Below are 71,173 nucleotides of genomic sequence, written 5' to 3'. Positions count from 1 at the left end.
GGAGGGCGGCGGGAGGAGGAGAAGGAGGAGGAGGAGGAGGGGGCTCGGCGGGGCCGGCGCCGAGCTCATCCCGCCGCTCTCCCTCGGCTCGCAGGTGGCGATCAAACGCGTGGCCCGGGACCGCATCTCGCAGTGGGGAGAGCTGGTGAGTGACCGGGGCCGGCGGGGAACCCGGGGCGTGACGGAGGGGACGAGCCGAGGGGCGAGAGGGGGGAAACCGGGACAGCGCGGGGGGAGCGGGCCTGGGGTCACCGGGGGACGCGGAGCATCCCGGGGAATACCCGGCACTGGTGGGAGCGGGCGGGGGGGCACCGGAGCATCCCCTGAGCGGGGGGATGCCCAACACCGGCGGGGCTGAGCAGGGGGGCGCCGGAGTTTGCCCTGGGCGGGGGATGGCGGTACCGACCCCCCGGCGCAGCCCCTCTGATAGCAGCGTGGTCCCCCCGCAGCCCGGCGGCAGCCGTGTGCCCCTCGAGATCGTGCTCCTGAACAAGGTGGGCTCCGGCTTCCACGGCGTCATCCAGCTCCTGGACTGGTTCGAGCTCCCGGACAGCTTCGTGGTGGTCATGGAGCGTCCGGAGCCGTCGCAGGACCTCTTTGACTTCATCACGGAGCGGGGGTTCCTGCCCGAGGAGATGGCGCGGGGGCTGTTCCGCCAGGTGCTGGAGGCCGTGCGGCACTGCAACAACTGCGGCGTCCTGCACCGCGATATCAAGGACGAGAACATCCTCTTGGACCTGGCCACGGGCGAGCTCAAGCTCATCGACTTCGGCTCCGGCACCTTCCTCAAGGACACGATCTACACCCAGTTTGACGGTGAGCCCACACCCGGGTGGTATTCCCGGTTCTGGGCATTGCACGGGCTCTGGAGATTCCCTGTTGGGGGGGGGACGGACACGGGATTAATTCTGCAGCCGCCGCCAAGTTGGTGTTTGGCACGGGGCGGATGTTGTGAAACGGGAGCCGGCTCCCGGCCCTGCTGACAGCCCCCGTCACCCCCCCGGCCCGCGCTGGGGCGGGGGAAGCCGGCGTGACAAAAACACCTCGTGGCGGGGGACAACAGAGGGTGGTGGTGGGGGGAAGGTTTGCAAACCCAGAGCACCGGCCGGTTTTGTTTGCAAGGCGCGGAAGGGCTGGGGCTGGCTCCGCTCTCCTTGTTTGCCTTGGTTTATGATTTTTTCTATTTTTTTTTTTTTTATTATTTTTGCCGTTGCGGGGGGAGGGGGTGAGTAAGGCGTGGGGGTGTTTTTTTGTTGGGTTTTTTTTTTCTCCCCCACACACACACCCGTGGGTGTGTTTTCTTTTTTTTTTTTTTTTATTTTTTTCCCTGCCGTGTAACGGCCGGGCCTTCCCCGGGCCCTGCTGCCCTCTTCCGGCACCCGCGCCCGGCTCTTTTTACAACCCAAAGTTTGTAAACAAGAATCACGTGCCGGCGGGGAGGCGGCGGGTCCCGCCTGTGCCAGCGCCGCTGCCGAGGGAGGGATGCCCGGCCCAGGGTTTGATGAGCTCCCGTGTCCCGCAGGAACGCGCGTGTACAGCCCCCCGGAGTGGATCCGCTTCCACCGCTACCACGGCCACTCGGCCACCATCTGGTCCCTGGGCGTCCTGCTCTACAACATGGTCTGCGGGGACGTCCCCTTCGAGCAGGACGAGGACATCATCCGGGGGCAGCTCTTCTTCCGGCGGCGGGTCTCTCTAGGTGGGTGCCTGGTTTCGTGGTGGGTTTTGGGAGGCTACATGAGAATCCTGTTCTTACGGCTCTGGAGGGGGTTGGTCTCTCACACTTGGCTGGAGGAGGGGGCACACGTTCTGCCATCCTGCTCTCCTTCCAAATGCATGTGGATTGTGAAGTTTAGGTGCAGCTTGGAGCACCCTCAGCATGGCCTGGGCACTGCAGACAGAGAGGACAAGGAGCCTTCTCCCACTGACCAGTGGTTTCTGGTTTCTCTCCCCAGAGTGCCAACACCTCATCAGGTGGTGTTTATCCATGCGCCCCTCGGACAGGCCGTCGTTGGAGGACATTTTCAACCATTCCTGGCTGCAGGACATTCACCTGGAACCAGCAGAGATCCACCTGCACAGTTTGATCCAGGAGCCTGGCAAGTAACAGCTCCACGCAGCTCCTGGTCATGAGAAGCAAAGAAAACCAGACTTTTTCATCACGACCGTAGCACTGAGCAGGGATCCTCAGATGGGAACACGCACATCTTGTCCTGGAGCTGGGCTGGAGACCTGGTCTCCCAAGCTCTGGTGGCCACCATCCAAACCAGCTGCCCTGGACTCGACCTGAATGACCTTGCCTCACTTGAGCTTTTGCCAGTAACTTTTGGTGGGGGGAGTTTTAGTTCTGGTTTTGGAGGCTCTCAAGTGTCACCTTGACCTGCTGGATTGGGGACAGCGAGAGGATCAGAGACCTGATTGCAAGAAAAGCTTCAGTGGGGCAAAACTGATTTTGGGGAGGTCAGGGCCTGTGGGTGAGTGACTGTCCCTTCTCACTGTCCCCATGCTCGAGTGCCTTCTGTTTCCATCTGGGCTGTGCTGGAGGAAAGACTTGACTTTTCCTACAGTGCTGCTTTTCCGAGACTCACCTGGGCCTGTAGTACCTTTTCCATTTTCAAAAAGAAAATGGGTCAGAAGATGCTTGGGACTCAAGTGAGTGATGCCTTGCCTCCTGTGCCTCCATCCCACGTGGATTTTCTGGGGTTCTTTGCTTCTCTGTGCCCTCACAAATGCACAAACAATGCAAACCAACAGCTGTAAATGTGTACATAGCTCTACAGGAGCAAAGCTTGATGTACAGTTGTGAATAGTGATAACATTTTGCCTTTTTTTCTGGTTTCCAGGTTTTGTTTTTAATTTATTTTCATGAATTTGTCGATTGTTTTTTTTTCTTTTTTTTTTTTTTTTTTAAAGGAAGAGTCCTAGCCGCTAGGATAACTTATTTATTTATTTATAATTCACGTGGGTTTCCAACCCATGCCTTGCTTCTACAGCTGCTGATCCCCCGGTTTTCCATTCGGGTCTTCCCTCCGTGTGTGTCCTGTGTCCACCCCTGGACCCGTCGTGTCTCTGTCGGATGTCTGGCGTAGGTGTGGAGTGGCTGCTGCTCCCCAGCTGTCTGTGTACATACTTCTGGGTGCTGTTGTTTCCTTGCCACGTGCAAATATCAGTTTGCAGATGAGTTTTGGTTTTCTCTCCACGGGTGTCGTGTGGGGCTGGGGAAGGGGAGGGTGGGGGGAGCTGGCCCAGGCTGTCTGCACTGTCCAGTCTGTACCTGTAACCACGTGTGTAGCCGGCGGGGTTTGTTAATAGTTGATATTGTACAGGGGAATTGAGAAATCTTATTTTTTTTATGCGGTTTTAAATAAAAACGAAAACACTTGGATGTGGTGGAGACATTCCTTTGTGGCGGGGCGGGATGAGGGATGCTGTGTGGGGTCCCAGTGACCACACCATGGCCTGACTGGCTTGTCTCCAGCTGCACTAATCCCAAAGGTCCCACTCCAGTGTTGACCAGCACCAGCCAGCCAAAAACACCGCGGAGACAACCGGATCCATCCCTCCACAGGGGTGTTTCCAGCGCTGCCTGCTCCTGGCAGCTCTCCTGGGAGAGATCAAAGAAGTGCAGAGCCCTTCTCGCTGTTCCCATTCATCCATCCGCAGGCTGGAGCGGAGCATGTGCCGGGGACGGGCGAGTAAACAAACATCAAAGCCACCTTACGAAAGGCCGGATGTTGTCAGCCAAATTAAATTTTGGTAAGGCAGATCCTGTTGCTCCGGCTCTGTTGGGTGTTGCATGCCGGGTGCCTGGTGGGTGCAGGAAGCCACCCGTGGGCTGTCCCACCTCCGGCCAACGCGGAGCAGAGGAAGCCGATCTTTGGATTACGAGAAGTCGGTCGCTATCAGTCAGCAGCGGTCGAGCCTTTGCCCTCCAAACTGTCAAACCCCGCTTCCAGCTCTTGCAGCGCTTCGGCTTCGGGGATGTTGGTTTGGTTGGGTTTTGTTTTTTTTTTCAGTCTTGGTTGTTTGTTTTCAAATTAATTTAGGGTGCTGAATTTTGAAGCCCTGTTTGTGTGTGAGCTGCTGCAACACCTGCTGTGTGCACAGGGCTGTGTCTGCTCCAAGGAAGGGACACTCTTCCCTTTCTGCAGGTGACTTTGCAAGTCCCCCAGCCAGATCTGAGACAAGAGGACCCTCCTTTCCTTGGCTTGCTCCAGGGCTTTTTCCTTGATATCCCCATGTCCAGTGAATGGTGCATTTCCCTGGCTCACCCCAGGCTTTTGCCAGTCCTGCTCTCAAGCCATGGTGCTGCTATGTCAGGGAATGGGGGATCCTGTAACCACATCCCAGCCATGTCGAGTGACCTGGTGTCACTGCTGCGCCTCTGCCTTCACCAGAAAGTGTTAAATCGGTTGTTTTGTTTTGCTTTTTTTAAATTTTTTTTTTTTCTATTTCACTCAGCTGCATCTTTCATCTCCTCGAGGCTGCTCGAAGCAGGAAACGCAGCTCCAAACGCCTTCAAAGTTAAAGACCTATTTTGAGATGTGGTTTATATTTACCCCCCCTCTCTCTTTTCCCCCCCCAGGCCATCCGGGAAGCTGCTCTTACACGAACACAAACCTCCCCACCACCACACCTCCTGCTACCCTGAGGAGCCTGAGCCCCCCGGGGTGGCCACTGTGCCCCCCGGCACCACCAAAGCCCTATCACGGCCGCCCCGGCGCGGGCTGAGCCCGTCCCACCCTTCCCGTAAACGCTCCCCGACTGTTGCGGTGTTTCTTAGAAAACCCTCTGCAGAAAGGCTGAGCAGGTCCTGCGTGGGGCTGGGTGCTGATAGTCACTTGGTTTCCTGGTGATTTTGTCACTACCAGGCTTGTGCTGCACCAGGGGGACGGGGCTGTCGTGTCCCCCCTGGAAAGATCCCGCTGGCGGGTCCCGTCCTGTCCTGCCAGGGTGACACGGTGCATCCCAGGGTTGGGTGTTGGACTGGTGCGTGTTTGATTCCATGTGCACCAGCCTTTCTGAGCAAGTAATACCTTCACAAGCGCCAAGAGCCACCAGATTCACATCCCAGGCCACAGGGAAAGGACCATGAGGGATGTGATAATGACCCAAAGATGGGCACTCACAGCATCAGCTGCCTGTTCTCCCCTCCAGGCTGCCCATCACCACCACATCCTGGGGCAGGCACATGTACACAGGGCCTGAAGGCCTTTGCACCCCTCATATTTCCTCAGTGGATGATGTTTCCTGCACTTTGGGGCCATCAGCTGTGACAGGAGAAGATGAAAACACAGGAGATATACATTAGGAAATGACCCAGGGCCTGCACTGCTCTCCCACCTCCCTCTCACCAATTTTCCTTGCTCCCTGGTGTCAGCAAGTAAAACACCCACAATGCAGAAATCAGAAAAAAAACCAATGAAGCAGGACCAGGATGAGATTTCAGGCTCTTGGACTTCCCATTCTGGGCACGCTGGAGTCCCATGGCTGACAGAGGACTTGCAAAGGGCCAGCACTCATCACATCTTGTGCCTTCCTGCACACATCCATCCCCAGCTAAGGTGTTTGGTGATGCTGGAAGGACCAGCCAGGGGAGCCTGGAGCTCCAGCAGAAAGGATATTTATATTTTCCATGTCCCTTTCTGGAAAGGGGAGATGACCAACAGTCAAACATCTGCCAAGGCTGGAGAAAGGCAGATGAGCACTGAGGAGAAAAGTCACCTGGGGAGCAGGGGCCGGGCTCCTGCAGAGACCTGAAGAGCCAAAGTCTTTGAGGTGGCATCTCACCACCTCCCCATCCCAAGGAAAACATCCAACTGCCCCTCAGGCAGTGTCTGAAACCCTTTGGCCTTCTTGGCACAGTGAGTCACGGGAGCTATTTTCAACCCCTGCCTTAGGACAAGGTGAATTATCAGCTAACCAGGTGTCCCACGGCTCCAGCTGCCCAGGAATGAATCCTTGTGGAAGCCAGTCTTCAAGTGCTTTGCCTGTGTAGCAATAGCATTATCTCCACAGGGCATGTGGGGAAACTGAGGCACAGTGACCCAATTCTCTGGAGAACTTTTGGGGTGGAGCTTGGGCTCGCCTGCCTTTCCTTTCCCTTCCTTTCTCCCTCCTCGGGTTGGGATCAGCTGCAAGAACTCCCACCATCAACCCTCCTCACCCCGCAGTCCCCACTTCCCTTGGGAAGGGAATTGAGTCCTGCAGGAGCCAAAACCAAAGCCCTGCACCCCTCTCAGTGTGAACCTGGGGTGAGAAATGTCCCCTCCCAGGCCTGCTTTGAAACCCTCCTGCTGTACCGTGACAGCAAGGGGGGGCAGGTGCTGGTTTCAGGCACCTGGAGCCCCACTCCAGACCAGAGCCTCCTGTTTTGGGGTTTACACGACTGTCCCGAGAGTGGATCTGCACCAACCCTGCCTCCGTGACACATCGAAACTGCATCACTCAGCCTGCGAGTCGGTGGGGGGTTTTAAAGAGGAAAAAACACTTTATTCACCATAAAAAAACCCCAAACCAACCGCAAAACCTTTCCAGCGCGTAAAGTCGAGTTAAATTTAGCAGCTTCAGCTAAAGACACATATTTTGTAAGCTGTAATGGAAGTGTTTCTTTCATCCCTTTCCAAGCTTTTGGTCCCCTTCCTGCAGGGCAATATTTCTGTGTCCTTACTCACTGCGTTTACTGCAGTTAGGAGGGGGTTCAGCAACCCCAAAAACGAAACAACACCTCCTGTTTCAAACTGCAGCAGCCACTTCAGTGGCCCTGCGATGCCGCAAGAGGCACGCGTGAGAATGCGAGGGGCGAGCGGGTGCCGGGGACAAAGTTCTCACCCTGCCGCCGAAGCTGTGAGAAAAACAGAAGCAGTAAAACGTCATTTCAGGTCATGGCAGTGTAATCCCAGTGCCAGGCTACTGCCTGTAGTAGATCGCTCGCTGTAGCATCCCCTGTGCGCGCAGGGGTGCACACAGATGCCCAGGTGTGTGTAAATCCCCTCCCCGAGCACATAAATTGGGCTCCACTCGTGCCACTTTGGCTCCTGCCCTGGCTAATCAAGACCTGATGCAATCAGAGCGCGGCTGTGAATGCCAAGGGCTTGGATTTCATCCTTTCCCGCACCCTCCCGGGCGGGTTTTCTCACCTTTTGGGAGCGGAGCAGGATGTGGGCAGAGCAGACAATGAACCCCCTTCCCTCGCCAGGGTGGAGGGGTCCATCCCCTGTTGCTCTGTGGGGTGTTTCCAAACAAAGTCTTGATAAGGCCAATACATCAAGCAGGAGAAGACGATGCGTGAATCGCCGTGGAAAATTGTGAGAGAAAATTCCAGGGACGATCTAGCCCTCAGGCTGGGGAGGAACAGCAAAGCCAGTCCACCCTGCCTTAGGTGGAGGGGACATCAGGTACCCAAAGGAGCTTTGCAGGGATGCACAGATGCCAAAAGTGACTCTGGGACTCCACTGACACCGAGAGCTGCCGCTCCCACGGGGAATGGTTTCCATTTCCCAGAGTTTGCAGCCGCGTTACGGGATGAAGGGATTTGTGATAACCCTGTTTGTCACACCTCGTGTCCCGGGGGTTTTGAACTCTGGGTGGAAGGAGCGGTTTTTCCACCCAGCTCCTTCCTGGAAACTTTGCTAGTTCAACAGAGCCCCTCTGACCGAGAGGGCAATGCTCTCCCTGCAGCTGGGGACCCCAGAACGTGCTATTTTTGCCGGCTCTGAAGTTTCCTTTCTCCGCTTCAGCGTCAGGATGGGAAAAGGAACCGATTCTTCTCTCTCGAGTTTCAGTCTTGTTCAGAATCGAAAGCTGTCAGAGACTCTGGGCTCGCTGTGAGATCCAGGGCTTGCTCTGGCCCCTGGAATGTCTCCCTGAACCCCGGGAGCCGTTGATGGAGAGGGAAAAGAGCAGGGAGAGGTTGGATCAGGGCAAAGCCCGCAGGTGCCGAGGCTCCAGCGATGAGCCCGTGCCGCCCTCTGCTGTCAGCCCCGGCAGGTGGATCTGCAGAAAACTGCCTGATTTTTACATTTTCTTCCCTCTTTTTAAGCGCTCCCGGCCCTCCCCAGTCCTGAAAATCTTTCCAAGCCTCTTCCCGAGGAGGAGTTGTTCGACCCGGCCACCGGCGAAGCGTTCAAAAGGCTACCTTTGATGTGGCACTTAACGCTACAATTGCTACAAATGCTACAAGGTGGTGATCAGTCAGAGGTTGGATTTGACGATCTCAGAGGTCTTTTCCACACAAATGATTGAATTCGGCCCGGGGGATGTTCTTGTACCCCCCAAAGTGCAGGTGAGCCCACCAGGCTCTGGAGGTTCCCCTTGGGTGGAAGGGACAGGATTCTTTCCTTGTTCAGCCACTGCCAAGTTGCTGTTTGGCACGAGATGGATGCTGTGAAACGGGAGCTCCTGGTCCTGCTGGCAGCCTCCATCACCCACCCCGGCTCAGGATGGAGCGGGGGGAGCCAGAGTGACAAAAACACCCGTGGGGTTCAGAACCCGAGCACTGGCTGGTTTGATTTACAGGGATTTGGGCTGCTCTGCTCCCCTTGTTTGCTTGGCTTCTGATTGGGTTTTTTTTGGCCAGTGCAGGGCTGGATAAACACAGGGTTTTCCCCACACGTGGGTGGGTTTTTCCCTTGCATTGACAACCAGGCCTTGCCCGTGTTCCCACTGCCCTATTCCTTTTCGTTGAATCCCGGGATGGTTTGGGTGGAAGGGACTTTAAAGCTCATCCAGTTCCATCCCCTGCCATGGGCAGGGACACCTTCCACCAGCCCAGGTTGCTCCAAGCCCCGTACACACTTCCAGGGATGGGGCAGCCACAGCTTCTCTGGGCAACCTGTGCCAGGGCCTCCCCACCCTCACAGGGCAGGATTTCTTCCCAATATCCCATCTGTATCGAGGACGAGCTTTTTCCCCAGATTTTTTCCCTTTTCCCGGTCAATCCCCCCCCCCTTCACCGCCCCCCCCCTCGATCCAAGATGGCGCCGCCGGGGGCGCCGAGGGGTCCGGGGGGTTTGACCTGCAGTGCCCGCGCTGGGTCACGGGGGGCGCCAGCGAGCGCTGGGCGCTACTGCGCATGCGCCTTGTAGGCTCAGCGACAAGACTACAACTCCCGGCATGCTCCGGGGGAGAAAATTGAGTAGCCGCGGATTCCCCACTTTTTGACCCTGCGGGGGCGCCGTCCCGGCCGGTGAACCCGGAAGCGCCGCGGAGCCCCGCGTGGGTCGCACATGGCGGGGCCGCTCGGTCTGTCCCCCCCGGGCACCCCCGGACCCGCCGGTCCATCGGCCCCCACACCGCCCCGCGCACCTCCGGGACCGCCCGTTCGGTCGTCCCTAACACCGCACTCGGGCCCCCTCGCCCCGCGGTGAGCCCCCAGCGCCTCCGCCGCACGGTCCCCTTCACCTTCCCCCTCAGGTTGTACCGGGAGAGGTTCAGGTTCGACACTGGGAAAATTTCTCCGTGGAAAGGGTGGTCCCACCCTGGCACAGCTGCCCAGGGCGGTGGTGGAATCGCCATTCCTGGAGGGGTTTAAAAGCTGTGTGGAGGTGGCACCTGGGGACGTGGGTTAGTGGTGGCCTTGGCGGTGCTGGGGGAATGGCTGGGCTCGATGATCCCAGAGGGCTTTTCCAGCCTAAATTATTCTCTGTATTTTGTGACTCGTGCAGTCTTCCTGCAATACGATTTTCCTGTCTCCAGTTTCCAGTGTTTCCAGCACAAGGACAAACACTCCCAAAGGTTGGTTTTCCCTTCTGACTTCTGCCCAACAGGTATCTCTGTGTCAAGTGAAAGTTTGTATATATCTGTATTATTTGCAGTTTATTTGATTTAATAAAATACATAAAAATTCGCCTATAGAAGTTTTACATAAAACTTTCCTCACAAAAATGGGTCTGCCTGCTCCAGGGGTGATTCCCTCACATGCCTCTCTGGGTGCTGTGGGACCTCCCAGGCACTGGGTTTTCTGCAGATTAAGTGGAAAGGCAGGAGAGTGAGATTTCCAAAGGTATTCAAGTGCTTTTGGGTGGCTGGGGTGGTTCCAGCTGGGTTGTTGGAGCATCCCAGTGTCCCCCAGGGCTGGCAAAACCAGGGCAAGCCCCTGGCTCCCTGGGGGGTACCTTGCTGAGGGCACCAAGCACTTTTTAAAATTTCACTCCAAGTGCTGTGAGTCTCTGAGGTGCATTTGGTGCCTTTGCCACACCTGGGGACACCGGGGGACACCAGGGGACATTGAGGGACATGAAAGGACACTGAGGGACACTGGGGACCCCAAGGGATACTGGGGGACACTGAGGGACATGGGGAGACTGAGGAACACAGGGGACACTGGGGGACACCTGGGACTCAGAGGGACACTGAGGGACACCTGGGGACACTGGAGGACACCTTGGGACACTGAGGGACACCTGGGGCCTCTAAGGGACATTGAGGAGCACCAAGGGCCACTGGAGGACACTCAGGGATACCAGGGGACACTGAGGGACACCAGGGGACCCTGAGGACACAAAGGGACACCGAGGGACATGGAGAGACACTGGGGACGCCAAGGGATACCAGGGGACACTGGAGGACACTGAGAGACTTGGGGAGACTCTGAGGAACACAGGGGACACTGAGGGACACCTGGGGACTCTGAGGGACATTAAGGGGCACCAAGGGCCACTGGAGGACACTCAGGGATACCAGGGGACACTGAGGGACACCTGGGGACCCTGAGGGACATTGAGGACACTCAGGGATACCAGGGGACACTGAGGACACAAAGGGACACCGAGGGACATGGAGGGACACTGGGGATACCCAGCCTGCTTTCAGTGAGTGCAGTGTCCTGTCACTGCACACAGGCACTGCTCAAGGGAGGGCCTGGGCTGGTTCCCAAGGAAACACCCAAGGGAACAGCGTAAACAAGGGTCAGCAAGTTCTAAAAAAGGTCAACAAGTGTAAATAAGGGTAAATAAGAGGTTTCCATCCAGCTCAGCGGGTGCAGGTCGGAGCCTCGCCCCTGCCTGCAGCCCCCAGGTAGCGGCAGAACGCGGGCACCGAGGGACCCCGGGGGACACAGAGGGGACACCCAGCCTGCGTTTGTCCCCTCCCCTGCCTCGGGGACCCCGCAGAGCCCGGGGGAGGCAGCGAGGGGGGCAGCGCTGCGCGGGGCGGCCGCGGTACCGCGGAGCGAACGGGAGGGGGCAGCTCGTTAAAAGCAACTTGAAGTTCATTAAAAAAAAAAAAAAGCACCCGCTTTACACCCTCCGGCTCTTAAAACGCACCGGCGCCCGTTCCTGCGTGGGAAAGCCGGAGGGTGGGAAAGGGTCAGAGCATCCTTCACGGTCACCCCACAGGTGCCTAAACCAGGAGAAATGTCAGTATTTTTCTCCTAGTAAATAGTAATAAGGGGATATCTGACGTGCCAAGTGCAGAAAATGTGTGTTAGGGAAAGACTGGAAGCAACCAAGCAGAAGTTAGAAGTGTCCAAGGCCGGTTTGGATGGGGTTTGGAGCAACCTGGGCTAGGGGAAGGTGTTCCTGCAGGGGGTGGAACTGGATGAGCTTCGAGGTCCCTTCCAACCCAAACCCTTCTATAATTCTGTGATTCCTTCAGCTTTCCTATTTTCTCCCCCTTCTATGCTCACAAACTTCCTTGGAAAAATGTCACTAAAATGAACAATTCGGGTCACGTGGCTTCTCTTCCAGATTTTTGGCCCTCAGAGGATTAACCTGCAAAACTAAAAATTCCCCGTACCCAACTGTTTCAGAGCTGTTCTGGGAGCACTGAGGTGGGGTCTGAGGATGTCTGGGGTGTTTTGGGGCAGGATTTGGTTTGTGCTCACCTTAGTTGGTGCCTGCAGGCTGTAGGTGGGGGTGGGTGGTCCCTGGCTGTGTGTGCCTGGAGATTGGGAGGGAGGGGTGGCAGAAAGGGAGGGAAGCTGGACCTCATCTCCTCAGGGGAATCCTAAAAGCACCAATGACTGACTCAGTTCTAAGGCAATTGTCCCACTTTAGCTCTCTATGCTTGTTTAATGTGGTATCTCCTATGCAGGGAGATTCTTTTCTTTCTATTTCCAGTGGGCATCACCAATAACGCTGTGCAGGACAAGTGCTGGATGTACATCTCTTCTCATTAAATCAAAAATACAGGCTGAAAAATGTAATCAAATTAAGAACACAGGCTTCCAAGTGGAAGTCAAGCTTCAAAAGTGACTTCAGCCTTTATCTGGAAGAGACAACAAGGCACCAGTAAGTTCTAACATCCTTCTCAGTGTTGTGAGATTCTTGTTGTTTGTCATTACAAAGCAGCTTGTCATTTTGCTGCTGACATGAAGCTTGTGGAGGAAGAAATGAAGACCTTAGAAGGTGTGTGTCACGCTACACTGACTTTTGAGCTGTCCACTAACACTCTATAAATATTTCTTTCATCACACTGCCTGCCTCACAGGGTTACTGTGACAGCAGTTCTGCCCAGATTTTGTGAAAAACTTGTGCAATGAAAGTCTCAAGTAAGTGCACAGAAGAAGTACATTAAGTAAGTTCTAAATAAGATACAGACTAAGCAGAAAATGAGGGAGTTTTTTCTAACAGAGGTGAGTGTTCTGGTGGCCATCCCAGGGCTATGTCAGACAATGCAATTTGAATTTGCTGTCAGTTGTTGATGAGGCTCTGCATCTCTTCCCTTGTGTTTGATTTGAGATTGGTGGTTTGTTTTTTTTTTAAATGTTGCTTGCCTGCACCATCTTTGGTGCTTAGAAAAATTACCATAAACATTTTGGTCTTCATGTAATACAATCTTTTTTCTTCTCCTTAAGAAATAACGAGCATAAGGAAACCATCACCAGCGGGTTGGGCTGAATAAACTCAAAATCACTGCCTCCACACCCTCTCCAAGAAGGGAGACAGAAAATCCAGACACAGAAATCCACCTCATATTCCCTCTCCTTCCATGTTTGTCCCTGATGAGACAGCTCAGACCAGTCCAGCCCTTCCCTCCCCTCCCTGCAGGACCACAAACATGCCCTGGTCCGTACTGGGAAGGAACCTCAGACCAGAAAGAGAGAAGGAAAGCTGGGGAGGATCAAATAGGCCACCCAGGATAACCCAAGGCTGCTGGGTGAGCTCATCCTCCCCTTTCCCAAACCCCTTCTGGCAGGGTCATGCTCGGTGTGTGGGCAAGAGAAATCCCGGTCACGGAGGGGAACGTGCTTGCCATGGCCTTTATCCAAAGAAAAACTCCCCCCAGGCTCCATCCAGGGTCAGTTTTGAGTGCTTTGAGTGCTCCCTGGAGTAAAGGTAATCAGGTGCACTATGACATAGGTTGGTACATGGCTGCTGGAGGAGGAAGGGGAATCCCAGGAAATAGGGAACCTGAGGTGCCAGCTGCCAATTCCTCAAGTTTTCCTTCAAAACCTTTGAGATTTTTGTTATTCCAGTGCTTACTGGGGGTGAGTAACCACCTGTCTCAGGCTCATTAAAGGTTCCTTTGGCATTCAGAATGAGCAGATTGGTTGGTTAAGGGCAGGACACCTGACTGAGGGCTCTCGCTGGTGTAAGTGGGTTCTGGGGCAGAATTGGGGTGTTACAACATCTGAGGGAGAAAAGATGTCACAGAGAATATTCCTATACATAGAGAAAGATGAAGAGAACAACCACAGGTAGGATAAAACACCAACACAACAGCTTTTATGATCTTCTGTAGGTGACACTTTCCAAATGAAGTTGAAAGGGAAACATTACGTGCATCTTTCCAATAGGTAAAATCCCCAAATCCAACCTGACAAAAACTGAATGAGGATTTTTTGGTGGGTCACTGGTGGGTGGTCAGTGTAGCACAGGCCTGGGGGAGTCTCACAGTGCTCCTGCATGGCCAGAGACACAAACCCCACATTGTGACAAACGTAAAACCAAAAGCTGAGTTGTGACCGAAGAACACGGCGGACGAAGACAAAGAACTCTGACAGACCCAGTGATTTTCTGATGGTCCTTCCCCTCCAAACAATTCCTTCATTTTTCACCCAGCAGCATCATCCAGCCTCAACAGCTAAACTCGACAGGCATTTTTGCCTGCTGGGGTTTTCCAGGGGTTACTTTGACTCCTGATAAAGCCTGTAGTGTTATGAAATTAAGTCACATTAAATGAATTGAACAGAGAGCATTAATCTGGGCAAATTACTTCCAACCATTAGAAAACCATGGCTGTAGCAAAGGCAGACAATGGCTTCCATTAGAGAATAGAAAATTAATGCCATATATAACCTCCTTTCTCCTAGACCCTACAGCTCAAGGAAGCTTTTTGTTCTGCTGTGATACAATTTAGAATGTCTTATTATCAGAAAATGCTTTTGAGACACATGTAGAGGAAGATCCAGTTGAGAAGTCCTTTGAGTAAGTGTGTGTTTCTCACTGAGTTTCTCTGAGTTATCAAGGACAGAGTTTTAACAGTTAAATACACTTCAGTACAACAGACTCAAACCTCCAAAAGGGCACTGCAAAGTCCCCAAATCTTACACAGAATAATCTCTATAAAGATTATAAACAATAATAATAATATATAAAATATATAATATAAATGTATAATATAAATATATAATATAGTATATAATAATTATTATAAATAATATTTGTAAAGCATTATTGGTGGGACATGAGCATCAGACCCTGCAGAGGAAAAATATAACAGATTTCTCCAAATGCTTCCAGTATCCCAGCTCCATCCCCAGTCAGCAATATTCCCAAACTGACAGTCTGAGGAGAAAACTCCCTGTTAACAACAGCTCTTCATTCTGGCCATCCAAAAAGTTTGTGCTGAATGTCGAAGACCAAAACAAAGCCTTCATTGAGGGCAGGAGGGAGAGAGCCTCATTCATGAGGGAAGGAGAAAAGGCATCAGGAAGATGATATGACATTTTGCAGGCATGTGGAGCGCACTGAATAGCAGCTCAGCAGCACTTTGGGGCAGTGTCACCCACTGTAAATCCCTGCACGCAGCCTATTCACAGCTGCCCGTGCCCTGCCAGCCTGGAGCTGCCATTCCCCGGGAGCCTGGGAGTAAATCCACGCTTGTGACGCAGCCCCAGAGCTTCTGAGAGCGTCCAAGTGTCTGTCACACAAACCCACCCTTGAGTTCAGCTCCAAAGGTCAGCCCTGGCAGGTTGAGCTCAGCCTGTGCTGAGGGGTTTCCCCAGGCAGAGCTCCAGTGCTGCCTGAGGGTGGGACAGGAGCAGCTGGCCCAGCTGGAGCCAGGCTGGGAGAGCTGGGGAGGTTCACCTGGAGAAGAGAAGGCTCCAGGGAGACCTGAGAGCCCCTTGCAGTGCCTGAAGGGGCTCCAGGAGAGCCGGAGAGGGATTTGGGACAAGGGATAGAGGGACAGGACAAGGGGGAATGGCTTCCCACTGCCAGACAGCAGGGTTGGATGGGATGGGAAGGAATTCTTCCCTGTGAGGGTGGTGAAGCTCTGGAATGGATTTCCCAGAGGATGTCCCATTCCTGGAAGTGTTCAAGGTCAGGTTGGACAGAACTTGGAGCAACCTGAGCTAGTTGAAGGTGTCCCTGCCCATGGCAGGGGATGGCAGTGGATGAACTTTAAGGTCCTTTGCAATCCAAACCATCCTTTGGTTCTATTCTATGATTCAGTGAAATAGTTCTCAGTCAAAGGCCTCTGTGTGCTCAGAATCAGCTGGGACAAGGCCCTCAAATGGCAGAACCCACCTCAAAAGTTCTCTGGAGTATCTGCTCTGCAAGACCAACTCCCCAGACTGGCGATTCCCAAAGCACGTCGATGCAGAATTTAATTTCCTCCACTGTTTGCTTTCAGCAGGTTGGTTCCCTGCTGGAAATCAATGGGTGACTCAAAACCAAGACAAAAGACAGCCTTGTGTGAAAGTCTGGAGAATGCCGTGGGATCCCCTGCTGCCCAAGACACACACACACTTTGCAGCAGCAATTTAAGTCAACCTGAAAGAGTGTAAAGGATATTTTCCTCTTCATTTTGCTCTATGGGAGAAACCTTGTATGTTTAAATAATGCATTTACTCTTTCAAAAAGAAGCTTGGTGTCCTCCAAACACATTAAAGTGACCTTGACTGAGCAGATGACAAAGGGGAGATGTCACTGGCAGAATAAAGCTTGAGCACAGTAATGCAAACACTGCTCTTTTCACTGCAAGGAAAACACACATTTAAATTGTACCTAGCTCAGAATACAAAGATCAGCATGCTTGTTAATCCCAAATTATTGATTAAATTTAAACACACTGGGGGGTTTTGAGGAGGTCAGCCTGACTGCAGCACAGCAGATCAGCATGGGCAGACAGCAAATATAAGCCTAAATTGCTTTTTCCACTCAACTGATCTGAACACAGGCCATGGATCCAGCAAGTGCAGGTTGTTAGAAGTGTGTGTTTATAAACTAATAGTCACAAGCTCAGGATAAAACCTATGAGTCAGCTCAGGTGGGACAGCATTTAAGAGCACAGTGAAAACACAACTTAATTAGTCCTGAATTCAATAAGCTTACAGTCTATTCATTAATACAATCAACACAGAATACCATGATAGCATCAGTAGAGCCTCTGGAAAAACTTGTCTCTCGTGGTGACCTGCTTTGATAGTTATTTTTGGCAAGTCACATCGAATCCATAGCCTGACATTACTCAATTGACTCGTAGCTTATAACCAAAAAATGGGCTTTGCTTACAGCTCTGCATGAGCAGGTTTTCATTTTTAAATCCTGGCAAAGGCTTATTTAATATCAGCATATTTAACTGATATTCTCCCAGGATCCACACTCGTGTTACGATCAGGGAACTTCCCGGATTTTATTTCCAGCCCTTACACTGACAGTAGCCCCTGGCACAATCTGTCACCACACAGGGATCAATACAAGCTCCTGCTCCTGTCGATTCCATCTGCTGGTCCCTGCTGTGCTGCCAGCTCTGAGCAAGGGATCAAGGGATGGAAACGCTCTGGAGAGTCTGGAAGAAGAGCACCTGTGGGGATGGTTGGAAAGGAGGGGAATGAAGAGGGCAAGAGGAGTAACCTGCTGCTGACACATCCACTGTGTGTGCCCCTTCACCCAGACAGAGCTCATGGGCGTCAGAGGGATGGACAAGTCTCCACCAGGAAAGACTGAGAGCTAGGAATGTTCAGACTGGAGAAGGGAAGGCTCCAGGGAGACCTTGGAGCCCTTTCCAGGGCCTAAAGGAGCTCCAAGAGAGCTGGAGAGGAGCTTTGGACAAGGGCCCGGAGGGACAGGACAGGGGGAATGGCTTCCCACTGCCAGGGTTGGATGGGATATTGGGAAGCAATTCTTCCCTGTGAAGGTGTTGAAACTCTGGAATGGATTTCCCTGAGGATGCCCCATCCCTGGAAGTGTCCAAGGCCAGGTTGGACAGGGCTTGGAGCAACCTGGGCTAGTGGAAGGTGTCCCTGCCCATGGCAGGGGGTGGGATGAGATGAGCTTTAAGGTCCCTTCCAACCCAAACCATTCTGGGATCCTGTGGAATTACAGATAACTCCCTTCATTAAACACCCCTCTCATTAGACCACAGTGCCACAGACCTTGCTGTGCTCCCAGCTACCTGCACTGGGAGCCAGTGCTCACCCCGTTTCTCCCAAGCCCAGAATTCCCCTTTCCCACATATTCCTCATAATTCACCCGCCACCTTCTCCAGCTCCTGAGAGAGCTCTCACAGCTGTTCTTCTACAATTCAACCTTCCAGGCACACATTCCAGCAGGAAGGCCAACTATCTCCCACAAAGCCAGTTTTCCAGGCCAAAACCCGCGTGGCTCTGGGATAACAGCAGCATTTTAAGATTGCTCTTCAAATAAACCCACATTCCAGAGCCCTTTCTCTGCAGAGGAGCACAAGATCTGCTGGCCACAGTTTATACCCCAACACTCACAATGCTAACAAAGTCAAAACCAAAACACCAGAAGCTTTAATATTGTAGGATTTAGTATTTAAAAGGCTCGACCTCTGCCAGCAAAATCCCCCTCCAAGGGCTGTTCAGATGCAAACCTGCCACCCAGAGCTGCCTTTTATCTTTAAATGAGTTTTCCAGCTCAATTTTCAAGAGCCAGTCACCTCCAGGTGTGCCTGTTCCTTCTGGGTGCAGCCATAAGGGGCAACCAGAGTCATTCAGCACCTATTGGCAAAGATTTTTGAGCATACAGCTTAAATATTATTTCATGATATAAAAAAATATACATATTATTTCATTTGTAGAAGTAAGTTAAGTGGAAATAGCAGCATGGTGTGTGTGTATATATAAAATATATATATATATGTGTATCTCCACTCAAGAAAAGATCTCCACAGCATCCCTTTGGGATGCTTCTCTTTCAGAGTGTCTTGCTTGTTTTTTTTTTTATTTTTATTTTTAATAAATTCATATTCACAGCAATAAAAATACCTCCAAATTAACATGGGGACATGGAAATAGCAGCTTCTGCGAAATGAATGTAATATGATGGGTTTTTTTTTGCTTTATTAACACAGATGTAGTATCTGCACACAAAAATGAGAACTTTACTATTTCCTGTCTCACACATGAGATATATAGTAAATATGTAATATTGCATGTTAAATATAAAATTATATGGCAAAAATACAAATTATTATTATTAATTATAAATATTAAATAGAAAATACACCAGCCTTAGAGCCTGCAAAAACCTGCCAACAGGCATAATAGCCAGACTTTAGAACATACAGACACAGAAATGAGGTGTAAAAATACTCTGGAAAGGAGCAGGGACAGGATTAGTGCTGGAAGTTGGGTCAGGGAAGCCCTGAGGAAGGAGCTGCTGCTGTTCCAAGGGTTCTTTTTCTTTAAGTTTTGGTCTCCAGCCTGGTTGGTGTCAGCGGGGCAGAATTCTATGTGCCTTATATGGCTTGTTCTGAAATGTTTTTTTAATGACTACCCAGAATTTTTATTTATTTATTTTTTTTTTTTTCTTTCATCCTATAATCACACAAAAAACATTTTCACATCATTGTCTTCATGAAGTGAAATCATCGGGGCACACGAGAAACCTCTCTCTGGCCCAAAAATCTTCCCATGGAATTATCCGGATTTATTTCAATTTCCAGGATGCTTTTCAGGAGACAGAACTGCCTTGCTCAGCACCTCACATTGTCCTGTGCCTTGTACTGGAATTAAATGGGTTCTAATTATGGGGCTGCTGGTTTGGGGCTGGTTTTACACCCTCCTGGAGAAACACAAACGGGGTTAAAACCAGCCTGGTACGAGCCCCAAACCCTGCCAGGCTGCCCAAAATCCCCTCCCACCAACTTTTTTTATTTTTTTTTTAGAGCTGAAAAGAAGCTCAGAAAGTCTTCCGCTTGTTTGGCAACTCCCAGAGAAATATTTCTGTTTGCACTTAGCAACACCCTGAATCGGGATTTTTAGGACAAAATCAGTTTACGGAGCCTTTCCCGTCGCTCCACGCTCTTCCCAACAGTTCTGCTCTGGCTTTTTGCCTTTTGGAAATCTGCAGGGCTGAGAAATTCTGCAGGGGGACTCCACTCCACAGCTTCCCTCAGGGGTGTTTGCTCTTTCAGGGTGTCTTGCTTGGTTTTATTAAAAAAAAAAAATAAAAAAAAATCAAAGGAAAGCCAGGATAGCAATAAAAATACCTCCAAATTAACATGGGAACATGGAAATAGCAGCTTGTGTAAAATGACTGTAGCGTGTTGGTTATTTTTTTGCTTTATGATAGAAAAGAAAGCTACACTATTTACACACAAAAATGAGAATTTTACTATTTTCTTTCTCAACTATGAGATAGTAAATATTAAACAGTGTGTGTTAAATATTAAAATTAAATATATCAACAATTAAAGTCGTTATAAGGATATAATATTTAATATTTTCAGCCTCAAATATTCTATTCTATTCTATTCTATTCTATTCTATTCTATTCTATTCTATTCTATTCTATTCTATTCTATTCTATTCTACTGTAGTCTAGCCTAGTCTAGTCTAGTCTAGTCTATATATTATATGTATTTTTAAATAATTATCTCAATTCATACACTTCTTGAAAAGCATAAAGGGAAATACTAATGTAGAAATGAGTAAAGTTTGTACCTTCCCAAAGCACATTTGCCCTCTAAGGTTACCCAGTTTCTCATCTAGTCTGGCTTAGAATTAGAACAAGGAATTTAAGATCTGACATTGCTGCAGTTCAATGGGAAGACATTAAATGAGGATCCTGATCCTGAATATAGTCTGTAACTATCTGAAACCTTCTTGCCTTATTAAAAAACAAAGCAGGGTAAAAGGAAAGAGCTGGTAAAACAGTTTCAAGGCAGCTGCCTGGAATTTCTCATGGTAATTAGCTCAGTTTATAGACTTCAAAACAATAAACAAGACTCATTAAACGCAGCAGAATGACGTTTTTTACATTCAGAAAACCACAGGTCAGCATTTGTAAGCCCTCAGGAAGGGCATCCAACCCTCACCCCAATCAACCATAGCAGTTCAAAACATACAAAAGAGGGTGAGGTAGACACCTATTGTTGATTTCTCCATTACAGCATCTCTAATGAGACTAAAATGATGTGTACAGGCTTTGAAATGCACAGGGCAGTGCCGGTCTCTGTAGTGATGCCAACCCCAAACTCAGTGCCATGGTCTGGTTTTGCACTTGCCTGTCTGTCTCCTCAGTTTAGGGGACGTGACCCGAGGCTATGGCCATGACAGTGAACTATGTATAACAATAAAAGCAATAAAACAACTGTGGAATTCTCCTAGGAACTGGGAAATAAAAAAAAAAATCCCATAGGTGCATTAAGCTGGCAGGGTGAGGCTGCTGCTTGAGTCTCGTGTGCACCTTCGGTAAGATCTGCAGGGGAGAACGGAAACCTCGAGCAAAAGTTCACGTGTGGTTTGTCAAAATACAGAATTATGGGATCCCAGAATCCCAGACTGGTTTGGGTGGGTAAAGCCCATCTCATTCCACCCCCTACCATGGCAGTGGAACCCCCCTTCCACTAGCCCAGGCTGTTCAGCCATCAGTGAAATTTAATTTTATTTATTTTTTTTTAATCTAGAAGAGGAATTGAGGAGCAGGACCCATCAGACCACAGGCTTCCCATCTCCCTAGGACAGAAACACACTTCACAGTTATCCTGAGAGGAACTGGAGATCACTTGGCACTGAGTGGAGCAGCAACACTTCCCTGCTGAACTGCAGAACCGAGTTCAGAAGGACAAAGTGCTCTGCCCTCCTACTGAAGGGCAGGGAGCACGATCTGGGAAGGCATTGACACAGCATTTGTCATTTAAACAGAAAAAACTGCTGCAGTGGGAGTGCTGAGAGCTCCAACACTACAAGAGATTCGAAGTTAAGTATGTTTTGAATAAAAGTATTGGACTTTGATGATCCTTTTGAGTCCCCTGCAACTCAGGATGCTCTGATTTTGTGGTTCTCTGTCTTAAGTCTTTAATGTACCACAGAACTGCAGTACAGAACAGGTGTGTTCATACCAGAGCAGGGGTTTGTTAAGTCCCATGTAGATGGAAATATTGACACTGAGATATTGATATTGATATACTGAGATTTTGGGGTGGGGGCAGCTCAGTGTGACTGCAGCCTGTGCTTGGACTGATAATTCTTGTAGTCTGGCTAAACTGGAGCAAAAGGAGGGGGAAACCACAATAATTGTTTGCAAATAGAAATCTGTAAAAGGGGAAGCTGTAAACGGGTAAACAGCTAAAGAGGTATCAAAGAGAAATCAACCTGACAAATAAAATCACAGAATGTTCAGAGCTGGAAGGGACCCACAAGGATCATCACATCCAAATCCTGGCCCTGCACAGGACAGCTCCAAAATCCCACCATGTGCCCAGGAGGGTTTTCCAACAGGGATGATCTTTCAAAGGATGTGATGGACACAGGTAGTTGACAAACACTCAACACCACCACATGAAAATTATTCCAATATTGGCATTGCATTTGAAAGGATGGCCTGGCAGCTCTGATCTCTCTCTCTGCTAATGCCCATCTAAATTCTCTCTCTCTCCTTTTTTTTTTCAGTGGTATTATGGTGACATTTCAAATCTCAGTACTCTGCATGAATTCCAGAAGCAACTTGTGCCAGTGGGAAGGGAGAATTCAGCATCTGAATGGATTTCAGCCTCGGGTTTTTTCCTGAACACTTGCTGTTCCCTTTTCAGATCTGGAAAGTTGCAGATTGACATATCTCTGGATTTTTTATGTTGTGATTCTTTTCTCCTAGGATCCATGCCCTGCTGGTTCTGGGAAACTTGTGACCTCTGCATTTTTAATTAGAACTCGTAACTTTTTCCATAGCAACATATTTTGATGTCGCAAATAGAGAATCTGTCAAATCAAACAACTCCTGGTCAGATAAAATCCAAATATATAGAAATGCTGAGCAGCAATAAGATGTATATTATGGCACAGCTAAGAGAAAAGTTAAAACAGACAACAAAAGTGGGATGGAAGTCTTGGCTTTGGTTAATTTATAAGTTTGACCTTAGAAATTAATGACTCATTACAAATTGCCTGATTGGTGTGTCAGTACCCACGTGGTGCAAAGAAATTAACCATCCTCAGGAAATATTCTGGACGTGGAAGAAGTCTTCCTCACAGGGATGAACTGTAGAAGCAGGTGGTGAAAGCAAAAGAAATCCTCTGAAACAAAACCTGAGCTCAAATATTAACAGACCCAGAATAAATGCAACTCAATGTGAGGGGTCAAGACAAATAATTTAGCATAATACAGCTGTTCTAGATGGACTTTTTCAAAACCACTGATTTATGATACATACCTTGCATGTGCCAAAAAAGTATTTCCTCCTTCAATAACAAAGTTTTGAGGTTTTTCAGATATGCTATTTATGTGTTACTATAATTCATTCACTGATTCTCAGCTACAGACATTTTTTGCTATTACTGTTTTTACTATATTTACTACCATTTTGTATTATTTATTTATTATTTACTATACGTTGGTACTACTATTTTTGACATCCATGTGAGCTTTTTTAACATATTTCTGTGTCCATAGAGACTTGTGCAGAATAGTGTCACCTTTCCCTTGGACTTACCAAGAAAGGCATTCCCAAATTTCCTCTCTAACATGATAAGTCTTGGAAAAATTAATACTATTTTCTGATGAAGCAGACTTTTGCTCACTGCTTCAGTGAGTTACTTGGGTTTGCTTTTCCTGCTTTAAGCTAAGATTTGCTTTCAGACTAAAATCACCTTTTAGTGATCCCACATTGCCAGTCCATCACCCTCTGCAAGGCCACCCCTTTGGAATTCCCTGTCAGGCCAACAGCCAGGAGATATCCATGTGCTCATTAAGTTTTTTAAACAAATGTTGAGCTGCATGAACATGTTGAAGAAGAAAAGGCAAACACCAATGTGGGAATAGTTGCTTTGCTTTTTTCCCCTCTGGTTAGCGTTAGACACATGATTACTACCCCTTTGTCTAGTCCATCTGTTTCCACTTTCCACAAAAAACACTGGAATACTGAGCTAAACTCGGTGTGTTTTAACCTTGCATTGCAAACAAGGGGTTCCTGGGGTTCCTGGGTGCTCCACCATCACCAACACCTTGGGTGTGTGTCGGGGGAAAGGGGCACAAAACCCCCAAAAGGTTTCCTTGCAGGTACCTGATATTTTTCCCCTCAGAAAAGTAAGGTCCACATTCCAGAAAATGCCCTTTGTAGCCTGCAAGGCTGTCTGAACAGGCTATGAAAATAGATGACATCACTTACACAATTAAGGTTTTCTGCTTGAAAATGAAAAGCCCCGTTCGTGTGAACTCCCCGACAATTGTCTGAAGAGGGTTTTTTTTTTTTTTTTTTTTTTTTCCAAATGAAATGGTTCATCTCACCAATTTAAGAAACAAACCCACAACACCGCCCGCGAAAGCTTTGATTTCCCCAAGCCGCAACGTTTTTTAATTCACTTTAAAAGGGAGATGGAACAATTTCATAAATCTCCTGCTGCATATACCCTTCGTTTACGGAATCTGACAGCTTGTTTGCCGGAATATGTGAGACACAGAAGGAGCATCACTATATTTATGCGTGCCCAAAAAAAGGACCATATTATTTTTAAAAACCCAATAGCAAAAATGGAAGATTTTGGAGTGTGACAGGAACAAAATTTCCAGCGTTTTGCCTTCCAAGTATAGATTCTCCAGGCTTGTTCCTGCAGCAGCCAGGCTTGACTTCTGCCCAAGAAGTTTGGTGAGAGCAGCTGGGACTGGCAGTGCTTTGACCAACCCAGCACCATTCGCTCACTTTCTCTGGCTGCAGTTTTCCCAGCTATTTCCATGGATCCTGACTGTCTCCTGGGTCCTGAGGATGCCACAACCTCAAACAGTCTTATAAATCTAGAGGGGGAAACGATCTGTCTCGTGTCGTGAGCTGAGAGCCCAGAATGTCTGCGGGGCTTTACCAGCAAAAGGAGCCAAGATGGGATCCCTGACCTTTCCCAGCCCTCCTCCACATGGATCAGCCCACAGCCTGCTCTGGAAAAGCTTCAGCTCACCCAGGGAGCAAAATTAGAAATCTTCTCCAGGGACACTTCACCAAACCACTCATCAGTCCAAGGGGTGATGGAAAGCAGAGAGAAAAGAGCGAGTTAAAGAAGTGTCTGTCCCTCACTGAGGGGTTCCCACAGCACAGTGGGAAAACTCCAACACCCACAGTGGCTTTTCCAGCGGTAGGACCAGAGCCAAGCTCTGCCCTGGTGATTCCCAGATCTGTGGAGCCTGGAAATATGTCTGACTGAGTAACACCAGCACTTAAAAGTGTCCAGGTCCTCTCAGCCCCACTGTTCACACAAACGTGGTTGGCATTTCAGTAATGGGATATTTTTTTCCCAAAATTTTATGGATTTATGACTGTTACTTAAGGCTTTTTGGAGGTTAATGATAACTGTGTATTGTTCCTTGGCAAAAAGCACAATCTCATTTTCATCCTGAGTCACCACAGAGCAAGGTGAAATCAGTAAACGTGCAGAATTTTGCAATGAACTAAAAATCAGATATTTCCAATAAACTAGAAATCAGATATTACAAATAACCAGCTGCAGGACACTGTTTTTCTCTAGTTCACTTCACTAGTTGTCACATTATGGTCAGTGTTTTTAAGTGAAACCTATAAAACAGTTTGTCCAGGTAGGCACCTGCTTTGGTTTCAGTTCTGTTTCTCCAGAACTGGATAGTGTAAAAGCCACCTGGAGTAAATAAACAAATATTTAGCTTCCTTTCAACACAAAGTGCCTTCACACAAATAGTGGATCAGATCAAACATCTATTTAGTTAAACATCTTCCCATAATCACCTGAAGGACATGGAAGTGTGTAAGATTAGGACATACAAGTATCAAAGGGCTCTAGAATATTCTGTCTTCCTCCAGAAATCTGCTTTTTAGGGGCTTCTTAAATCAGAAGACAGCATTGGTCCTCCCTGGATTTCCTTCCCAGGAATGTGTTCATCCATTTCCCACATTCACAACATTCTATAGCAATTAGAAGGACAGTCATCCATCCCCTTTTTCTGAGAGTGGATTTTGTTGCCCCCTGCTTCCCATGCTGTAAAATCACACGGCACCACCTTTGCCATGGCTCTCAATCAAATTCCATCAAACCTCTCCCTTTCCCCCCATTATTTTACCCCTTTTTCCCATTATTTTGCCCCTTTGCAGACAGAAGGGTTCCATTTATTCCTCTACTTCTTGTGTGAAAAACAATTTCATCCCCTTCTCACCCTTCCTTAAACCTCTCCCAGTTCCACTCTCTTCCCCCTGAAGCAGTGGAATAATTGCACTTGTGTGCACAGGGGATCTTTACAGTGACAGAATTTATTCTACAACTCACTTTGCTTTTATTCACCATTACAGACTAATTAAAAACCAATCCCCCAAGGACTATTACAGGGATTTTTCCTGATTTTGAATAGTCAGCCCAGAACCAATTACTATAAGTGTAACATTTGGTTTTTTGAGGGGGTTTGGCTTTTTTTAAAAAAAATATTTTAATATTTTAATAATTTTTAAAATCTTTTAATATTTTAATTGCATCACTTCCCGTTACCTACACTGACCTTGATCTTTCAATTTGTTTGACAATAATGCAGTAACATCCTCCTGCAACTCCTCATGGAGTTTGAAGACTAGAAAACAGAATCTCCACTTTTATGAGACAGTTAAATCACCAACCAAAAATGCACAAAAATTCACAAAAAATAATGATATCAAAATTTAGTAGGGCTGCCAATAATTTGCAGGGCAGTTTCTCTCTCAGCTGATGTAAACATTAACAGTTTGCTGCGTTCTATATGTCATCACTACAAATCTTTCCAGGCAATTTTGAAGCAACGATCGAAAAGCTGAAGTTTTCCGTGGTTGATCTCAGCTGTGGAATTCAGGGCCACGTGCTGGGGGACGAAATGTGCCAAAAACGAGGCCCTGGGAGCGGGGATTGTGCCACGTGGAGGGAGGTTCAACCACCCCAATCCCACCTGCGAAGACCCAAAAAAGGATGATGAGGCTGGACCTCCGACCTCCAGGTCAGCAATAACCCTTCTCTGGGAACATTTGTTGGATGCAATCCCGCTGGAATCGTGGGAGATGAGCAACACACTTCTAGAATCTGATCCAATTTACCTCCTGAGAGGCTCAGGGAAGGCAGACCCTTCATTCCAGAGCCCCGTGGCTCCGTGTACTGGGGGGCAATTCCAAGATTGTTGCGTCTCCAGGGACTTAATTAACTTGAAAACAGAAAAGCAGGATGACAGCTGATGGAAGAGCAGTGGATAAGCAGAGATTTTTCCACATCGCTATTTTAAAATTAGGCGACCAAACTTCACCCTCTGATTTTTTCTCCACGTTAAATCTTTGGAATATGAGGGGCCACGTACAGAACGTCACCTTTTGTCTGGGCTGGGTGGCAGGTGATATTTTTGGCAGCATCAGATTTTTTTCTAGAGCTTCTTTATGTCCCAGATTCCTCAGTATTTGTTTTGCAGTTGTGTGTCCGTGTCCTCTGGGAGCCTCGCTCTGAGAACTTTCTGCCGTGGTTTGGCCCGGTGTTTGTATGAACATTCAGCTCCTATTTTTTTGTCATGGAGTCACGTTCCCCACCCCCTCCCCGTCCCAAAACTGAAGTTTGGATTTCTCTACCCCTCTTTGGAGAGCTTACTGTCTGACATTAATTCCCTGAGGCTGCAGATTGCCCATCCTGGAATATTTAAAAGCCAGAGTTTGAAATCAAATGAGCAATAAAAGGTGAAACGTGACACTGCCTGAGAATAAATATTACATTGATCATCTGGCAGCATTTCAGGAGCTACATGGAATTTGTTCTCATCTCCTAGTGGCAGTCAGTGGATCTTAGTTTTCTTTTCAAGGGAATGACGACAGGGAATTATTTTTTCATGCTAGATGGCTAAACCATCATTTTATCCAATAATTTCACGTTATTTGCTAATGGTAAATGTAAAAACATACCAGACTATCAAAATTTGAACCTGGTGATTTACAGAGCTGCAGTTAAGTTTTGCAGAAGGGAAGTCACTGGTGCTCAGGATATCAACTCCTCAGAAATGCCACTCTGCCCTTGGTTTTTCCTTGCCTATGAGGGGTGAGTGGAGGCTTCAAAGAGGAGCAATCAGCCTTTGTTTTCCTACGTGGAAGGCACTGCAGAATTCCCTTCATTGCACACCATGTGCCAAAGCAGCCGAACCTCAGAGTATCCAGAACAGTTGCTGCGCCTGGAGGGCTGCACAGAACCCCTTCACCCACGGTAAAAAGAGGTAAATTAAAAGATTTCAGCAATCTGTGATAATAACCAGGTACATTTCAGCCTAAAAATTTTTGGAGAGCCACAGGTGTCCTCTAGACCACAGACTTCTCCTTTTCCAAGGAAAAGCATGCAAAGAAACCAGTGAATGCTGTACATCAGGATTATATCCTTAACTTCATAGAATCAGGGAACATTCCCAGCTGGAGGGGACCCACATGGATCATCCAGTCCAGCTCCTGGCCCTTCACAGGACATCCCAAAATTCCAAACCCTCCTGGAGCTCTGGCAGCCTTGGGGCCGTGACCACTGCCCTGGGGAGCCTGTTCAGTGCCCGACCACCCTCTGGGGGAAGAATTCCCTAATTGCTCTGACTGCATCTGAAATTCCTGCGTGTTTTCCACTGCTTATTGTTCTCACTTCTAAGAATTTCAAGGGTCAGCTGAATCCTGTGAAATGGGATTGCAATAATAACGAAAATAAAAGCAAATACCTTCGAAACAGCCTTAAACATCCCTGGAACAGCTGCTGAAGCTTTGCCTTAAGGTTAAAAGGGATGTGTTCAGCATCTGTCAGTGAGTCACCAGGGCAGAGATTAGAACGTTATGTTTGTGTTTAGATTATCTGCTGTAAACGCATCCGGGTGACTGTCCTGGGATTAATTTGATGAAATCTGACATTTGTGTACTATCACCTCATTGTTATCTGGTCCTCACAGGGCCTGTTGGCAGTTCCAGAACTACCTCCCCCGTTCAAGTAAGGAAGGGGGATGAAAAAAATGGAAAAGGTCAGGCTTCTGGAGTGATCTTCCCCATGTGCTCAACATTTACATCACAGGAATTAACAGAATAACTGTAAGCACAGGCACAAGAGCTAAAGAACAGAAGCTCTTTTTCCTTTGGGGTGAAACCACCTTCTCACACAGAATCTGCCTCTGACTCTTTTTCCCAGCTGCATAAGACAGTGACAGGACAAGAGGGGATGATTTTAAACTAAAAAAAAAAGGGGAGATTTAGATCAAATATTTGGGAGAAATTCTTCCCTGTGAGGGTGGGGAGGCCCTGGCACAGGTTTCCTAAAGAAACTGTGGCTGCCCCATCCCTGGAAGTGTCCGAGGCCAGGCTGGAGCAACCTGGACTAGTGGAAGGTTCCCTGCCCAGGGCAGGGGGTGGAACAAGATGGTGTTTAAGGTCCCTTCCAACCCAAACCACTCCATGATTCTGTGATAAGATACATTTCCAGCACCCCAGCCTGGAGCTGAAGTTTGCTAAGACACTTGTTTTTAACTTCTCTGGATGGAACTGTTGTAGCACATTCCAAACCCTTGCTCTTTCCAGTGATAAACGTTGAGGCAGAGAAACAGCTGGAGGAATCCCAGACTGGTTTGGGTTGGAAGGGACCTTAAACACCATCCAGTTCCAACCCCTGCCATGGGCAGGGACACCTTCCACTAGCCCAGGTGAGATTTGGGGTGCACAGTGCAAAGATCTGATTTCTAACATAAACACATTTTCACCTAAAGCCGTTTGAGAAGTCAGGGAAGTGTTTCCTCTTAGCACATCTCTATCTCAGTGGAGAACTGTAAATGCTAGAAAGCTCTTCTCAGAGAATATGGGGAAAGTTCCAGCTGAGAACTCTCCCAAAAATGCCTTTTGACTCTGCTGGTTGCATAGGGAGCATCTCCCTTCAGTGTCAGCTTTGCAAAACTCAAAATCTGAATTATTTCTCTTTGATGTTTCTTTTCTATAAAAGCTCCCAGTGTGGCCCGTTGGCTTTAACCACCAACAGAACCACCCACTTTCTAGGGCCACTAATTAGCACTTCATTCCACAGTTTTACAAGGCAAACCAAAGAATATGAGAATGAACAAAGTAGTCCATGAAGCTCACAACAAGAATAAGTCTTAATATAATTCTTCTTGTTCGATTCTAGTGAGGACAATATGATTCCAGGAACGTTTGGGCCAGAAGTTTCAATGTCACTGAAAGCCTAATCCTTAGAAAACACTGGAAGATGAACTTTGACTGTATAGAACTTTAAATAAAAATAGCATTTTTACTAATGTATTCTTCCCAAGTGCCTGCTTCTTCCTAGCATGTTTCCCATCCTAATACTGTTTTTGCAGCTGGCAAATGACACTGCCAATGAGCCTTTATGTTCAATGTTATTTAATGTATTCCCATCAGAAAGCTATTTTTACTATACGATTTCAATATCTTCTTGAAGTGTCTTGCATATAAGGTTCATTTTTTATTTTGCATTTTTTCCCATAGGATAAGTAAATAGAGATTCAAACATCAATATCAAAAGAATTTAGGGTTATTTGCTGAGATAAAGAATTTTATAGAGCGGAAAACTGCTTTGTTTTACCGAAAATAAAAGGAAAAATGCAATTTTTTTAGACAGCTATAGTGGAGATAATGATACAGGAGCACCCAAATGAGACATTTGCATTTCATTTTATAGGTATGGGAAAATAACATCCTCAGGTGTCATTATAAATGGGGGGATGAAATGTTCTCAAAATATTTTCCTACTCTATAGAACAACCTCTTAGACAGGGACAACCTTCAGGCTCACACCTGAGGGAACCACCATCCTGTCCCAGGGCTCAGGATCCTTTCATTTGGAGTTCCAGGAGCAGATACCACTCACACAGGTTTGCTCAGGACAGATCTGCATTACATCAAAATATGTGGTTCCTTCCTGCTACACTCCACTATGGAATAATTAATAATAATAATTAATAAGCATCCTCTGGCCCTTCTCCTGGACTGAGAAAATTTTTATTCACACACAACCAGTACAAAAATACTGTGACCTCTTTAACAATCTTCAAGCCAATACTTTCTGCTGAATTGGACAAATAATCTTTTGTGGCCACAGGAATAATGTTTGTGTTTTATCAGGGCTGTTCCCGCCAAAGGCTGGATTATCTGTTTCACATCCATTTAAACACAGGAAGGTTATAACAGGGCAGACAGCAATCTGGGCTTTATTGGCTGGGAAAACTGACCTCATAAATCTGATTTGATACATCTGTCCTCTCGGCTGTCTGCATGTATGCCCATGCATCCAGTTGGCCATGTGCCTGCTCAGTGGTGGATCAGCTTCTGTGGCTACTGCTCGGAGGATTTTCCATCTCCCCCCCCTCTCTCCCTGCTGCAAAAATAAATATACTGAGAGAAGTGCAGAAAGGAAGATGTGTTTGTGGGTGCTTGGAGGTGCTTAAGAGACATAACACGCTCTTGGATGGACACTCGGGAAGCTGCTCCAGCCACCCAGAGCAAAGTTGATTGTGTCTATCCATCTGTTTCTGGAAGCAGACATGGATATTACTCTCACTGGCACAGGTTGCTCAGAGAAGCTGTGGCTGCCCCAGCTCTGGAAGTGTCCAAGGTCAGGTTGGACAGGGTTTGGAGCAACCTGGGTTAGTGGAAGGTGTCCCTGCCCATGGCAGAGGGTGGAATGAGATGAGCTTTAAGGTCCCTTCCAGCCTAAACCATCCTGGGATTCTTCATGATTCCCTGATTCCCTCTGAGTCCACAGAGAGTCTGTGAACACAGCACATCCCTACACAAGGCTCCAGGTCATCCCACATCCCAGACACCTTCCAGCTCCCACCCCAACACCAAAAGGTTGGTGTTTGCCACCTAAACCCAGTTAAAAATACCAGATTTTCAGCGAGAGCAGGTTCCAAACATGGACTGACAGATCAGAACAGGAACTGTGTAACCCCAAAACATTCCAGGCAGGTGGATCTGCTGAACTGCATTTCCTACAGGGAAATGTTCCAGTGTGTTTGTCACCAAAGGCACGGGGGGTCTGGAGCTCTCCATCACAGTGCAGACACCTTACAGTGAGTTATCTGGAGTGAGCCACCACCAATCCCTTTTTCCTGCATTGCTCTGGCCATTCCACAGTTTAGGACTATCCATACAGGCTTACACAGTTTTCCATCAGTAAACTAATTTAATATTACCAGTGAGTGAAAAAGAAAGACTAAAAAAGAGCATATTTTGCTCGTTGTCTTTTCAAAATGAAGGCTGGTAATTTATATCAAAGTCCCTCTGACAATCTTAGAGTCACTGAGGCTGGAAAAGACCTTTAAGATCAGCACTGGTAGTTTTTGAAGCAGCTCACACAAGCTCAAGAACACGCTTGCTCCTTTCTGTTCACTTCCCCTGGTCTCTAGGAGCCTTGATGGGAAACTTCAGAAGGGCTGCTCTTATGTTCTACCCCAAAAAGGGACAAAAATGATAGAAGTAGGAACAAATTGAAAATTAAATATTGTCGTTTTAGAACGTTTCCCTCCTGCCGTAGATTTTCTTTTTCAATAGAAACACGACTGATAAATATTTCTGTTCCAAATGTCTGACTTAGTTGCTAGATGGGATAACAGCAGTAAAATGTATAAGATTATTAGAAAATATATAGATATATCTAAACCCTAAGCAGCCTGGCATCTGTACTGATTTCTGCTTGTTTCAGGCTCTGTTGTTTAACTCCACAGGGGTAGAGCAGAGGATTAAAAACCAGATTAGCCTCCATACTATGGGTGGATTTGCAGTCCAGCTGCTTAGAAGGAAAGCGAAGAGGAATAGGCTCAGGCTATTGATCCAATTTTCTGCTCTGGGCTGAGAGGACCCAGCAGTCTGTTCTGATTTTAGAACAACTCCACTTCCCAACAGCTCTTCTTGTAGTGCAGGGAAAGATAAGGAGATCATGGGAACAGCAGCTGATGGACTAATCCACCCATTGATTTCTCCTCCCTGCTTGCTCCCTGGGTTTTAATTGAATTTTGTGGTTCAGCATCGGTTTCAGCCTGTGCTTTCCGAGTCAACTGGAGTACGAAGTAAAGCAATGGGAAAAATCAAATTCTTGAATTTTGTCCAAATGGAATTGGACAAAAATAGACTCAAAGATTCTCATTGCAAATTTGACTCTGGAATGAAGGTTGTGTTGGTTTTTTTTTTTCTTTTCTTTTCTGTTTTTTCTTTTGGTTTGGGTTTTTCTCCTTTTCACTCAGCTCTTCCTTTTGCAACCAGGCCAATGTGAAAAGGAGAATGCTGGGAAAGAGACATTTTCTTGTTCCCAGCACACAGGTTAAAAAATTAAGGGAGCTGGAGGTTTTGAAGAACTCACTTTTGACACAGAAGTCACAGAAGAAACTTAGCAGAGGGGACAAGTTGCTGTCAGTCACCTCTTACATAAATACTTTCTTTGCCAGCCGTGCTACAGCTCGGTTTGCTGGCTCTCATCAGGGCTCTAAGTGCTAATAATTTAACTGCTGGACATCTAAAGGCATTGCAATGTCAAATATAATTCTAAAAGGAGGGGAGATATTTAAAAATAGAGATGAGCAGTTGACTTCCACTCCAGCACTGGGCAGAGCCTTTCCATTCCCTGCCTTCCCCGTGCCCAAGTTAAGCCTCAGACAAGTAACAGTGTTTTCCACCACCTTGAGAAAGTGTTCCTGCATTCCTCTTTCTTTCTGCTTTACCTGGAGAATGCCCTAAAGAACCTGAGGATTAATATTTACAGTCAAGGATGATGATTTGTTTGACCATTTACTGTCAGATGAGACTATGGATGATGATTTCAGTGTCTCCCTATTCCCCAGCATCCCAAGCAGACTGCAGGTAATGAATGTCCCTTCCTCCTCGGCAGAGCTGTCCCAAAAGCCTGGTTCCATTCCCAAAGGGCACTGTGGGAACAGTGCTGTGATCAGGTGGCAAAAAAAACCTGACAGGCCACAAGTAAAGATAAAATCCTGGATGAAAATAAAATAAAAAGAAAGGCAGGGGCACAACACAACTTTTCCCACTGACCACAGCTTTGTTCAACAATTCAGGTTCCACTAAAGAGCTGCAGGCAGAAAATTGGGGTTAGGGCTGAAGAATAAGGGAGGCACCCTTTGGATATCCTCGAAGTTACCCTGGACTTCCAGAACCCTTGAGTCGCTGCTCTTTGGAGCAAAACACCAAGCGAATTTATTACATGAGATTTACAAGTTTGAGTTCTGCTCTTAATATAGCAACACTTATAAATTCCCAGGTTGATTCCCAAGCAGAACCACTTCACCCATGTGACAGCTTGCAGTTGGAATGACACAAGTTTTGGAAAGGCTGATGGGATGACAAAAGCAACGTAAAACTTGCATTTGCCTTCCTGAAGAGAACAGTAAGAGGAGGACAGCCCAAAATACCAGCTCTCCTTTGTTGCATAATGGAGAGCAGTTTTAGGACATAACTGGGTTCAGTGTTCCCAAAGAATCCCAGCACAGCAGGGGAATGGGTGCCAAGGCACAGAGCAGCGTGGCAGGAGCTCCTGCAGAGCCAAGCCTTGCACACTGTGGATCTTGGACAGTCACACAGGAGCCAGCGATGATGCTCCCCACGAGGCATCTGCACGTCCCTGTGGTGTCACTGACTGCTCTGCACAGGCTTCCAGAGCACAGGAACACAGAGGAGATGAGGCAGAGCCTCCAGAAATACTGATTATCTGGATGTTTTCCTGACCAGCAATCACAGGATGGACAATCAAAACTCCTTTTTATGGCAACGGCTGCTCCAGTCTTGTCTTCTTCATGTTTGGTAAGAGGACATGACCTGTGCACTGCACTAAGGAAAGGAGGAATAAGATCAATATCCAGGTTAGAACCAGTCTGGGGATCATCTGGTCTAAGTTCTGGGGATCATCTGGTCTAAGTGGGTTTTTTTCCTGCCATCCAGCGGGCCCACGTGAGTTCCACAGCCTGGGCCCGAGCTGAGCTGGTCAAACCCACGCCCTTCCCACTGCTTCCAGAACACTCTGTACTTCACCAGAGCCAGGGCAGTGCTGAAAAGGTAATGAACCCATTGATTCCAGGCATAAATCCTGGAAATCCCACAGTGGGAATGCATCCACTCCACCCGTGGGCTTCAGTTCTTCAAGAGCACACAGAGTGATTTTTGGTTGCTGAGCACTACACGACCACATTATATAAAGCTGCTGCTAGCTATATCAAAACATATTAAAAGTTTAACTAAGACAATGTGTTTGAGAAGAATTTGCTTTCTTTGGAGCTGCAATGTCCCCATAAAAAGGCATGATCTGTAAGAGCCTGAGCTGTCCAATGATGTGCAAACACTGTGTGTTGTGTCCCGGAGTAAACCCTGCTTCCCTCAAACCCAAATTGGTTTGGATTCCTCCAGAGCATGCAAAGAGCATTTTCAACTAATGCTGCAGCTGCATGTCTTAAACCTGCATTTGGGTGTGTGGGCCAGACTTCCACAGGTGGACTTTTCATTTTATAGCATTGCAGGTCTACTGACAGTGCCCTTCAGGACACCCCTGGGAGGGGGGTGTGAAAGTGTCCCTGAGAAGCAAAGCTGTTCCTCTTTGCAAGGCTTGATCCACTACAGTGATTTGGCAAACAAATAAAAGGCTATTTTCCTTTCCCCAAGATATTCCTTTTTCCTACAAGCCCATTGAAAATACTATGATTTATGTAGATCTGTGCAGCAGGTTACTACTGGTTCCTGGTGGCCTTTCTGCTTTTCCTGAGTGCCTCTTCCTCACCTCACCTGGCTTCTCACCACTATTTCACCTCATCCTCTGCAGTGTCCCACATCTCTGCTCCAGATGTCCCACTGTTTCTCCTCAAAGCTTTGTGTTCCCCAGCATCCCCCACTTCCCTGTCAAAAATTGTGGTCCCGCATCAGCACATAGGATGAGAAAGGACACGTGAAAATGAGCTGGTTGAGAGCTTCACTTCACTGCTGATAACCAGGGGATTTTATTTTGCAGGCTCTGAGAAGGTTCCCCCATCAATAGAGAGGTGAGAGTCACGGTAAAGACAACACAAAGTCTGCATTGTGGAAATAAAAACCCAGCCTATGAGTGTTACAACCCTTCACATCATGTGTATTTTCTCTCATAGCAAAACTGAAAACCTCTGCTTTCATTCAGTTTTCAGAATAGAATAATTCTCACACACAGAACTATGGGTTTTTCTGCAGAACAAGTTAACACACACACACAAGCACTTTCAGACTAGCTCTGCCCAAAGGTAGTGCTGGCCTGGAGTTCTGCCCCCAGCAGAGCCCAGAAGATGTGTAGAAAACAAGTGTAAGAAACAGGGCAAGTGCAGAGCAATTCACTCGTTGATGTACCCTCCCAATTTACTGCCTTTTTTAGTAGTAAAAACAAGTTGTAACATTGGCAGGGAGTCCCAGCTTTTTTACACTTTCATTAGTCCTATTGTTGTTACACAATACAGAGCTCAGGTCCTGGAAGACAAGTAGGATAGGAAATATTCTTTGAGCATTGCTTTAAATGCAGTCATTTGCAATCCTTTTCAGCCCTTCCCCAAAGCCTTTTTATTTAAGATTTATCACTAAAGACAAGCAGATACTGGACAGAGAGCTGCTGAAGACCAAGTCCATCCTTTGGGTCTCTGATGTCAGGGCAGGATCCCTCCCACTGGGCACATTTTTTTCAGCTGTTTTAAAATGTCCCACCCCCAACAGGATCAGAGAATCCCGGGATGATTTGGGTTGAAGGGACCTTAAAGATCATCTCACTCTCCTGCCATGGGCAGAGACAACTTCCACTGGACCAGGATGCTCCAAGCCACATCCAACCTGGCCTTGGACACGTCCAGGGGAAGATCAAATAGTCAATTGGGTCTTACCCTGGGATTGATTTTAAGTTTATATTCCTAATTTCATATCAGGATTCCCTACTATATCCATTGTAGCTCCCCCAGACAGTGCTGAAGGGATGACATGCCCAAAGAAAAGCTGCCCCCAGGTCTGATTTTACTCCTGTGAAAGCAGAAAAGCTTTGTCAACATCTGCAGCATTTAAACCAACAGAAAAACCAGGGGTCAGCCTGACAAAGCTGACAGCACTGCTCTCCTCCATGGTAAACTGCAGAAAACAAGCACAGTTTCCTCCTTAATTAAAATATCGTGTTGAAAACAGAAGTGCCCTGTGACAAGAGCAAACGACAGCACAGCAGTTGTAGGGATCAACTTGTAGGGACTTGCAAACACAGCACTAAGGAGCTTGAACACACCTCTGTGGAGCAGCAAAATGATTCCTCCACATGGAGAGGGGGTTCCCTGGGGTTTTTGTGAACATTAGTGCAACAGATGGCTTGACACTGTGGACATCAGACATCACCACTGCTTGTAAATGTATCAGAAAAATACGCAAGGCTCAGAAATCACCTACAGGAAGGTTGGGGCACCTCTCTGCAGCCACCCACTGAGTCCATGTGCAGCTCCAGCCTCTGCAAGGGCATAGTGGAGTTAGAAAAGAGTCACATAAAGGTGTGTAAAAAGATTAAAATGATGAAACAGCTGCCTCATGAGACAAGAAACTCCTTGGACTGGGGAGGGAGGAGGCAGGATCCCTTGGACTGGGGGGAGGAGATGATGAAGGTTTACAAAAGGATGGAGGTGGTGGATGAGGTGAGTGTGGAACTGCTGCTCAAGAACCCTGGCAGTGCTGACACCTCTGGGCACCCCCATGAGGTCAGTTTAGAATATGCACAAGAAAGCAAAGAGATGGTGGAGAACTCCTGGATTCTGCTGCCAGAAAAGGCTTCAAAGCAAACAGTGCCTGCAGGCAGACAAGTTCATGGACAACAGGTTCATCCAGGTATAAATGGAATTAGGGTAGGGGTGTGCCTTCAATGACTGTGGGTAAATCTTATCACCTGCTGTCACTTCTGGGGACAAAGTACAGCTTTTTAATCAATCTAAATCTGCTGTAGTAGTAGTAGTAATAATAATAATGATGATGTAGTAGCAGTAGTAATAATAATAAAAATAATATCCAATAAAAAACCCAACCCAAGCCAGTACATTTCCCCCAGAACACAGACTAACAGAGCTCACTCTCTCAGGCAATGGTACATAAAGAGTGAGTAACAGTCCTGGTTTTAATTACTGCCCTGCAACAGTGCAAGGAACAGAGAACACTGTTTTACAGCAACTCCTCAGTGTGCTCCTCCTTGGAAACACAGAGCAGGGCCAGTCAGGGAGATTCCTGCAGATGGGATTCTTTTTCAAAGTCGGAATTCAACTTAAGGAAATTAAATCTCGAATGACTGCGAGGCAATCTGGGGTTCTCCCCAAGGTCTGGCCTCTCTCATGGTTGACTGATTTGTGGTAAAGCACAGGTAGCTGGAAAACTTTTAGTGGGTGTAAGTTTTTGAAGAAATTGGCTGATATTGTAAAGCCTGTCCTGGTACCAGAGCTTGGACAAATCCTGGGTGAACTTTAAAGCAGCCAGGTAATAGCTGTTATCACAGAGTAATTGCTAGTTTTACCAAATTGCCTTTTTTTACCTCAACTCCAGAGCTTGGTGACATTTTGCTACTTAGTGCTTTGGCCTCCTCTCCACAAATATTCTCTTAAAAACCTCCAGCAGAACTGGTGCCTCTGAGAAGGAAGGTTTAAACATCATGTTTATAGAAAAAGACCATGTTCAGACCCAAGAGCAGGAAAGGGTATTTAATGAAAAAGCCTAATTTTACACTTGAAAAATTATACACCAGCAACTCAAATGCCAAAGTGTTCGTCCCACCTCCTCCACAGGATTTAAGCACCACCTTTCTGAGTTCTCCTCCTGTGAGAGGAGGTCAAGGGGCACACTGAAATGTTTTGGGGTACTCTGAAAAAAAGAGGATACTTGTGTGGGAGAACCTTTGGCAGAGCGGCCACAGTTCCTGTGATGATGTCTGTATGAATCTGTTATTCAGGGTCACTGAATCCTAAGAACAAGTACAACCTGCTGCCTTGTGGGCACTGCCTGTGGCTCAGACTCCTGCTACACACCTGTGCCTTCAGTGAGGCTCCCTGCTGTACAGGAAGATTCAGTTCTGTGAGCCCAAAAGGAGGAAAAATTGTGATATGATCATATGTCGTTTGCCCACTCCCATGGCAAAAAGGATCAGATTATTAATACTCACCCCCTGTGGATATAAAATCCCTGAAGCAGCTGCAGCTCCCACAGGTCACGAGCAAAGCATGGCCTTAAGGGCAAATTATTCCCATTATCTCAGCGTGGATTGTGCCCATGTGATGAGCCCAGGCTCTGACAAGGAGACACAGGTGCTGTTAAAATGTGGTGGAAGAGCTTGAGAGGGCAAGCAGGGAGAACGTGGGCCCATTTCATCAGTCACAGCAGAGGGGAATCCTTCTAGGCCAAACAAAAGAGCACGGAACAAACATCTCAAAATCCATAGTTCCTTTAACACTTTAAATAGCATACATTTTAAATATCTCATTTGATCCTCAGTGCCAACCAGTAGCTGAGCTTTAATAGTAGAATCATAGAATGGATTGGGTTGGAAGGGACCTTAAAGATCATCTCATTCCAACCCCCTGGTATGGGCAGGGACACCTTCCACTAGCCCAGGTTGCTCCAAGCCCCATCCAACCTGGCCTTGGACATTTCCAGGGATGGGGCAGCCACAGCTTCTCTGGGCAACCTGTGCCAGGGCCTCCCCACCCTCACAGGAAAGAATTTCTTTGTAATTTCTGATACAAACCTCCCTTCTTTCAGTTTAAAGCCATTAATAAATATATATATTCAATAAAGAATGTATTCCAACAGAAGGGCAAGCCTGTGTATTCCAGAAAAAAAATTATTGTTGTTCTATCTCTCCAAAAGACTCTCAGGCCAAATCTCTGCTGAGTCTGAAGCGGAATGTGAAGTTTTTTCATAGCTCTGTCTATGTGTCACTGCCATCACAATTAGACTCCCCATCTGTAACAGCACTTGAACCATCACCACACGTTTTGCTTTCAGTCAGCTCAGGCTTTTGAGGTGCTTTCATTTCGAGTCAAACGGTTCCTTTCTGCAGAACTAACCGAGAGAGAGACGAGAAGATCAGTGCAAATGGCTCCTGCAATCCCCCACAACCCAGCACTCCTGGCCCTGCTCGGTTTGGATTGCAGGCTGTTGGAAATGCATCGTGCTCCGATCGATTTTCCCGATGTGCTATCGACCCAGCTGTGAAGCCACGAGGCAGAGACAGTTAAGAAAATATTTACAGGAGACTGGGTCCTGCAGCAAATCAGTAATGAACTTGTTTGTCTGACCCATTTATTCATGACCCATAAGCGAGCTTCTGGTTTTTTTTCTAGAAGCTTCTCCCCGCACACAGGGATGCTGCACGAGCTAACAAAGGCAAAACAGACCCTTAATTCCTGTATCAACTTCTTCATTTTCTGTAATGAACACAAGAGGGGAAACTTGCATTGTGATCATTCCTTCCAACCTCTTGATTAACTTTTACTTGGCCAAACATGGGTGAGCTTCTTCCAGCTGAGCATTAAAAGCTTAATAACTCCTGTGTAAACAGGCTGGGAGAGCTGGGGGTGTTCAGCCTGGAGAAGAGAAAGCTCCAGGGAGCCCTGAGAGCCCCTTCCAGGGCCTAGAGGGGCTCAAGGAGAGCTGGAGAGGGACTTTGGACAAGGGCCTGGAGTGACAGGACAAGGGGGAATGGCTTTCAGGGGGCAGGGTTAGATGGGATATTGGGAAGAAATTGTTCCCTGTGAGGGAGGTGAGGCCCTGGTACAGGTTGCCCAGAGAAGCTGTGGCTGCCCCATCCCTGGAAGTGTCCAAGGCCAGGTTGGATGGGGCTTGGAGCAATCTGGGCTAATGGAAGGTGTTGGGGTGGGACTGGATGAGCTTTAAGGTCTCTTCCAACCCAAACCATCCTGGGATTCCATGGTTTCCTCCTGGAGTCAGTGTCTTTTGTGCTGCTGAAACTCTCAGGAAGGCATTTGGGAAGAAGTAGCTGGGCCTTTATATTTCAAGGAAAAACAATCTCTTCCTCAGCTCATGGAGGAGAAAAGTTAAGCAAGACTTTTCTCTTTAAAATCTGTAGTTCCAACCACTGCTGAAAGAGAAGGATCCACCTCTGTGCAACGCTCTGAGCAGGACAGCCCACCTGGGATCAGGAATTCCTCCGTGCACTGCTGCCACACCTACTCCAAAAGCTGAACTGGTGTTTGTTTGGGTGACATGGGAATATCAGAAAAAGCAGACAGGCTCCTGCTTCTTCCCAGGGATGGCCACAGCTGTGCTGCTTGCACATATCAGCCTGCTGGTGTGAACTCCAGAGGTATATGGGACAAGAGGAGGATTTCTTCAAGGCAGAGATAAAGTGCTTGTGATACAGATTAAGTACAAACACAATGTATGACTGATTACTGTGTCCAAACGAGCTTTTGTGACATAGTTTTAATAAAAAAACAGGCAGCTCCTGCCAAGGAATCAACTTAGAGATGCTCAGCACAAGTGTGCACTAACCTTTAAGTACAGAAAAGGAAAAGCCTATCATTTTATATCTCTCTTTTGATGCTGTTTGCTGCAGTCACAATGGGCTCTAATGCTCTTTCCCATTTTCCAGCACAAAGTCCTAAGCTGAGGATATTCTAATGAAGTCAGACAAATGCTCAGCACAAGAACAGCCTGGCAGCTCTGCCATGAAACCCAAAGCTCAGCCCAAATCCCGAGGTCGAGGTCTTCAGGCAAAACTTGCAGAAAGTCTCTCTGTGTAAATGAGGACATCACACTTTGGCCTGTGACTGCTATCATGAGTGGAAGTATTTTTCCTGGAGAAAAACAGAGCAATCTGCATAATCCTGGCAAATGGGGAAGGCAGTTTTAGCACTTGCATCGAGCATTTTTTGCTGCAATTTCCTTAAGGACATTCCAGGCAATTTTAAATGCACATCATCTCCAAGGGTCAATCTAGCACTGAAGCCACTGTTGTCTTTGGCACTGTGGAGAAGAAAATTAAGGTTTGTTTTAACTTTTAATAAGAGGTGAAGATGTGCTTTCTCCAGGTTCAGAAAGCAGCATGTCCCTGTGGCCAATAACATGATTATCTCAAAGCTACTTTGCTTTCTTGCTCTTTGCCTTTCCTTAGTGCCTTCCACACATCTTTCCCAAAGGATTTGAAGGACCAGTCTCTCCAGCTGGCTGCCCTCTCCTGGATGGAATCAAAAAGTGTTTGATTATTTCCACTTAGATAAAATGCAGTGATCTGCTTTTAATTTTTTTTTTCCTCAGTCTCTGTATAATCACAAAGGTTCCACTGCGCCAGAATGAGAACTAGGAAATTCTCAGGGGCTGCTTCTTAATCCTCTACAGAGCTGCCAACTTTTTGGAGAGTGGAGTTTTTAGCCAAGTTGCCTTTTATAGATAGATATATATTAAGAAATTTTTCATTTTCTCATTTCACATTTCTTCCCTGTATTTACCAGTGCCTAAACCCCATTGTTGTGGGGTTAATCCACCTCCTCAAATATACAGACAAGCATTTCCATATCTGTTTGTTACTTAAGGTGAGCATGTTAAACATGGAATATTACAGCTGGAAGGGCTCTTATATAATCTTTTCCTCTGCCTCAAGTCAGGGTCAAATATTTCTTTGCTACTCTAGATCAGTGCTTGGCTGACCCCAGTTAGAGACAGCTGATAATAGGGACTGCTCAGTTTTTGCAGGGAACACAGTGCACTTCTTCCCCAGTTAACTATTGATGTCCCTACAGGTTTGTTTACAGACTCCCGAGACGAGCAAAGGGCTCTGGAGATGATTTTCCAAAGGACCCATTCATCGGGGGAGCTGGGAGTTTCACTCGGCGAGCCCTCATCTTTAAATTGAGGGCAAGGGATTAGGATGCAGAGTGGAAAGGCTGAGGACAAAACACCCCTTAGAGAGAGGGTTTCAGTTGTTGCCAGCGGCACCGGGAAGCCGGAGGGCTCTCCGGGCGCTCCGTGCGCGCACTCAGACAACCAGCCGCGCTTTGAAACTTTCACTGCACATCTGCGCATCCCTCGCCTGGGCTCGGCACCGAGCCAAAGGGGGCCGAATTCCTGCGAGCCCGTGCAGCTCCCACACGTCCCCAGCGCTAGGACCCAGAGGGAGCCGGATCGCTGTGAGTCAGTGCGGCGCTGGAGCCCCGCGAGCGCTGAATGAGGCTGCGAAGGCAGAGGGAATGTGAATGGCTCTTCTGGCGTGCGAGAGCGGCCGAGGACTGGGGTGCTACAGAGCGCAGAGCAGCCTGGAGACCCCTCGGGAGCCCCTGTCCCCCCGGCTCTGAGGTGAGTGACCCCCGCCGAGCCGGACCCGCTCGGGCAACTTCGGGATCTCCTCGACCGGCCCGGTGCGTTTTGTGCTGTTTGTTGTCGCCTTGCTATATTTCTTTTTTTTTTTCGCTCCCCGGAGGAGGCACAGATTGGGTGCCTGCGAAATGCCTCAATGCTTAAAAAGCAGCTTTTGCTTTTTTTTTTTTTGAGAAACCGAAAATTGCATCTGCTGAGGCAGGTTTGGCTGCACGCACATCTGGAAGGTGTTCCTCCAAGCAGCTGTGGATAAGCTTAAAGCCTGAAAAACATCTTTAGCACGAGCAGCTTAATCTTAGGGAAATGCAAGTGTTCTTATTCTTTTTATCCAGGTATATGGGAACTTAGTTTTATTTGCATTCTACAGCAGTTACACCTATATGGAAATTCTTTCCTGGCTTTGTTCTGAATATTAAACCTTTCTTATTTTCTTTTTTTCTTTTTTTTTTTCTTTTTTTCTGTGATAATTCTACTCTGGATAAAAACTCCTTTCTTCCTTTACTAACATAAATAAATAGGAATTCTGCTAAATCAAAGCGTGACTGGCCCAAGGCAGAATCCTTTTGGCTGCAGACAGAGCAGCACTTCACCAAAGCCCTGTGTATCCTCTAGGATGTCCACTTGGAAAAGCTCACGACCTCCCTGCTGCCTGCCCGTAGTGACAGGATGGGGCTGACAATGTTTATTGATTTATAGAGGGTGATAACACTTCTTTTAGCTGAGGCAGAGATGAAAACAGGGACCCCAGTCAGGGAGACAGAAGAAATTTGTGTGCTGAGAACAAAAAGTGCTTGTACTTCGGTTCTTTCTTCACTTTAAATTCTCCTTATAAGCTCAAGAAGTTTTAGAAAAACACCAAAAGTGAGCGTGCTTGTCAGGCTGGTTTTCCAAGTTGTCACAGCTTGGAAGTTGCATTGTAACTGTTAGGCAGATAATTTATGGATGTTTTCATGCATTGAAGTATCACAATAAAAAGTTTTGGGGGCACTTTTTTTTTCGCTAAGCCAAACTGAAAGGTGACAATTATCTGCAATAAGGTAGAGAGGGAGCTGATTTGTCTGTACCTTCCTGCTCTTGGCACTTTGGAGCTGGTTCAGATATTGTGGAAAACAGGCTTTTAAAATCCCCCTGACAACTGCCATTTCAGGCAATTGTCTGAATCTATGAGGGCTACAATATTTTCTGCACTTTCCCAAGGAGATTGCAGTGATGGAATGAAGAATTAAATATACTGGAGCGTTCTCAAGTATGATAAGAAAGACTTGGCCTTTAAATATATCAATAATCATCCATATGAATCATTTTTAAACAAATCTCAGCCAGATCTGGAGAGGAGCCCCCCAACACATCTGGGCAGTGGAGTAACAGTGATTCCACATCTTGATCAATCCCAGTCACTCACCCTGAAGGGATCTGTCACTCACAACAAGGTGGGAAAGAAAGTAACTGTGGCTTTCTTTTTCTCATCCTCATAGAAGTGACTCTTTTCTCCATCAAAACCTGAAAGTATCTTTTAGATTTCTTCATTTAAGTTCACTGGAGAATTATAACAAGCACGAGCATCATTTCATCTCATATGCTAAACAAACAACTACTCCATAGAATAACTGGACAATCTATGAAATCACTGTAAGATATTAATTTAAAAAAATCAGGTTAGAAAAATACCTAAATTATGTGTTCCCATTAGGGTTTTCAAGTACAAACTGCGTTCCTTTAATGCCTGGATGCCTGGAACAAGGGTCAAATAGAACACATTAAAAACTAGATTATTTGAATCAATTGAATAAATCCCATAAATTCCCCTACTGCTCCACAGCTTTGGCCATATAAAATTTAAATACAAATACTATTAATTTTTTGTTGTTGTTGTTTTTTGTTTCTATACAGCATGCTTGTAGGACTAACTGAATATTGAATACATATTAATTAGCATTAATTAAATTAAATTAAAGGCAAGTGGAAAAAACACTGGTGATTTAAAGAAGTAAACAGAAATCCATGGGTTTTTTTTTTTCAGTCTATGTTTTAAGAACAAACTCCTCTGATTAAAATAAAGGGTTAATAAAATTCATGGTTTCATTCCAAAAGATTCAGTGCTCTTAACAGCAAAAGCCAGCGCTGGATTGGAGGGGTTAGAAATATTTGTCGATCCCAAATGTGAGGCCACTCAAAGCCAGTGGAACTCAACCCCTTCCAGACCAGCCACAGCAACGGTGACCTCTGCCGGCAGCTGCCCACCCAAAACCAGGGATTTAGGGCCTTATTCAGCAAGTGACCACGAAACAAAGCATTTATGAGGTCAGATCACACACTCAGAGAAATGTGGGGTAACATCTCTCGCCACCAAACTTGTCTCATGGGAAGGAAACTTGCCCCAAGGGAACGGAGATGGGGAAGGGGTTGGAGCACCAGGAGCTGCTGAGGGAGCTGGGGGGGCTCAGCCTGGAGAAAAGGAGGCTCAGGGGGGACCTCCTGGCTCTCTGCAACTCCCTGACAGGAGGTTGTGGCCAAGAGAGGGTCGGACTCTGCTCCCAGGGAACGAGGGACAAGATGAGAGGAAACGGCCTCAAGCTGTGCCACGGGAGGTTTAGGTTGGATATTATGGAAAATTTCTTCCCTGACAGGGTGGTCAGGCGCTGTCACAGGCTGCCCAGGGCAGTGGTGGAGTCATCATCCACGGAAGTGTTCAAAAAATGCTTAGATGTGGCACTTGGGGACATGGTTTAGTGGTGAATGTGGCAGTGCTGGTTAATGACTGAACTCGATGATCTTAGAAGCCTTTTCCTACCAAAATGATTCCGTGATTCTATGTAAACAAAAGGCACATGTGCCAGTGCTGCTGTAACTGTGCTCCTTCCCCAGCCAGAAGGAAGTTCCCCCTGGGTTGGGTCTGACCTGAGCCCGGTCACAGAGGCCAATGCATTTAAGAACATTTCTCCAACCAAAGCGCCTCTCCCACTCGGGGACAGATGTCCTGTGGGATGTGTGTGGCTTGTTCTCCTGACACAATGCCCTTTGTGCACTCTGTGGAATTCATAAAATATTTGTGTGTGTGTGTGTGTGTGCATTTATACCAAAAATTCTGTGGTCAAGTAAAGCAAGATCATTTTTGCTGTTGCCAAGAGAGAGTAGTATCAATTACTGTGGGTTGTGTGCACTCTTGTCTGCCCAGTTCCACTGATCCTAAAGCCATGGAATTTGGGGGAAAGAAAATCTCAGACCCTCAATATTAACTCATATTGTCCCCAAATCCTGGACATTGCTTGTAGTTCTGACCATCAGTTACATGGATAAAAGGATAAAGCAAAGCAAGAAAAGGATGATGAAAGGATGATGAAAGCCTGGAACATTTTCTGTATTTAGAGAAATTGTGATTTCTAAGTCTGGAAAAGAGATGGCTGAGGAGGGGTGTAAGGGAGATATTTATAGTCATAGTTGTCCTTAAGATGTTTAAAGGAAATGGCTGTTGTCTTGTCTCTCAGTTCCAAAATCAAGGAGTGGGAAATAGAACTGGCAGGTGGCAAGTTCAGGGCGAACAAAAGAAGGTGGTTCCTCTCTCCGGGTGTAATGGAGCCCTGGAATTCCTTTCCATGGGATTTTGTAGGTCACAGGGTTCAGGAAGCAATCAGACATTCTGAAAGCAAAGATGCTGCCTGTGGTTCCATAAATCCAAAATGATTGCTGAGTGGGAGAGCACTCCAAGGAGATGATCCCCATGTGGTTGCCCTATTCATGCACCACTCCCCACAATCAGCAGCTGCTGCAGGAGGCAGAATTACTGACCTGGATGCACTTCTGTTCTAGAAACTTCTCCTCAGTGCTTTACTCAGAGCAAATACTTGACCTACCCTGGAAAAAAAGTGGTGACTGTGTAATATTAACTGTGGGTGGCCAGTTCTCTGATAAAAAGAAGGGCAATTCTGGCAAAATTAAAAGGTAAAATAGCATCCTTCATTTTGATTTTTGCCCAAGAAATTAGGTGTGGGCGTGTTCGTGGAAGTTACCACTATAGAATTAATGCTGAGATTTACAGCTCCTCAGGCAATCAGTGTCTAAATAGATTATGGCTGGGGAAGGCCTGGGAAAATACAAATCTGGTGGATCTTGTGGGATTCAGTGAAATACTGTGCAAACGTGGAAATACAAATTTATCTCATATCTTTGTGGTCTTCAGGTGGAGCAGACACCTTCTTTGAAACTCATTATTGGACTAAAATGTTTTCTAACAGCTCTCATTAACAATATGATACATAAATCTTAAGTAAAACGTAGCAGGGAAACACATCATTAATTACACTGACAATGCATGCAGAAAACAGGCCCTACAAACACACACACATGAATGAGATTTCTGTGGCCCATTATCTAGATCCAAAATTCAAATGACTGCATGAGGTAGTTTGAAATAACATTTGATGGTTTTATTGCCAGGCTTCTGTAGCATCCTTTGAATTCCCCCTGGCCGTTGTTCAGTGAATGAAACACCTCTGAATTTTCCTTATCTTGGAGGAAGTGTTTTTTTCCCCCTTTCTTCTTTTTTTCCCTGGGGTCTTGCATTTACAGCAGTGCTTTGAAGATTTCATGGCACAGGAACTGACACTGTCAGATGGCCCAAATCGAGATGTATCAGACTCACATTTTCTGTTGCTGAGATCACTTTTATCACACAGAATCCCAGGGTGGTTTGGGTGGGAAAAGACCTTAAAACTCATCCAATCCCACCCCCTGCCATGGGCAGGGACACCTTCCACTAGCCCAGGTTGCTCCAAGCCCCATCCAACCTGGCCTTGGACACTTCCAGGGATGGGGCAGCCACAGCTTCTCTGGGCAACCTGTGCCAGGGCCTGCACCACCCTCACAGGGAAGGATTTCTTCCCTGATATCCCATCTAACCCTGCCCTGTGGCAGTTTGAAGCCATTCCCCCTTGTCCCACCTCATGGAATGGTTTCCACATCTCACAGTGGTATTTCCTGAGGTGGTGACAGTGGACAGCAAAAACCCTCAGGAATTGCCTGGCTTGGACTTTGCAACTCAGACCCAAACACATCTCCCCTCAGACTGACAGAAATCAAACCTGCAGTGACCAGCCCACTTGATGTAGCTCAAGACTTCTTTTATTCAGGGATTTTCTAAAACTGAACACTGAACACAGACCATTAAACCGATTCCAAAAAGTCCTTCTCTCGTTTATGTTCCTGGCTCCAAAATCCGATTTCCTGTTCCCATAGGGTCCATAACAGTGTGCTAATAAAAGATCAAATTCTGCTCCCATTGGCTTGTTATGAATCAAAACTCCCACTGATTTCAGTGGGAAAAGATTCAAGCACAAAGTCAGAAAAAATCAAATAAAAGTTAAGACAACTCCTTTGGCTGTTTTGGGCTCGGTTTATATATTATTGACAAAATCAGACGATCATTAAGGTTGGAAAAGACCTCCAAGATCATCAATCCAACTTTTGACTTAACACCACCACACCCACTAAACCATAATGGCATTTATGTTATGCAGATAAGAAGCTCCTTCCAAGGAGAAAATGAATGAATAATTGATAAAATGAATCTGGTTCTTATACAAAGGGCTGGTCACTTCTTTGGAATTGTTGTATCTGTGAGAAATGTTGCTGCCTTAAAGAGAATGCAGCAAAAATGGTTTCAGCTCAGCCACTTGTTAAGTGCCCAGAATATTTATAAAGATTAGGCTGATTCTGACAGTTCTGACCTACAATGAGCAAATTAGCCCAGTGTAAATACAGCTGGGAAGCAGATTATGTCTTTGATAACTTTCTATTTGCTAAGTATGGCTTTGCAAGGCGAAAAACTACTATTTTGGATTTTTTTCCCTGTTCTTAAGCATTTTGTATTTTCCCCTGTTTTTTGGGTACAGAGGTGACACACATTTATTTTTTCTTTTTCTTTTTTTTTTTTTTGTAGTCTGGTTCACTGCTTTACTTTGACTGTTTTATTTTGTTCCTGATACAACCATATGTGATCCAGGCTCTTAAAAATAAAAAAAAAAATCTTCAGAAATTTTTGTAATGGGGACTTGCCAGGCACCTCATTGCTATGTAATACTTTGATTATGATACATTTAACAGCTCTGGCTCACAGAAGATGTGTTGTTCTGTTTTGAAACAGAGGTTTTTTTGGTTTTTTTTGACGACTTTATGTGCTGGATGACTCAGGTATGAAAAAAGACCTGTGCTTGTTCACAAAGAACTTTGCCCTGTGGTGGATGACACAGCCTGCATTTTCCAAAATGCATCATTTCCTGCCCATTATTGCAGGATCCTTTTGAGATGCTCTGTGTCCCAGTCCCAGACCAGCAAGGTGCTGAAGGCTCATGCATTCCAAAGCAATACAAATAATTAATCTGAATTATCTGTGACTCAAGATGCTCACGTCGCTCTTAGGATCTTCCATTTGCCTCTGTCAGAGAGAGGATCACCAAGATGAGCCTTTCACTTGGTCATTCTTATTGAGAGGATATTAAAGGGATTCTATTTAATGGGGAATAAGCTGATTATTCTTTCTTTTGCCCAGTGATAGAAATTTTATCCATTTCCCTCAGCAAAACCCTTCATAGTAACTGCACTTCTTACCTGGAAGGAGAAATTACACAAACTGTGTCAGGAGAAATAAATACACCAGAATAAGGCACAGAAATAAGGTGTGGTTTTATTTTCCACGTCAAGAGTCTTTTCCACTCCTTCCCTTGCTATTTGGGAGCCACCTGATCCAGTGGAAGGTGTGGACTCCTCATCCCTGGAAGTGTCCAAGGCCAGGCTGGATGGAGCTTGGAGCAACCTGGGCTAGTGGAAGGTGTCCCTGCAAATGACAGGGGCTGGAATGGGATGAGCTTTAAGGTCCCTTCTAACCTAAATCATCCTGGGATTCCATGACTGATGTTATCCCTGCTCTGAATATTCAACACCCATGTTTTTGTTCTGCCTGGATCCGATCCCTCCCTGCCCCAGTCCCTCCTGCCAAACCTCCCTCTCAGCGTTTTCTCAGGGACACGCTGTAAAAGAGGAGAGTGCAAAGGGTCACTGCTCAGCCTCACATTCCAGGACACTTCATATATGCCAAAAGTGTGAGTTTCTGGGTTTGGCAAAGCATCCAGAATCCAGAGCATCAGGGGGAGTTTGATCCATGAGCTCTCCCTGGATCCACGTTCCTGGTGCTGGGAAGGGCTGTACCAGAGACCACTTCTTTTCTCCATGTGTTCTGATCCTCCTTGTTTCTCCCCTCTTATTTAGAAGCAAAGAAATTAGGAAACTCTTCAATGATCTGTAGAATTTCCCCCCTCTGTCCAATATTTCAAATTTTACAAAAGAACTCGAGTCATTTGAATTCAGCCTTCAGCACTCGGTTGTGCCATCACTTGAAAGCAAAGGGAAATACTTTCTAAGAAAATAACACTTTTCCCAGTGCCACAGGAAAACTGATGTAATGTTTAAAGTTCAGATTTCAAGTTCATCTCTCTCCCTTTGAAATAAAATGAATTTGCAAAAGCTCATTTCCAAGTGACATGCATTTAAACTCTGGCATTGTGCAGAGAAAGGAAGGACACACCTAATCAGCAAAACTTCCCTCTGGTTTTCATTTTGAGCAGGCCAAAAATGATCTTGTAAGGTTTAGACCTTGATTATCTGCTTTGAACCTAATATTAATGCAAAGGAACCCCAGAGAAAAGTTGAAAGATGCTAAATTCAAACACAATAGGCCTCTTTAAAAGATATTTCAGTTAGAAATCTGCTAGACATATGTTATTAAAAAGAATAGAAGAAAAAGCTTATTTTTCTTGTGTTAGACAATTGAGAATTTTCTTGCATTCATCATCTGATGAAAATTGTAGTAAAAATAGGCAAATACCAAAGAAAAATCTATCCCTATTGCCACAATTACGACAATAATCTGTGGAGTCCCACTCTTCAACAGCATTTAATATTGTCCTGCTGCAGATCACATCTGGCTACAAAGGTCATCTTTTGTCTCCTTCCACTCTCTACTCATCCACATTCTCTTCCTTCCAGCTCAGAATAAAACTGCTTTCTTGTGACCACTATGGTTCTTTCCTGACAGCTGATTCACCACACACACAGAAAAGCATTAACAAATAACTCTGTAATAAATACAAGGTGCACATCAAATACCCAGACAAGGGAAATCCGTGGTTACAGTTGGGGTTAAGTGGTACCATGAGAGCGAACTTCAAACGTGGTTATTTGAGCTAATGGGTACAAACCCCATGGGAATTCAGGTTTGAAATCAGACTTCTCTGAATGCTTTTTGGTGGAGATACAGGATGTGTGAAGTGCAGCCATGGCTCAGGTGTGCCTGTCCTGCCTGCAGAAGGGTGTTCTGTACTCAATGGCAATACAAATTAGAGTCCTAATTAGGCAGGGGGAGGATTATGGAATTTATTACAGAATAATAAAGGCAGGAAAAGACCTCCAAGATCATCAAGGCCAGGCTGGAGGGGGCTTGGAGCAACCTGGGCTAGTGGAAAATATCCCTGCCCACGACAAGGGGGGTGGAACTGGACGAGCTTTAAGATCCCTTCCAACCTAAATCATTCCATGATCCCACGATGATCGTTTGTAATCCTGGATCTTACCTGAGGTCCTACCACCTGCTTTGCACAGCTTGTGCTGCACAGATGGGAAAACATTGAGTGCAGGTGCAGGATTTGCAGGCAGATGTCTGTGCTGTGACTTCTCTCTCGGTATCACCGAGGATTGTTAAGCAGGGCTGGCTCACCCTGTGCCCCGGCACAGATGTGAATCCATCAGCTGTGACATCGCATTGAGTCGTTGAGTGTGCTCAGAATTCCCACTGTTGCCAATGGGATGGAATGGCTTCACAAGACAAGTATCAGATATTCATCAAAGCAGGCAGTCAATGAAATTGTGCAACCACGTGCGTGCGGGGAGAGGGATGATTCACCTCCAGATGTGCAGATGATAAATTTCGCATCGCTGCACACAACCTGGGGCACACCAGGAGCCAGGCAAGGATTTAAAACACCACCATTATTCTCCACTGGACAAACTCCTGAAAAAAAAAAATTTTGGCGTTTCACTTCCTCTTTGAAACAATTTTTGCTCGAAATTGTAAGAAACAAAACCCACAGAAATAATTCTCTAGACATAATAACTGAAAAACCTACTGACTTTGGAAGGCTGTGTTTTTTTGCTGCTAGCACTAATATCTAGTACATCTTTGGGGTGATTTATCTTTCTAAAAGCTTCTAAAAAGTTGTTCTGACTTCTAGAGGCTGCAGATTTCCTGTCCCAGGGACAAGGTAGCACTGCAGCATCATTCAGAAAAGAAGAACTTGAGAGAGGGCAGGTGTCTTGTTCCAGTCTGTTAATCTGTACATTACTACTGTAAACCCAGGGAATGGAAGAAAACCCTTTTACTTGGAGGGAGCACTGGTGAAAATCTTCAAATTATTGTGAAGAGCAAGTTTTCAGGAAGCAATTAAGTGCCTGACTGAGAAAATCCCTGCTTTCCATTTGATCTAAAACTCACGGGTGGTATTTTGAAACATTTGATTGAGCTCAGTCAATTAGTCTTGATTATGGTTTGGCTTTTCCCTCGGAATAGGCTGATCCGTAGGGAATGCCACTCATACCAACGCTGAGGCAGAGCAGGATGACTCAGCTGATTAATCAGCTTTCTTTTTTCATTTTAAGAAGCAAGTATGTGGCTTCCCCAGCTGCTGAAGTGATCACTATCAAGCTCGTGTTGTAACCCACATCGTTTTGGTCACCCTTGACTCATCCTAAGAGAGGGAAAGTCACCTGCAACCCCTGATCTGTCATAGAATTGCAGAATCCCAGACTGGTTTGGGTTGGAAGGGATCTTAAAGCTCATCTCATTCCACTCCCTGCCTTGGGCAGGAACACCTTCCACTGGTCCAGGTTGCTCAGAGCAGTCCCACATCCCTGGGACTGATGGATGCACACAGCAATGCTGCACCCACTGGTTTCTGTTCACCACATTGTCCTTGGCATTCCTAGGAGAAATATTTCCTTTCTTATTGCTTTCTGATCAAGGTTTGCCATAAACCCTGATATTTTGGGTTCTGACAGTGGTATCAGTTCCTTCCAGACAAGCAGTTACTGACCCCACACCTGGATTTTGTTAAACAAATCTAGCCACTTCCTCAGAGCACAGCACAGATTCTGCAGATGAACCATGTCTCCAATTTCCAATCCAAAATGTTTCTGAATTTATTAACTAAGTTAATGCAAGAAAAAACCTTGCTACTTGCAAAAATCTTAATTAAACATGGAGCTGTTTTTCCTTTTTAATAGGTAAATCACAACAAAGTGCAGCCAGTGAGCAGGCACAGTATGTGATCATGGTCATGAAATGCCTACAATGTAAATGGACTTAATGACAAAATTAAACAAATCTCAATTAAAGCCACAGTGATTCCAGGCAGGCAAAACCCATCACTCTCCCAGCTTCCCACTAAGTAGGTCTCCAAGCATGGAAAGGTTGCCAGCTATGGGGAACAGTTTAGAAAGTTAATGACAGCAAAAATGGGATTCACTGGAGACTGTAATCCTGACTCCATAAGCATTGCCAGAGGCCTGACATGAAGAAACAAGTACTATTTCCAGCAGACTGCAAAGCCAAGGCAAAGATTAACATCTGTCAGGATCAGCTACAGATGAGATTCTTATTGATCCTCGAATGTCACAAGAATTTAGGCAGGCTAAAAGCAAATTTAAAGAGAGCAATCATGTACCAGAGGATTTGGTCTGTAAATTTAAAGCACCTTTCCCTGCATTTCAGCCACGTATTTTCAAACAGCTGGGTGTGATGGAGCTCAGCGTTACAAGGCAGAAGAGGTATTTTTTCCAACTTAGTCACTGTCAAGCTTAGTCTTGTAGGAAAAGCAGTGACAGGGAGCAGTTCTGCTGCTGTTACCAGCCTCCAAGACACTGATTTTCATGTTTGGGCTGTGTTGCTGTGGATTTTGTTTCTGCCTTATCCGTATCTATCCTTGCTAACAAGATTAGGACTTTGCTCACATTCTTCTAATTAAAATGCTGTAATTCTGGGAAGAGATTCCATGTCTTCTTTTAGCAGGGTAATCAGTGCATCTGCAAGTTCAAGTTGCTATTTTTTAACATCAAAGCTTGCACAAAGATAGCTCTCTTCCATGCAGCCACGACTTTGTATCCTCACTGGTTTGAGTAAAACACTTCATTTTGTAGTAGTGGGATCAGCATCATCTCCTACAAGGACAGGATGGGACAACTGGGGATTTTCAACCAGGAGAAGGCTCAGGGGACACCTTAGAGCCCCTTCCAGTGCCTGATGATCTCATTGCAGCCTTTCAGTCCCTTCCAACCTTCATGATTCTGTGAACTTCAATCTATATTTCACTTACCAGCCACAGCCTTGGAATACTATTTACAAGTTATTAGTTCTGCAGGTTCTCCTTCCTATAAGAAGGTACCACTCCACAGCTTCCAGAAGTTGCTCCTCCCACTCTCACTCCTTCCCCTCTATTTTCTGGAAGGTTGTGATACAGTACTAAGAGAAGGTTTTGTTTAATCAGCTCCTGCAAGATTGTTTTAATGAATATAGGATGAGGAAACTTGTTACAATAATTTAGAACTCCCTGTTCTAAGAGTTCCCACATTCAGTCTATTGATCTCACCGTGGACATGGAAAAAAAAGGTTCATATCTAGAATAATAAAAGGCAGAAACGAATATAATACACTGGCAAACACATTAATAGTAATCTTCTAATCCTGGCCTACTTCTATGAGAATTCCCACATTGCCAGCTCTGCATACCAGGGGAGTCAGTGAACCCCACAGAAAGCTGAAGTGTGAACAACACAGAGATGTCCAACACCATCAACATCATGTTGAAGTTCGGGCATTCAGTTATTCAGCCTTAGAGCAGGGCCAGAGAGAGTTCTAGAACAGTGTGGAACAAACATGCAAGGGCACGGCTTGAAAGGAGAAGATGCATCTTCCCCATTATGCTTTTTGACTGTAGCAAAAAATGCTGTCAGCAACCAGATGATGCCAGAAAACAGAACATGTAAAGACCCTTCAAATGCTCTGAACACAAGTGAGTTGCCAAACAGAGATTTATAAGAACTGCTGAGACTGCCAGGTCAGTCTGACTCCCTCTTTCCTGTTCTTAAGCAAAGGTTGCTGAACTTCATTTAAACTTCTTTGAGCTCTGTTCTTTGCTTAAAGGATTCCCACAGTACAAGAAAAGATCAGATCTTTCCTTGACAGACACTTTTTTTGTTGAACTGTCCTTTTTCACAGAGTAACTCTGTGACCAGGAGAACTGTTCAGAGACTCAGGGATTTATTTCAGAGACAACTTCAGGCTCCCAGCAAGGGAGGACGTCCTGCACTCTGCAACATCATCCACTTCTCTGCCTCTTACACCGATCATCAGTCAAGCTTAGTGTGAGGTGAGGATATTCCAGAGCCATCAGGCTCCAGAGGTTCAAGATCCACACAAACAAAACCCCTTCCCCTCACGTAAATGTCACCTTAAATTTCATTTCACCTTAAATGGCTGAGTGGGGAATAAAAACCTCCTATCTTAAAACATCCACAGCAGCTGCCTCCCCTCAAACTCTGACATAATAGGAAGATGGAAAACTCCTACTCCCCACTTCTCCCTGGGCCCGAGCCCAGCAGCCCACACCATGCAGCTGAAATATGGACCCAGTTCAAACTGTCTGTGCTCTCTGGGAGCATGAGCAGATTTGTTGTGCAGCAGCTGCCTGACACACTCAGGATGCTGAGAGTGCTGAAGTTTGACCTCTGTTTCTCTGGCCTCACAGGTTTAAGTGTCAGGGTCTCGAGCGAAGCAGAGCTGAGATTCTCAGAGCATAGGAATGAGGTAACTCCTAAATCAAGTCTCTGTACTTGTTCAGGGCAAGAAAACGCAGCTTCAAGTAGTTTTCCTGAAGATATATTTTGTTGCTAATGCACAGAACCCAAAACATTTTGTTACCACCCCTCCTCAGGGTTGCCAGCAGTTGTCTGGCATTGCAACCATGGGAGTGAATACAATAAAAGAATTAATAAAATGACTAAATACCTTCCACAGCAGATGAAAGCCAGGGTGCTGACGACAACAAGAGGTTCCACGTGCACCAATTGTGTGGGGCAGGAACTCTGAGGCAGCTGGTGTCAATGTGTGAAAGGAGAAGGCAGGGAGGCTTGCAAATAGAGGAGTCAGAAGGCATGTGGAGCAGCACTTGGAGCTGGAGAGGAGACAAAACTGAGTATGTCAAGACATAGGCATGACCAGGGGCAGGGCTGGGATCCAGAGCACAGGAGATTGTAGCAGCAGAACTGTGTTGCTTGGCCCTTGAATGTGCTGCCCAGCAAACCATTACCAGATGAGCACAAGGGCTGTTCTGCTCACACAGGGAAGGTTCAGGTCTGTCTGGTCCTGAGGAGATAACTCAATGCAAGAGCACGGTGTGTCTGCTGCTGCACCACTGAGTCACTGCAGGAGGGGATGGTAATCCAGCTCTCCTGCTTTTTAATCCGTTCATTCCATAAATAAAAGTGCAGGAAAGGATTTTGGTGACGAGAGAAGGAGCTGGTACTCCCATGGATTACAAACATTGGCAAAACCACGCTCTTTTTCCCACCACTTGAGGCACGCACACAGTAAAACACAATGCACAAATAAGGACAATGAGGCAAATAAAAGCATATGAAGAAATAGGATTTGTTTCCCTGGACACTTATGCTCTGCAGTGGTTTACTCTGCTGCCAATTAATCAGGACCATCCTCCAGGCTGAACTCAGAAAAACATACAGTGGAAAAAAAAAATGTAGGTATGGAGCATTTTGCGTCGTGTCAACACTCTGACACAGAAACTGTCCTTTAATCCTCAGTAAGTGCTGAGTACAAACATACAAAGTATGAAAGCCCAAGGGGAAAAATTCCAGCAGCACCACAGTTTACAAACCAGCTCTGTCTGCTCGTAGGAAACGATGCAGCACCGTTGCTCTGGAGCTGAGAGGTGAAATCCTGTTCGCCGGTTTCCTTTTTCTGCCCGTGCTCAGATGAGCCAAAGCATTAGAATTAGCATCTTAAATGTCTAAGCAATAGTAAAAACCTCGTGTTTTTCTTGGTGGACTAGCCTAGATGTCAGGATACTCCTATTTCTCCTGCAAGAACTACTTGTGCTTGTGGAGAACATTACAAGAGCCGCTCAGATGACGCTGCAACCTGATAACTCGGTCCGTGTCTCTGTGGTTTGCTTTGTTTTATTTGGTGGTGTTTCTAGATTTTTTTGTGGACAGCTCTACTGCAGACCCTGCTTCTTAGGAGGTTTTACCCTCTCATTTCAAAACTGCACCACATCTAAAAGGGTCTTGCTGTGCAGGGAAACAAACCCCTCTTTACCACCTCTTTAGTAACTTGAATTTTTAAGTCGCCCAGCAAGTAGTAAAAAAACCTTCAAAGCTGGAAGTTTTTCTTGCACCCAGCCAAACTGTTTGCTTGGTTTAGATGGCAAAACCCACCGTATTTTCACATCTCTGTGGTGGAGTACTTAGGGATTCTAAGGAAATTGTTTTGAACTCAGATTGAAGGGGAAAGGCAGGTGGAGTACAAGAGTCTGAGCATCATCACTCCATCTTCACGATCTGCAGAACAAGCTCAGGCTTTGCAATGAAGAAAAATATTAACATTTAAATGTAATTAGAAGTATTATCCCCGTGCCTTATGAGTTACTTGCTGCTACAATTAGGAGGGCACAGAATGACTGCGACTCTTGTGGGGTCAATACCCATCTCCAGCTGCAATGAGAATTAAGAATTCCATTTCTAAAGGTCTCGTTTGAGTTTTCTTCCCATCGTTTTCACATTGCCATGAAAAGTAAATCATGAGAGAGGGAACTTCAGTCACTAAGAAAGTAACTGAATTCTGTAGGTCTCGTGAAGGTAAACCAGGTTTAGAAACAGGAAAGAATATCCTAGAAGTTTTAGAAAAAATAAACAGGAGAGGGGCAATGGAGAAGAGGAACGCTGCTACTGCTTGGCAAGAATTCTGTGTTATTCTTTGGGTTCTTCACTTGCTACAGAAGTAAATTCTACTGACCATAACCGAGTGGGGAGGTTCATTTTATTAAGTGTTTGTAAAATGTCTTGGCATTTTTGGATGGAAAATCCTGCACAGGCAAAGCAATGTTCTGTTTCTTCAGTGTTCCTTCACTATCTCAGCAATCTGTGAGTGAACACAAGAGCATCTCCATTTCACAAGGTTTTATTTTGTAGACTTTTGTCTGTGTCCTGAAGGGTTTTTTTAATGGAAAAAAAAAAAAATCCAACACTCAGTTTGAACTGCTCCAGCTACATTTTTAATCAGGTGCAGCCAGGCCCTCAGCTCTAGTGGAATATCAGTTTTACAGTTCTCTCAACTCCTGCTTTCTTTACTGTTTCTTTCTGTACTTTGATTGCCAAGCAAAGACACACTTCAGGTTCCCTTTGGTATTTTTCAGAATTCCTGCCCCATTAAAATATCATTGAGTCATTTAAAATAGTTATAAACACACTGGAAGATTTGTAGAAGGCAAAATTCCTTCTGGATGTAAATAATTAATAGAACAGTAAAGCCTGAAAAGTCATGAGGATCTTGGCCATAATAATTTATGGATGCTCCTTGCCCTTACATAATGTTCTTTTCCAAAATCAAGATCTAGAGAAACACTGCAGATGATGGAATTTACCTTTGGGAATCTAATCATGACAACCCTGCTCAATTTTGTTTTCTGCCTCATTTCTGGAGTCACCACACTTTGTGCATCACACTCCAACATGTCCAGACACTAAAAATCTCCTTTGTTTCCAATTTCTCTGTGCAGTTGTAGAAAAGTGAAAAAGGAGAATATAAATGAAAATTATGAGCTTGAATAAAAACTAAATGCTAGCCTTGCTGCTGGGATTCAGCTGGTTCTTATTAATCAGGGTTTGGACAAGAATCAGGATTTATATTCCCTTCTGAATAGCTGGAATAAGATCACTAGTTGGAAAAGTTTACTGGCCCTAAAGATATTGTATTTTTCTGCCTTAACTACTTTTGGCTGTAAGATGGGATAGTAACATCACAGTCTGACTGCCCTCATACTTTCTGGTCCCAGATGAATTCCAGTTTGATTTTGGTAGTTTCGTGAAGTCTGAAATTCCAGTTATTTCATTCCCGGTCATTTTGTATTGGAAACCTCAGGGTCAAATATAGCAAACCAACTATTCCCAAACATAAATCCCTTTGGGAAGGGTGTAGAGGGGAGAGGGACAGGCCATGCACCATCCTCATTAAGATCTTTGGACTCACTGTTTAAACAGAAACTGGGGAATGAGTTGTCCTCCTGTTTTTGGGCAGGAATTGGAGGGAGCAGCAATCCCTCGTGCCAGCTGACAGCTGGGTAGGATGGAGGCATCCAACTTTATATGAGTGGGATGGATTTATCCCATTTATCCTGCAGTAGTTTCCCTGTCAGTTAGTGCCTGAGTTGTTTAGGCTCTCCTTTGTGCCTGTGAATTAGGATATATGAAACCCTGGAGCCCTATAAAATATATATCCAGCTTCGAGGCTGCGTGGAAAGTTCTAAAGTAATCATCACATGTCAATCATTAATTTTAGGATTATATTATAGATGATAATACAGGGGTGATATACAACTTGTGGTATGCTCGGATAACTTATTTCTAGCCAGGATTTTTGCTCCTAGCTCATTTAATTTTACCAGAATTTTGCCATTGAGGTCTTTGACTTCAGGAGAATCAGATTCACATGATCCTTTCCAAGGCTGTTTTCAGTCATTTATTTCCAGAGATTGTCACTAGTTTTGCAAGTGACTGTTTTTCCTTCGCTGTATTTAAAGAGATTTTTATCTTGACAGAGGCAATTTCTTTATCTTTTATTTAAAGGCTGTCAGTTTGTTATCTTAACAAGGATAAACTTTTCTCTTCCTTGCACGTTTAACACTTCCTAACAGCCAATCTGTCACAGCAAGAGCTGCATCCCACTGCAAGTCTTTACTGGTATGGCCACTGTGACCTAAAGATCATGCATTTTTTCACATTTTAGATGACTGTTGATGACTCTAAATTCCCATGAGCATGTTCCACAAGTGAGAGTATCACGAGGCCAAACACCGTAAACTGAATTTGAGTTGCAAAACAAATGATGACAGATGATAGAAGTCTTGATTTTGTTTTACCACTCAGGAGTTGCAAAGTGAGCCTTCTAAAGGTGAGCTCTGCCTGTCCTGTGCCACAAGACCTGTCACCCCCTGTAAGGAAGCCCCCTGTGGCTCCAGGCTGGATCTCTCTCCCATCAGGTGGCTTCACTTCAGGGAATGGGGTGTAAATGAAGGGAATGGGCAAAAAACTTCTTTTCCTTTTTTGGGGCTTCTCTACAGAGACATCAGAATTGAAATATTTATCTACTGGCTCAGGAGGATAGGAGGGGTAAGATCAGGCTGCTGCAAATAAGCCATTTCTATTACTTATGCCCCAATAAGCATAAAATAAACCTTAAGAAGTGTTTTCCAAAGCCTTAGTGGTGTCTGATTTGGTGAAGCCCCACCCTGCAGAGCTACAGAATCACAGACTGGTTTGGGTTGGGAGTGACCTCAAGGATCATCTCATTCCAGACCCTGTGCCATGGGCAGGGAATATTCCACTAGACCAGGTAGCTCCAAGCCCCATCCAGCCTGGCCTTGAACTCCTCCAGGGATGGGTCAAGACTCATAGTGCTTAATTACCCCAAAATTAATGCATAATGGACTATGAAGCATCCCTGTTATTATCTTTACCTCTGCTAAACATGAGTCAGAGATCTGGAGGTAGATACTTGTTGCACATCCTGTGATGATGATGATCACAGTGACAGGGCGCTCGTTGCTGCAGGGCAGCATTTTTCTCAGTCTCCTGCTCTCCCTAGAAATCCTCAAAGGAACATTTCAGTGCTGGAGGCCTTTGGGGAAAAAAAAGAAGTGTATGAGACACAGGTAGCTTCCAGCTGGCTCTCCAGCACCCATAAACTTCTTATTTCCAAGCTGAGTCACTGCAGATATAATAGAGGAATGAGATGTTGAGTCCATCAGAAATTCCCGTTTTCTTGCTCATCGGCTAAGATCAAGGGAAAGCTGTGCCACTGACGCTGCTCTTAGTCATAATGGCTTCAGGATTCCCTCCCAGGGCTCGGGAATCATTTCCCTGAATCGCTAATGCTAAATTTTAATTCGTATCATTCACGTACCTCTTGTGTGAGGAAGATGTGCCAGAGACACCTTCTCCTCACCAGGGACTTCAGCACCAGCTGCCTCCTTCATTCCTCTCTTGCTACCAGAAGCAGGGAGACAAAACTAAAGCACTACTTGTTGCTTGTTTTGGTGACCTCCACGATCCCTTTTGCTGCACTGACAGCCAAGGAGCTCTGTTTATTTTTTGCACATCCCTAAAACACGCCAGCAACTTCAAGAATGACAGAAAACAACATTCCAAATTGTATCAGGCTTTAGATTACAACATTCTATGCTTAATGTTTGTTGCCCGTGTTTATTTTTATTTAGAAAATAATGTACTTGCTGGGTTTGATTGAGCCAAACTGAGCATTAATCTATCTTTTCTCTCACTAGTGTAGGAGCTACTTGATGGCATCTGGTCAATGTGCAATTAGGAGGTTGCACTGACTGCTATTCTTATTGGAAGCAATTAATTTAGTACATTTATTAAATTTTCATTCCCAATAAGTTTCCAGGCAACACACCCTTCTTGTCCATTTTTTCTCAGATTCTGTGGGAAACTTTAATTAAAAAGGAATTCCCTGCACTTGTTTTGTTTGGCACTTGTTGGGCTTACAGGCCCTGCAAGCAAAGAGTTTTTCAAGACACAGAACCAGTTGCTTTTTGATGTGATCCATTTCTCCACTCTCCAAAATCCCAGAATGGTTTGGGTTGGAAGGGACCTTAAAGCCCATCTCGTTCCACCTCCTGCCATGGGCAGGGACACCTTCCACTAACCCAGGTTGCTCCAAGCCCCGTCCAACCTGGCCTTGGACACTTCCAGGGGTCCAGGGGCAGCCACAGCTTCTCTGGAGCAACCAGGATCCAGCAGGACAAGTGGCATGTTATAAATACATAAAATGCAATTTGCACAGGAATGCCCCATAGAGGTTTACAATAAGAAACAAATTCATTATTTACCAGTGGATCTGTCTGAAAAAGGTAATAATTGAAATATAGGCGAGGCCCTGGCACAGGTTGGGCAGAGAAGCTGTGGCTGCCCCATCCCTGGAACTGTTCAAGGCCAGGTTGGACGGGGCTTGGAGCAACCTGGGCTAGTGGAAGGTGTCCCTGGCCATGGTAGAGGCTGGAACAAGATGGGCTTTAAGGTCTTTTCCAACCCAAACCATTCTGTGTGATTCTATGATTCTATTCTATACATGCTGAGACTAAGATTAAAGTGAGACTTTTTTTTTACCCACCAAGTCTGTCATCCTGAATTGCACGTAAATTCTGAATAAATAGTTACTTCAGTAGGATATTTTATGAATGTCTGGGAGTGGTAGGTACAAAGGAATAGTATATAGATGCTGAGTAACACGGCATCATTTACTGGATTCTGCCACAACCAGAAATCCGGGAAAAAGGCGGTAAATGAGCTTTAAAAAAAAAAAGAAGTCCTGCTGAAAATAAACTCTTTTGTGGTTAAAAACCAGCCAGTTGGAACTGAAAGAGTGTTTTCTTAGGGTGGCAGAACAGTCGGAAAAGTTGTTGGATTATTTTTGGCAGTGGCCAGCACGTTATAGCTCTATCATTACTGGTACTAAACTCTCCAGAGTTCACTGAAAGGGTTAGTACTCCACTATTCCTGCAAAAATACAGCCCACTCCATCTGCAGCACCAAGCTTTGGATTTTGGAGCCCTGATTGACCTTCCTGATATCACTGTAACTATCTCAGCTCCTAAATACAGCAACACACAGGTAGGGGAGACGCTGAGCACGACCCACAGACAGCAGCAAATCCAGGGTGGCCAAATCACTGCCCAGAGTGTTGCACAACCACACAGTGAGCACTCACAGAGCGAATCCCCTGCCCTGCACTGATGGAAACAGGCTGGGCAGATTTCAGATGGAGTTTTAAACACCAAGTAGCTTGTGTGGGGTGTTGGTAAGAGCCAAACCCTTTGCTGGCAGCCCCCTCTCCTGAGGACAGACACTGTGCAGGTGTAAAATGAATCCAGTTCATGCTTTGGCATTAGCAGCCTGTCCTCCTTAGCAGATGCACTTCAATCTCCACACTGAATCCAGCAGGATTTCTGCAGTACAGGAGTACCTTATACAACCCCTATTTACCTTATTAAATGGACCAGATAAGCTATTTAATATGTAAGGCTAATAAAATACTATTTCTATCCCCTTCAGTGGCACTCACGAATTTACAATCAGAAACGTACTTTGCTGAGAAAGTGTCAGTGTGCTGGATTTAATTGGTGAAGAAAATAATGATTTTCTTTCAGCTGGGGTCTATATGACCATTCACACTGCAGTAATTAAGACTGGAGCTGTTTCTGCCCTTACAGTAGCAAGATGACAAACATTTATATAAATATCTTTGTATGTCTGCGAGTTTCGTATCTTCAGTTCTGCTCAAATATCAGCCACAGTCAGGCAATTCTCTGCCAGTAACTGTCAATCTGTGATTCTCCCCCTGAATTTGATTGCAACCAGATTCGTCTCCCAGACACAGGGGCTGGGGCTGTGAGCCCTCGTGTGTCCATCTGTGCAGACGGAGCTCGGGCAGTGCCACCAGCAGGTACTGCTGCACCACAGGGTTTGGTGAGCCTGGAAGGTGTCTGAGGAGGGTGGGAAACAGTGGATTGTTGGGTCTGGTAAAGGTGCTGAATAAAGGCAGCTCTCTGCAAAGTCTGGAACTACTTTAGCCAAGCTCTTTACTGCAGGGGAAAAGGCACAGCTCAGAGAGCCAAGCAAGCGGGTTTGTCCCTGTCCTCCTGCTGTCAAGTGGGGAATGGTGCTGAAAACACTGATTTGCTGGCTGATTATTGAAACAAATACTTCTGCTTCTAGTGAAACACAGCATAAGGAAGTGCCAGGCTCAGCTCTGCAGCCCAGGGCCCGATGGCATGCTGCAGCCCAGCCCGGCTCAGCTCTGGATGAAATAAGGACCTTGCTGGGGGAGCAGCTCTTTGTGCAGTACAGTCCGAGGTAAGCACAGCACTCACCCTGCTCCCAGCAGGCTCAGACCACCCATGGCCAACCTCACGCAGCAGCTACACCAGAGGAAGTGTTTAAATGACACTTGGCCACCACAAAAGTGGGGTTTAGTACAGAGGGGTTGTAATTTTGGTGTCAAAATGTCTTTGTGGCCGATGCCACCCACAGACATCCGAGCACCACCAGCACCAGAGCTGGCAGCTGCTCCTGTCCCTGCAAGTTCAGGTGGCTGCACTTGGCATCCACAGTGAGCATCTCCAGAAAGCACCATGAAAGGGTCTAATAACTAAGTATGTGGCAAAGTTTTCATGGAATGCTTTGGAAAGGACATTAGAGCTCATCTCATTCTGCCCCCTGCCACGGGCTGCAACACCTTCCACTAGACCAGGTTGCTCAGAGTCCCTTTCAACATCCCAAAATAGCCTTGTAAAATGTCTGTATGTGCCAGCAAAAAAGTCCACAACCCTCACAGCCTAAGGCACACCTATTCTTCAAATCTTATCTTGCTTGTGGTGTCATCAGGTCTTGTCCACTTCCTTGTTTTGTGTCACTTTCTATTCTCCACTAACTAAATAATTGATGAAAAGATTCAACTTTGAATCCTCAGGAAAACTACCACATGTCCTAAATACATTCTGCCTGTATTTGGTTCACACTCCACAGAATGTTCTACTACAAGGAGAGGAAATACAAGGCAGTTAAAAAAAAAGGAAAAGGCAAGCAGGAGAGATTTTTCTGCTTTTGTGTTAATGGCCTTGAAGCAAAAATGTCAACACATGCAACACAAGCAACCTGGAGCAGGGACATAAATGTAGCTGAATTTTAGAGCAGCAAATCTTGTACAGCACAAAACCACAACCAGCTCTTTGCTGACATTGCAACATCTCTTTCTTATAGAAGGAAACAATAAAAAAGGGGTTTATGTATAAACACAATAGGTTGAGGCTGCCATTGGCATGGCTAAATTGTGCCTGGGTTTTGTTCTGCAAACCTTTTCCATTACCATTTCTGTCAGGAAAGCTAACTCTGTCGAGATGTAATGAACCATCTGATTTTAATTTGGTTGTAGAACAAGGGGTTACTCTCTGGATCGTGCACAGCCAAGCTGTGAGCTACACCCAGCTCTGTTTCCTTATACAGACGATGATGCTGATTGCTCCAGCTCGGGCAGCACGTGGGAAAGCAGCAGCCCTCAGCCCTGCTTTAAGCAAATTAAAGCAGCTTTGGATTTTCCCTGTGACAAAGATTTGACTCCCCTCATCCCTGTTTTGCCCTCAGTTCCTCCAGCCCAGCTGTTGCACAGACAAGTGCTCACGTGGCTTTTGGCCTTTCTCTTCGTTCCTCCCCTCCATGCAGGGACTGCACCTCCACCCTCCTCAGTCCCTACCTTCACTTGGTATCTCCTGCTGATTTCCTAAATGTTTGCCCAGCCCTGCTGTTTATGACATTTCAGCTCCTGTCTGAGATAAGACACACGAGATCCTATGGGACATCTTAGGGCTATCCTGCATTTCCTACAGGGCTAAAACCCTGGTTGAGCTCCTTTGGTGCTGCTTGGGATCCTAGTCCGAGAAAGCTGAAACAGAGAGGGGGGGAACTGCTACACAATAATTGACCAACACCCAGAAAAAACATTAAGACATTCTGGGAAATCAGGGCATGAACTGCAGAGCCCGATTCCTCTTGTACAAAACCCTGTTTGTCCAGTGGACACGGGGCCTCCTGCCTGCTGGCCGGACACGGCGGAGCGCGGGGCCAGCTGAGACATGTCAGGAAAACAAGGCAAAGAGACGGGGAGGAGCCTTGCTCGGGCTTTTCTGTTTATACCCCGTCTCTGCTTGTTAAGTCTTCACAGAGGAAACACAATGTCTGCCCTTCACTGCAATTTTCAGAGCGTTTTTGAGTGTCTCTTGCTCCCGACACGTGGCTGAATTAGTCAGCACATGCTCGTTGCCCAAACGAGGTATTGCTGCTGCTGCTCTTCCAGCATAAAACGGGTTTTAGCAAAGGTTTAGACGTTTGGATTGCACTTTTCCACACCCAAACAGATGTGCATGTCATCTGGATGGAAAGAGGACTAGCATTGGAGCTGCATCTGCTCTGCAGGGACGTTTGAGGAGGTTCTTGCTCCTGGTATTCTGAAAAAAGGCAGATGTTTCCCTGTCCAGAATTCCCACTACTATGGCCACAATGGCATCAGCTATGCTGTACCTAAGATACCAATGCAGAGGCAGCCTGGAATCCATGTTTAAAGACAAATACCCATATTTGTCTTTAAATATGGAAAAATCCCACCTGCCTTTGTGGCATGGATACCTGAGCAATTTGGGGAAGGAGCCTGGGCTTTATCTGCCCTGAATCAGCCATGTGGCATGTCCTGAAAGGGCAGATGGGAAAGCTGGAAGCTGCTGGAGGCTGCTGAGCCAACCAGTGGTGGGGCCTGGCCACATGGCAGGTGAGTGTGGCTGCTTGAGGGTGTGATGATGGCACGAGGTCCTGGACAACTCTGCTGACAAGTTTAGGGAACTGACAGCTGGTTTAGGTTGGTTTAGCTTCTTGTTTCCCTCCTCTTCAGGGTATTTGCAGCAAGAGACCAGCCCTGGCCAAAAAGGTTGCTGCTAAAATCACTGGAGGTTTGACTCCTGGGAACATGCTGTCGCCATATGGTCTCCACATTAATAACACCAAACAAGTGCTTCATAAACAGTGCTCTAATAACAAATACCAGAGGAATTAATAATAATCTAGCTATTATTTTCTAATGTTCTCGCTTTATTAAGAACATTTATGCTGTCTGAATGAGCTCTTCCGGAAGAACAACATCTGGCACCCACATGAATACCTGATGAAATCCGTATGATCCCAGGTATCTTAGAACTTTATGGCCAGCGACGGCAGCGGTTTGTGCCCACGTGGCCCCCAGTAACAGTGCCTTTCTCTCTCGTTCTAGGTGCATAACGTAATGTCCATGCTGTACTACACTCTGATTGTAGCTTTTTTGATCGGCACACAGGCAGCTCCAAAGTCAGAGGACAATGCTCCCCTGGAGTATCCTGCAGAACACTCCCTGCTCAATACCCACCGGAGCAACAGGCACCACCTTCCCGAGGCAGCCCCACGGACGCCCCGCGGCCAAGACGCTGCTTGGAGCAGGAGAGAAGCCATAAACATCACCGTGGACCCCAAAATCTTTAGGAAGAGTCGTTTCCGCTCTCCCCGGGTGCTGTTCAGCACGGAGCCCCCGCCCGTGGCGGGGCAAGGACAGAGTTTGGGCTTGCTCGGCGGCGCAGGTGCCCTCAACAGGACGGCCAGGACCAAGAGGTCCACGCACCCCGTGCTGCACCGGGGGGAGTTCTCGGTGTGCGACAGCGTCAGCATGTGGGTGGGGGACAAAACCACAGCCACCGACATTAAGGGCAAAGAGGTGACGGTGCTGGGAGAGGTCAACATCAACAACAACGTCTTTAAGCAGTACTTTTTCGAGACCAAGTGCAGGGACCCCAAGCCGGTGTCGGGCGGGTGCCGCGGGATCGACGCCAAGCACTGGAACTCGTACTGCACCACCACCCACACCTTCGTCAAGGCCCTGACCATGGAGGGCAAACAGGCGGCCTGGAGGTTCATCCGCATCGACACGGCCTGCGTGTGTGTGCTCAGCAGGAAATCAGGGAGACCCTGAGCGGGGAGCTACGCCCTCCAGCACCCTCCTACCCCCCTACCTCAGTCTGTAAATTATTTTAAGTTATAAAGGACTGCATGGTATATTTATAGTTTATACAGTACAGAAAGAACCTCATTATTTATTAAACTCTTTTGGAAACCTTTTGTGTTCTTGTGACTTATTTACTGGGAGAGCCCCTTCGAAAATATGTTCTCATTCATCCCTAAGACTCTGAAATGCTCACAGGGCCTTTGAACAAGCTCTCCACTAAAAGAAGCATTTTTCACACAGTTTTCACACGTATTCCTCTCTTCCACAAGAACATTTTCCTCACCAAACCTGCCAGTTTACTGTAGGTTTGTTTTGAATTGAAATCTTTTGATCAAATACCAAGAAACTGAAATAGAACTTTCAAAACTTGCTTCCAGTGTTACTAATTGTCCATAAACATATAATATATAATTAATCATCTTAGTGAGCTCCTGGTAGAAACACTAGTTCTCCATTGCCAGATCAATTTCTTAGTAAGACCTCTAGTGCATATTTTAAAACTGCCAAACTATTTCCAGTGCAAAAATAATCCATTTTGAATTATTGTGGAACACTTGTCTGCACAAGAATAGAATCTAGAAGTGTGTATTTTTGTGATAAAGCGGTGTTTTACAGCCCATTACTTCTGAGCTATATTAGAGTGATGGAATTACAAATGTCAATACACTCAGATAAATTTTAAAAGTTCACATGGCTTATAATTCAAATTTGATAATTCTCTCAAGCCAGTATTTTGGCAATGGGGACCTGTCTTTTCATGCACCATAGAAGAAAATTAAAAAATAAGAATAAAAAAAAAACCACTGAGGCTGTGTTTTAGCAAGGACCCAGAATAACCTTAAGTTCAAAATTTCTGTGTGTTTGTGAACATTCATCTCCAAAAAGACACAGTGGAGCCCGAGGCCTGTGATGGGCGTTTCAGTCCCTGCACACTGAAAGAAAAAAAACCTGCAGATTCTCTTGTTTCCTTTGGAAGGGCAGCTGTTCTCCACTGCAGAAACTGTTTCAAAACAAATACCATCAAGGTTTTTCAGCTTGGTCTCTTCCAAATCCTAGAGGGCACGCTTTCACCCTTGCCTTCCCTCCCGCTCCGTTCTTTAACGACAAAAGCAGAGCTGACATTTGCTTCCTCCACGTAAGCAGCGCAGAAGGGCAGCAGATCTCCAGAGAAAATGCACTGGGGCAAAATAGTGCCAGTGGGATTAACCAAACCCAGGCAAGATGTGCTTCTTGGTGGGAGAATGTGGAAGGCACTGAGAGCACTCCTGCTCACCAGTTCTCAGCCCCCTCTGGTAGGTGGTTATGGTGTGGGGCAGCAACAGCCTGGTGAGAATGTTTTAATCCCTGCAGAACAACGTTTGTGGTATTTGCAGGACTAATCAGTCTGGAAGGTCAAGGGGAAAGGCAGGTTCCTGATTGTCCTGTATCCTCCAAATAACAACTTGTTCTGGAGCAGGGGGAGGCGAGGAAGGCTGAGGGCACTTGGAGTGAAATCACATAGGAAAAAGATGCCCTGACACAGCAGCAGGACACAAGAGCAGTGGCACCCACCTCCCTGTCATCACAGGAGGGATGGAGGGAGATCAGGGACACAGAGTGTCCTGAAACAATGAAAAATGTGCAATTGGAGCACAGTCCCACCTGTGCTCTTCAGTGGTCTTAAAGCAATGGACCAAACAACCAAATGTGCTTTAGATCTGCTCTTTCCCATACCTGACACAACGGGGCTAGAGAAAAATGGAGCTGCTGCTCACTCAGGACTGCCAGGTTATGGAGACTGACACTGTTTTACCACTGACATAACGGGATTGCAACTGAAAGTGCCTCCTGAATGCATTTGGTAACTCCAAACATGTGTAAGACTTGGCATTTCTTCAAAAAGTCCTGCAACTGGGGACTTTCTTCCTCAGGAAAGGCGGAGAGGGACTTTTGACAAGGACAGGTCATCATAGACAAGGAGGAAGGGCTGCTATGGAACAGATTTATTGGGAAAATGGCATAGTCACACACACAGAATGACACAGAATAGCTGGAAGGGACCCACAAGGATCATCAAGTCCAACTCTTAAATGAAAGGCCCATGTGGGGGATTGAACCCATTGCAACAACCTGAAATTCTCTTTGGACTCTGAGGAAAGAAAAGCAAGATCCTTATGTTTGACAAGCAAATCAAACCAATTTAGTTTCACCTTTAACCAAATGCCACACGCCTGACACCCACAGCCTCACTCCTGCTGGGTTGGTCTGACTAAGGAGCACAGGTTAAATTTTGCCTGCAGGAGTAAACGGATCAGTCTTTAGAAGGATGAAGGTGTGGATCATAATCAGTTTCCATCTCCCAACACAGGACTCATCCTCTCGTCACTGTAGTTATTAGTTTTGGTTTGTTGGTGGTTTTTTTTTTGTTGAGGGGGGCGGGGGGAGGAGAATGACAAGGACAAACCCCTGAAATCCCACTGGTTACTCAGTCATTCCGACTGCTGAGGGGCTGCCAAAAGCCTGGAATGCCAGAAATCCCATTCTAACGCCTAGACCTGCAATCAGGCTGCACTTCACTGGGCCTTGCCTTGACTATTTTCACCTCAGCTGGAGTACAGACAGGAAATGTTGACATTGAGGCAGAGATGGTTTACATAACAGTCGTGCTTTCCCTCTCCCTTTCCTTTCATCCCTTACAAGACACTGCTGCTCCACTCTCTAATCCCTTGTTCAAACATGCAATTAAAGAGAAGCCACACCCTTGCCATCTCTCCTTCAGTAAGCAACACCTTTCAGGAGAGCAATTACAATTCCTCAGGGAATTTACTTGCAGGGCTTGGAATCACTGCGTGTTGTATTTTCACTTTTCTCAGTCTGTCTTCCTGAGGTATTCTTTGCTCTGGACAAGTCAGCTTCTCTGTGCCCACAGATAAACTGTTCTGATATGGCTTCTCTAGTGTGATATGAGACACTGGACCTCATATGCAACCTTTAATCCCAGCACTTGGTCAGTAAAAGCACTGAAGATTGTGCTTTGACACTTCAGTATCACCCTTCAGCCGAGCTGCTTTTTTATGAAGTGAACAGAAATCAGCAAAATCTAAGGATGAATGTAACCCAAAGCAAAAAAAACCTGGAATAATCACTACACAGTTTAATACATGGAGAAAACAATCCATCAGAACACCTGGGCACAGGGCTGAAACTAAGAAAATACAAGCACAGAACTATCCAGCTTCCAAGCTTGCCAGGAGACAGTATCCATTGGTTTTAGACATAATAAGGGAATCATGACAGGGC

General features: G+C 46.2%; 2 protein-coding genes across 3 annotated transcripts in view; both read left to right on the top strand.

Annotated features, from left to right (window-relative positions):
• PIM1 (Pim-1 proto-oncogene, serine/threonine kinase) overlaps positions 1–3,238 on the top strand; it is a 3,600-nt gene extending 362 nt beyond the window's left edge. Inside the window, exons 3-6 of the mRNA XM_050326817.1 lie at positions 95–145; positions 450–816; positions 1,523–1,699; positions 1,956–3,238. Coding sequence (XP_050182774.1) covers positions 95–145; positions 450–816; positions 1,523–1,699; positions 1,956–2,107 — 747 coding nt within the window. The 3' untranslated portion in view covers positions 2,108–3,238. The remainder of the gene's footprint in view (positions 1–94; positions 146–449; positions 817–1,522; positions 1,700–1,955) is intronic.
• Positions 3,239–42,371: 39,133 nt separating this feature from the next.
• NGF (nerve growth factor) lies at positions 42,372–68,002 on the top strand. Of its 2 annotated transcripts, XM_050327086.1 has the most exons (3): positions 42,747–42,891; positions 64,036–64,173; positions 67,133–68,002. In XM_050327086.1, the coding sequence occupies exon 3, from the start codon at positions 67,145–67,147 to the stop codon at positions 67,859–67,861; it is 717 nt and encodes a 238-aa protein (XP_050183043.1). In that variant the 5' UTR covers positions 42,747–42,891; positions 64,036–64,173; positions 67,133–67,144; the 3' UTR covers positions 67,862–68,002. The 2 variants fall into 2 exon arrangements, with proteins under 2 accessions (XP_050183042.1, XP_050183043.1); XM_050327085.1 differs by lacking the exon at positions 64,036–64,173 and having other exon boundaries at positions 42,372–42,891; positions 67,196–68,002.
• Positions 68,003–71,173: the final 3,171 nt, after the last annotated feature.

This window comes from Myiozetetes cayanensis, unplaced genomic scaffold (assembly GCF_022539395.1).
Source record: "Myiozetetes cayanensis isolate MyiCay16 unplaced genomic scaffold, myiCay2020 scf32, whole genome shotgun sequence".
In the NCBI taxonomy this organism is placed as follows: domain Eukaryota; kingdom Metazoa; phylum Chordata; class Aves; order Passeriformes; family Tyrannidae; genus Myiozetetes; species Myiozetetes cayanensis.
Note: the sequence above shows the minus strand (reverse complement) of the source record. Positions and strands in the feature narration are given on the sequence as shown.

Coding starts and splice junctions, on each gene's coding strand:
- NGF (XM_050327085.1), top strand. CDS start 42,763: ATGAGGCTGCGAAGGCAGAGGGAATGTGAATGGCTCTTCTGGCGTGCG. Junction 42,892..67,195: donor CCTGTCCCCCCGGCTCTGAG/GTGAGTGACCCC, acceptor ATCGGCACACAG/GCAGCTCCAAAGTCAGAGGA.